Consider the following 72,089-nt stretch of genomic DNA (forward strand, 5'->3'; position numbering starts at 1 on the left):
CTTTGTATCCTACTTCCAAAAGAGGTATCTCCCAATAAAAAGACTTAATTTTATGAGCAGAATATTTCTGTTCCAGAATTCTTAACACATAACTTTGTTCTGAAAGTTAGTTCTGGAAGGAAAGTTCTGAAAGGGTGTCTGGACGTGCACATTTCTGTTTGCCTGCAAGTCTGTGTCCTGGAATTTAATGCCAGGAGGAACTTTTTTCTTCTGAGGTGCCAACAATGGTGTTTACCAAGCAGTGGAGTTACGTAACGTACTGCATTTTGTTTTCTGCTTTGGCTTCTAGGAAGCTCAGTCCTCACATAATATTTACTTTTGGTGATTTTTATTCTTTTTTATTGCACATTTCTTCCATCTTGGGAGCAGGCACAAGATGTAATATTAATAAATGAACAACAACAAGTCAGATGCAGGACAGCCTTTAAACATAGGCAGAGGCAGTAACTGCAACATTTCGAAAAGCTCAGCGAGGACAGAAATTCCTGCTTGAGTACCATGCATCTGCCACTATGACCTGACAGTCCCTCCATCAGGGTTCCTCCTGTCAGGTAAGATATTTTGATCTTTAGAAAGCAGGGGTGTGTTTATCTGCTTGACCAGACTGAGGGTTTAGTCCTGAGGAGATGGCGCAGGAGCTTTACTACAAAGGACTGGCGGGTCAGGTGGGCTCTCAGCATCCCGAGAAAACATGAAGAATGGGTATTGGGGCATATGGACTGAGGAAAGGTTGGGCTAACAGTGTGGTAAGGGAATGAATAGCACCATTCATCATTTCACGGCTGTCCTAAGAGGCTGTGATGGCTGTGGGGAGAAAGAGTCTGGAGGAAGCACCAGCCACTGAAGAGTTGAGCGGGCTACCCTGCTGGTTCCATAGAGGGGTCTGCTGGAGCGATGGCTGATACTTGTAGAGAGCTTTGTAGTTGCTAATATTCACATTTGTCCTCCTGTCCAATTGCATCAAGCACCAGAAGACTGCTAGACAATAGTAGAGAGAGTGGGCAACTTCATTTCTTTCTGATTTTAACAAATATTTCTGTAGTTCTTCACCATTAAATGCTAAGCACTCTACCACTTGAGCTATACTGTACCCTCTATATTCTTTTATTATTGCTTTGTGTAACATTATTTTTAAAGTCTGCATAATATCCCATCATATGGATATGCCATAATTCATGTAAACAGTTCATATTATTGGATATTGAGGTTATTTCTGAATATCTCCTATTTTAAATAATGGTCTGAGAAGCAAATTTATAATCTTTGCACACGTTTTACTAGTAGTTTCAAGCACTTAACTGCTAAATGCCACCAGTTTATTTTTCTTGAGTTCTAGTGCCAACTCTGCGCACCCTTGCCTTCCCCTGCTGTGTGATTTTGTTGAGAGGAGTATAACAAAGAGATCTGGCCTTTGAGTTCAAATCTTGTCTCTACCACTCAATAGATTGGGATTCTAGGGGATTAATCTCTCTACATCTTAGTTTTCTCTTCTGGAGAGTGGAGATAAAATAGTAATTTTAGTGATTTCTGTATTCAGTACAAGAAATAGAAACCCTTCCAAGTATTTTAAGCAGAAAGGGATTTAATCCAGGGAGTTATCTACTCACACAATTGTTGGCTAGGCTGGAGGAGCAATTACTCATCAACCTCCTAGAATTATTCCCCACCACAGAACTGACCCACCATGGGACACTGCACCTCTGAAGCCACCGTGGGAACTGCTGAGTTCAGGAGCATACAGTGGAAGTGTCTTATTGCCATTGCTTCTGCTTCAAGTGCCCGGGAAGCCAGACGAGGTCTACAATGCTGCTGCAGAAAAATCTCTCATCTCCACAGCCTTGCTTGTCAGAAAGAAACTTCCAAAGGGGCAAGAGGTGGCCTCTGCTTCATTTCTACCTTCCCAAACTCACGCAAATACTTATAACTAGTGAAACCTAATTGACATGCAAAACTCCAGCAAGTTTCACAGGAATCTGAGATACTCAAGTGTCCAGCTTAGCAGCCTAGAGGTTGAGCAAGCCAAGTCACAGTGTTTACCACAAAACCCTTCATGAGATTGTTGTGAAGATTAAATAAAACATATGAGTGCCCGGGATAGAGTGATTACAACCAGTATTGTTATTTATTATTGTTAAGAGGAAATTGTGTGCAGAGACAGCACTCACATACTGGGGACAGAAAAACTAGTAATGTTTCTGTGGTGTCCTCAAAATAGTCCCAGTATAAATAGGAAGTAGATATTAGAGAAGTAATTATATCATAACAAAAAAGGGCTATGAGAATGTAGAGGATGGGATAACTATAAGTAATATGTGTTACATTTATTCATTTGTGAAAAGATAGCTTTATCGACATAACTCATTATTTGGGCCAGGACTGGTGCTACGTGCTGGGAAGCACGGGTGAGCCACACAGGCGTTGCCCCTGCACTGTGGTGTGTGGGGGTGTGTTGGGTGGGGGGAGTCGGGATTAGGGGAGAGTCTGACGGGAAACCTTCACAGAGGTGGGGGCATTGAGGCTGGATGTTTTTAAGGAGATTCATTTAAGATAAAAGAGACTTTAGGCAGAGAAGAGAAAGAAGGCAAGTACAGAATCACAGAATCCAGATTTATAAAGGACTTTAGGCATCAACTTAGGATAATGTTTCCCAAAGTATGTTCCACAGAACACCAGTCTCCAGAGTGGTTCCTTGAAGGGCTGATTCCCAGTTAAGGCACCATTAGGGATCACGATGATTATAAACACATTAAAATGTTGAGAAGGTTCACAGTGAAATATCATTATATATCTGTTCAACTCAAAATTTCTTAAATTTTTGACCATAGAAACCTTCTTTGATGTAATATCTATTAGCAAAGAACACATTTTGGGAAGCATGATCCCAAGGTGATCAACCGCTTCATTCTATGGATGGAAAAGAGGTGTGGAGAGGCTAAGGTCACAGAGCTGCCATACAAGCACCAAAAGTCAGGTACATGTTATTCTCTAGCACCTGTATTTCCCCAGCAACTAATCTAGTACCTGGTGCAGGACAGATGTGCAAAAAGTATTTGGGATGAAACATTGATGAGTCAATGAGTGAACTAGAAAAGAACTCAGACGTCTCAGCTCTCAAACTTTTGTTCTTATTAACATATACCTCTCAGCCAATGGGAAGTTTCCAAAGAGACAGAGAGAAATTTTCCCCATGAGCATTATGTAGAGACTTTTCCCCTTCAGGTAAGGTTGCCAGATAAAATACAGGACACATGCAATATTTGGCACATGCTTATACCAAAAAATTATTCATTGTCTATCTGAAATTCAAATTCAACCAGGCATCCTGTAATTTTTTATATATATATATATATATTTTATGAGGTATAGTCAGTTTTACAAAGTTGTGTCAATGCATCCTATATTTTTATTTGCTGAATTTGGCAACCCTACTCTTAGGAGAATAATGTGGAAACCTTTCTACTTGCTAGTGTTGCTTGCTAATCACCTTGAAAAGTGATTTGTAAACACATGTGTATTTTATTTTCCAGTGTTATCACAGGGTCAGTCCTTCTAAGTGGGTCTGAGAAGATAAACCAATTATGTACAACTTCATTTCTTCTAAGTACCTGCTGAGAGGGAAAGCTTTTGTGTAAACAAGAAAGTGACAGAGCATTTCTCTCCTCCAGTAGGCCCCCACACACGTAAGAGAGCACCCAGAGAATTCTTCCAGCCAGGGCCCTGCTGCCACCAGTGATGACTACCCAACAGCGGAAGCTTGGGGGCAGAGACAAGATGCATGTGAAGGAACAGGGGGACCAACTTCTCACTAACGAGGCTTTAATGACACTTGCTGTTACACACCCAAGCCAGGCTTATGTTTCCAAAAGGTGATACCTTTAGCCATAACATTTCTGGAGCTTGGACCAAGTGACCCCTTCATTTTGTGCAGTGCAGACCTGGATGTAGATCCCAAATTATATTGCCTCTAAAAGCCCTCTTGTTCCCTGTCCATCTTTGTCCTGCCCCACAAAGATGCACTGAGATCTCTCACAAACCAACCATTGTTACTTTGCCAGGAGGATCCTGACCTTAAGACAATTAAAGAATTAAAAAGAGTGGTGTAAAAAAAAATACCCCAAAACTTCTCTGCTTTTTATGTTGCAAGTGGCTTAGGCTGTTCACTCTGCTTTCATCCTCAATCCAGTGTGAATTATACAGTGCTTTTGTAAACCCAAAGTTTAAACCCAGCATAGCTTCAGATAGCTTCTCCCTCCGCTCCTTTGTGTAGGTTATTTCTCACGATTCGCTACAGCGATTCTGCCTCCGCAGAGAAGGGCAACGACCTGCTGAAAGTATTGATTAATCACACTTTCACTCATTGTTTTGCTCATTGTACAAACATTAGGAAAAAAATGCATACCTTGTGCCAGGATCTGTGTGCAAGGCCCAGGCAAAACAGAGAGAAATAAAGCACAGTCCATGCCCTCAAGGAGCTGACAGGTTAAACAAATATTTGTGATTCGGTGTGTGAGTCAATAGAGGTGCTGCAAAGAGGGGCTGAAATGCTACCTGGGGGTGGGGGAGGCGGGGGGAAGAGCGGCACAGGGTAGATTTATGAGCTGAATCCTGAGCAATAAGTAGGCATTTTCTAAGTGCAGAGAAGGCAAAATGGGAACAGCCTGTGCAAAAGTGAGGACATATGGAGTGTTAGAACTTGTTCAGTGAGAGGCCTCCACAGGCTAAAGATGATCCACTGGGATTCAAAAAGAAAACAGCATGACTTCTCACCTTTATTTATTTCTATGTAAAAATAAGCTCTACTAATATTCAGTATATGATTGGTAGTTGGCCATATGTAATAAATATCTAAAATATTCCGCTGGTTGTGGGCTCTAAAACGCCTTACCAAAAAGGGGTGCTCACGACCAAATTCATTTAGCTGCCACTCCAGGAGTGGTAGAACCAGGAATTGAGTTCATGGCCCCCAACTCCCCCTGCAACAGAGCCAACAGGAGTCTAGATAATGATGTTTCTTTTGGTCCCGGGTACCTCAAAATTTAGGTAGAATGCTTAGAGTGCTTGTTTAAAAAGGGCAGATTTCCAGGCCTGTTTCAGATCAACAGAGTCAGGTACTTTCAGGAATAAGACCCAACAACCTGTGTGTGTAACAAGCTCCCCAGGGGATGCTTATTGCCTGAGTCTGTTCAGGCTGCCATAACAAAACACCACAGGCTTCGTTGTTTAAACAACAGAAATGCATTTTCTCAAAGTTCTGGAGTCTGGAAAGTCTAATCTCAAGGTTCCATCAGGGTTTGATTTCTGGTGAGGGCTCTCTTCTTGGCTTGTAGGTGGCGACCTTCTCCCTGTGTCCTCACATGGTGGAGAAAGAGCACTGGTGTTTCCTCTTCTTTTTTTAATTAAGTATAGTTGATGTACAGTATTATATGTTATAAGTGTACAGTATAGTGATTCACAGTTTTTAAAGGTTATACTCCATTTGTGGTTCTTATGAATATTGGCTATATTCTCTGATTGTAAAGTATATTCTTGTAGCTTATTTTATGCATAATAATTTGTACTTCCTAATCCCCTACCCCTGTGTTCCTCCTCCCTCTTCCCTCTCCTCACTGGTTTGTTCTCTATAACTGTGAATCTGCTTCTTTTTTGTTATATTTACTAGTTTGTTATATTTTTTTAGAATCTATGTATAAGTGATACCATAGAGTATTTGTCTTTCTCTGTCTGACTTATTTCACTTAGCATAATACCCTCCAAGACCATCCACATTGCTGCAAATGGCAAATTTTCATTCTTTTTAATGGCTGAGTAGTATTTCACTGTATATATACACTATGTCTTCTTTATCCATACATCTGTTGATGGACACATAAGTTGCTTCCATATCTTGGCAATTATAAATAGTGCTGCTATGAACATTGGGGTGCATGCATCTTTTCCAATTAGTGTTTTTATTTCTTTTTCAGATATATACCCAGGAGTAGCAGCTTTATGGTTCAGGGCTTCATCTGTGTGACCTCATTTAACCTTAATCACCTCCTTGAAGCCCTTATCTCTAATACAGCAATACAGTCACATGAAATGGGGGACAGGGGTAGGGGGTGGTGTTAGGGCTTCAACATATGCCTCTTGTTGGGGGACACCATTCAGTCCATAGCATTTATGTTCACTGATGTTTGAGAACCACTGCTCTAGTCTAACCAATAAATAAATGTAAAGTTAGTGATGGTTTCTGATGTTAGTCCCTTTTTCCTAAATCTGAACCCAGAGGAAGAACCAGAGGAATGAGGGATTTCCAGTTCCCACCTTGCTTTCCAGACTAGTGCTGTTTAATAGAAAAGTATTGGGGTGGGGGGCAACATTACAAATCACATATGCAACTTAAGATTTTCTAGCAGCCACATTGAAACAACGGTAAAAAGAAAGAGGTGAAATTAATTTTAGTAATTATTTAGTGTAATCCAATATATCTAAAATGTTATCAATTCAACATAAAATCAATATGTTAGACTTACTAATGAAATATTTTATAATTTTTGTACTAAATCTTTGAAATCCTGTGTGTATTATTTTACACTTACAGCACATCTGAATTCAAACTAGCCAGATTTCAGATGTTCAGTGACCACGGGTGGCCAGTGGCTACCATATTGGACAGTCTGTGTTAGATTATTACAACCTTCAATTCAATGCTTGAGGAAGCAGAGCAGACAAGGTGTGTTGCCAACATGTTGTACAAGCAGCATCATTTCTAAGAGAGGCTTTATGATTATGATTAGCCCAGAAACGTTTCTGCTAACACGACTCTCCTCTAACCAGCAGCCTAAGATGTCAGGTTTGAGCAGGGAACAGAAGCCGACGGCTCATCCTAGCAGTGGAAGAAATTGTCACTGTTCAGTGTTCTGTTTACCATTTACGTAAGAAATTACAAGCTTCCAGGGCTGGCTGGTGACTGAGCCAGGCTGACTGGATGTTAGTTTGCCCTTAAATGAAAACTGAGCTGCATTTGATTTATCACCCTCAGCTGTTACTTCTCACCTCGGCTGAACCTTCCCCAAGACCACAATAAATGTCACTTCAAAGGTTCAGAACTGGATTTCAGCTGTGAAGAGCGTATTAGTCCTGAAACAGTCTCTTTCAAACAGAGCGGCGTCTGCCGTTAGTGTTGGGGGTGGGGAGAACATATGGAGAAAGTTCCTTGAATTTTATAGGATGAAGAAAGCATTAGGCTAATCATTAGGTTAACTTTATCCATATCCCACAGACCAAGTTTGGGATCCTTCAGGGTTATAGGCACGTTACTGGTGCCAAGAAGTGTCTCGGGACCCACTACAGCCAGATGCTTCTAGTTACTTTGAAGACAACAAATTCTTGTCTTGTTGGAGGAAATGGGGGTGTGTGGCTGGAAAACAGAAATTTGGTGAGGAGGGCATGAAAGATGACCCTCATATATTTGAGGGCTTTTTGGAGAGGAATTAGACTCATTCTGTATAGTCAAAAACGGCAGAATGAGAACACATTTTTAGTTCAATACAAAGAAGTGTTTTTAATGAGAGTACGGCATCCTTAATAAGACCCAGACATTAGACAGAAAACGTTTATCACATACCTACTTTGGGTCAAGCATGGTCACATGTATCATTTCAATTAAATTTTGCAACATTCCTGCAAGGTGGGTGTTACTACCTCATTCCAAATGTGGCATCCCCCTGCTCCAAGGCTACGGCAACAGCCATGAGGGTGAGGGAGGCATTTATCTGCCCCACGCCTGGAACCTGCTGAATGCTCAGCTTTCTGGAGCAGACTTTATGCCCCAGACAGGAAATCAAATGTAAATGTCATCTGCTTTCTGTGCTGGATTGGAAAGGACACAGCTTGTCTGTCCTGTACAGTGGAATTTGAATTTAGCTAATGAGAGAAACGCATTAACACAGCGTGTACGAAGTTGCAAAACATTTTTATTTAAACCAGTACCTCTCTCCCATTCTCACCAGTGATAATGTGTGCCATGGCAGAGTCTAAATTCTTTTCTCTATGTGCATTTAAGATTTTTACTATCCTGTACTATTTGTCCAGAATCAGTCTTTTTTGCTAAGATATATCTTGTCTATGAAAGAACATGTTACTGACCCTCCAGAGTTGGTCCCTAACTAGGGTCCTCCTGCCCTGTGCTGCTCCAGTCAATAGAAGAAGACCGAGACTGAGTTCTCAGGTTCAGAAGCAAAGGAAAGCTTTGTTCTTTGATCAAAGAATGGAGAGGTGCGGTGGGAGCCTGGGCTCTAGAGCACCTGCTCTCCTGGACAGGTCGGGGCGGGGCTGCGTCAGCGGGGGTGGGGGTGGGGTGGGGGGTGGAGTTCTCGCGAGGTGGGCGCAGCTGCGCAGCTCAGGCTCCAGCGCACAGTGCCTGACCCAGTGTCTCTGGAGGCGGCGGCCGCCACCGCCATCTTGGATTGAGTGTGGTGTGTAGCGTCTCTGCACGTGGCCCCCAGCTGAGGTGTCAGTGTGGCCGTTTGGCACCAGGAACTGTGGTCTGAAGTGCCAAGCGCAAGGGCTCTGCACGCGACCTCTTATGAGCAAGAGAAACTAGATGAAGCACAAAGAAAGAGGTTAGACCTTATCACCTAGATTCCATCTTATTTTTCCCGGGGACCCTGGGGGACTTTGCTGGTGACAGGTATGCTCAGAATGCAGTTCAAAAAACGGATACTGGTTTTTCTTTTGTTGTACCCGCAGAATGTGTGGTGACTCAAGCTCCCTTCCATCTCTCGTGGCATGAAGCGGAGCATAAATATCTGTACATGATATGACCATCTAATGAGATAACAAATGGCTGATACACTCGGGTACTTACCACTCCTCAGGCATCGTTCACAGGGCTGGGTGGGTCCTAGCTCGTTGTTGCTGACATTTCTTCCACAGAGTGGACGCTGTTATCACCCCTGCTTTATAGAAGAGGAAACCGAGGCACAGGGAGATCACAGAACTTGCCCAGGGTTGTGCAAGTAGTGCGAGGCAGAGTCAGGATGGGACGCGGTGGGTCTCACACAGCCACCAGAAGCAGAAGGGCTGTGTTGTCTCCTGTTGTGGCAGAGCTTAATTTTCCTCCTACTTCGCCAGCAAACAAGCACACTGGGAGGCCCTCATGTATGGTAACCTCGTGGCTCTGAGCACTTGAAATGAGGCTTGTCCAAACTGACGAGGTAAAACAAGTTCCGGATTTTTAAGGACTTAGCATGAGAAAAAGGACACAAAAGATCTCTGTTCTTTGCCCACTCATTTGTTCACTCTTTCATTCAGTACGTCCTGGCACCGGTGGTGGGATGAGGTGGTCAACCAGATAGATCTGGTTCCTGTTCTCATGTAGGTCAATATTCTGGAAGGCCTGGTGGGCTGGGGGTAGGAACTGGACCCTAAGAAATGATTATGTAAGTAGTCAGTGAATTACCATCTCTCTTGTTCAATAGGAGGAGGGGTTTGCTGTGGGAGATTACACGAAGGGCGCCTAACCCTTGGGGACTGCTCAATAAATATTATTCATTCAGTAAGTATTTGTTGAGTGAAAGAATGAATCTGGGGGACGCGAAGAAGTCCCTGAGGAAATAACTTTCAGATAGTTCTGAAGAAGGGAGTTAGGTGAAGTCTTAGGGGCGTCTGCTGTGGTCACAGACCTGCTATGCAGGTGGCTTTGGCCGGCTCTCCCTTTATATCAGGGACAGTTGTCTTTGGCCAGGTTTCAGTGGCACAGCTGTGCCCAGGGATTTTAGGGGTAGGGGGAGGCACGGAGAGCTGTGGTCACAGGCACGGAGGTGGTGGGGGTGTCTCAGGGAGCCGGCAGGAGGGTGGCACCTGCCCCCCACCCCCAGCACCCCCCCAGCACGCAGACTCAGTTTCTCCCACGTGATGGCTTCATGTCCCTCTCCCTTTCCTCTTGGCCCCCACCAGTTTGCCTCTGCAGCATTTATTTCCCTTTATTGCACAATCCATTCGACAGGTTTTTATTTTGTTGTTGTTTCTCCCCAGTGTAAATGAGAACTTCAGTCGGGAGAATGACTTAAATCTTTTGTGACCCTAGAGGACAAAATGTTCCCAATTTCTTCCGCCTGAGCAGTTTCCATTTCTGTGGCAAGTAACCACTGAGTGCTTATTCCTGTCGATAGCAGTGTGGCAGTGTGGATGTGAGGAGGAGGAGAGGAGAGCCCTGGGCTCAGTGGCTGGGTGCTGGGTGGCCGGAGTCTGCTGCCTGTAACCTGCCCGATGTGAGGGGGAGCTGGAGCAGTCTGGACCAGGGCAAGAGTGCAGCTTTGGACAGCTGGGAGGAATGCTAGGCGTCTGCCCTTGGGCTTTAGGCTGTGCTGAGCCTCACCCCTGTGCAGCCCCTGGGGGAGTTGAGTCTTGGATGGGTTTTCTTCGGTTCTTTGCATACCTGACCCCAGGTTGCCAAGTTACCCAATGAGCCAGAAAACAATAAAACCACCATAAACTCAGCTGGGTGTGATTTTACTGGGTTCTGAGTCTGTATATCAAGCCTGGATTTTATGTTGGGCTTGAACACAAAGAGGGCTATCCCTGGTGGGTAGCAGTGTTGCTGGGGATATTCCGCACCACGCCCTGAACGTACCAGGAACCCAATAATATTTGTAAATCAATGAATAAGAATTTGCAGTAAGGAATACCATTTTTAGTTAATTTTCTGTTCATGTACTACCTAGGTGGAAAGTCAACCCAGCAGTGCATTATAATGTGGTTTGGTAAACACTGTGTAGCTTTGCTCTAGGATTTTCCTAAAAACCCAACTGGCTCTCAGTTTGGCTCCTTGTCTCTGAAGTCTCTTCCTGTTCCAAGATTCTGTGATTCTTTGAAACATGCCTGGTCAGGGACAGGCTTCTGACCTGGAGGAGTGTTGTATTCAAGGCTTTGTGTCTACCTAGTGGTGACTACTGCTCTTTATAGCACAGTGTTTCAATTTCAGCACTGTTGTCATTGGGGCTGGATAATTCCTTGTGGCAGGGACCATTCTATGCATTGTAAGATGTTTTAGCAGCATCCCTGGCCTCTATTCATCACATGCCAGTAGCACCTCCTTATCCTGCCCAAGTGGTAAAAAGCAAAGATGTTTCTAGACATTGTCCAATGTCCCCTGGGGGGCAAAACTGCCCCTGCCGGAGAACCAGTGCTCTACAGGAATAAAGTGAGACAGCAGTGCAGGCTGTATGAAAAAGCCCATTATGCAAAAGCAGTTTCTGCTGGAATATATCATACCGTATGCAGGGTTTGTGGATTTATCTTCCCAAGGCATTTAATTTGGCATGTATTAAAATTGCCTGTCGTCTCCTAGTGCCCACCTATTGGGGTGGGGGGTGTTGGGAAGGAGGGTCCCTTGCAGCACAGCATGGCTCTGGGGATGGATAACTGGACACAGATGACGTCTACTCGCTCCATTGCCCTTCTGTCCACACCCCCCTCCTCTATTCCTTGTGTAAAGCAGGGGTTCTAGACCCTGCATGCTCACTAAAATCACCTGGGGATCTTTTCCAAAATTCACATGCCTAGCTCCACTGCCAGGGGTTCAACTGAGTTGGTGGAGGCTGGGACATGGGTTTTTTTTCTAAAACTGTTCAGGTGATTTAACTGTGCAGCCAGGTCTGGGAACCCCAGGGGTGGCAAAGACCAGTTTTAGCTGGCCAAACTTCTTTGAGTTTACTGTTGATGGAGTTGGGGATAATAATAGCTCGCTTCTGTGGTGACAAGTAAAGGAGGTAACATCTGAAAGAAGGTCTTGTTGTAAGGTGCATAGTAAGTGCTCAGTAAATGCCCTCTCCTTTTGGGTCTGCCTTCCCTGAGCTACTTTTCTTGTACCGTCTCCCCTCTGGTCCCACCAGATCTGGGGCACTCTTCCTGTGGCTGATGTGAGATTGACTCTCTCCACTCGATATGAAATCACTTTAGTCCCCTGCACCTGGAAAGAACTGGTTTCTGCACATTTTTGAGGCACAGCCGGGACTCAGAGGGCTCTCCGGGTATATTCCAGGAGAAGGTTTTAGAGGGGCCAACAGTGAGCTGCCAGGGGGAACCAAGAGAACCCATTCCCAGCCAGGAGTGTACCTCAATCACAGCCTGTTTTTTTTTTTTTTTTTTTTTTTTACATTTTACTAATTTTTTATTTTTTATGGGGAGGTAGACGTTTGGGCAGAGCCTGTATGTTAGTAAGCCCAAGTCCCACAGGTTAACAGAAGGTGATGTGAAAAGGAGAGGTTCCCTTCATTCTTTCACTTGTTTATTCTTTTAAATTGTTTTCTTCTTAAAGGGCCCCCTGCAGATGCAGGCCCCTGGAATTGGAACAATGCCTTGGTTATGTTTAACTAGAGAGTGGTAAATACCTTTGGAAAGAACGCTCTCATGTAAGGCTCTTGGCCCCCATGGAGGCTGCTGACCAGCCACAATGTTTAACCAGGGTCAAAGGGCTCCTGCTAACATCTGGTCTGTGCTCGAGCTTTAGAAAATCCCACCATTCAGTCAAGCAGAAATTTGTAGTCACAGATATATTAGCCTGAAGCAACCTTGTAAATAAGTACAAATGTTACATGCCCACCAAATTGTTTCCCCAGTTCATTCTCTTCCCCTGGAATGCAGTGCTTGTAAAATGTATGAGGTGAATGTTCTTCTGTGGTTTGCCAGAAAAAGGTAACCCTGGGCAGGTGATTTGTAGCCAGAAACTGTCCGCAGAGTCTTTGACCTTGGTAAGAAACACATTCTGGACATTTCAGCAGACCAGTGGTACAACCAGGGGTGATTTTGCCCGAAGGGGTACATATAGCAATGCCGGGGAACATCTGATTGTCACAACTAGGGGAGGATGCTACTGACATCTAGTGAGTAGAGGCCAGGGATTCTGCTAACCATCCTGCAAGGCGCAGGACAGGCCTTCCCAACAAAGAATTATCTGGTCCAAAAATGTCAGTAGCTTTGAGGTTGAGAAACCATGCTTTAGGCCAACAAGTGTCCAGTGCTGGCTCTGTGCTCACTGGGATGGGAAGTCCAAGCGTTTCTGTCCAACCAAATCCTGCCTCTCTTGCTGAAACAGCCTGCTCAGGCTGGTGATGGTCATGGTTAGAGCTGTGCACACTGTGGCCGAACAATGATGGTGACAGCTATACTCATGACCATTTCATTAATGCTTACTCTGTGCCCATCCAGAGCTGGGCCCCTTATATACATTATCTCACTGAATTCTCACAACAGTCCCAGATCATACAGACGAGGGAGCAGAGCCTCAGACAAATGAAATTGCCTAGTCAAGTCTGCATGGCTAGTAAGCAAAGGAATCAGGGTTTGTACCCAGGTCTCATCCCTCCAGAGCTGGGGTTGCCTATTCCCAAGAAACCCAAGGGGAAAGGCAGTGGCTCAGTGTCTGGATTCTTCCATTCAGCTTTGGGATGGAATTTTGTCCAAGAATTTGTCTTCTCCCTGTTCAGCTAACCGGTAATTGGATGAAGTCTTCACTTTTGTAACTTTTTAACCTTCCCTTGATTCATTTTTCCTGACTAGTGATTTTGGCCAGTACCCTTTCATAAGCAACAGCAATATCATGTCACACGATGGGCAGAGTAACTTGCCTGAATTTCTCAATTTGCAGGCTAGATACGCTGCAGTGGGCCTTGTGTCCTCTGGCGTCTCCAGATGGTCCTTATCCGGCCAGGATAACAGTGCTTCTGTCTACATCAGCTGTGAGGACATGGAAGCTCAGAGGCCCTCCCAGCTCCCACACCTGGTGTCTGTGAAGACTCTTGTCAACCCGTCTGCCGGTGCAACTCTGAGACCCCTCTGGGCAGCTATGGAGAAGTCCCACTGGTACCAAGATACGTGGGCAGCCAGTCCAGATACTTAATTCCAGGACAAGTTCTGGCAACTAGGTATGTCACACAGCTTCTTTGGGTCTTAGTTTCTGTATCTGAATACAAGGAGCTGTACTCTTTGCACTTTTTTATCTCTATAATTCTATGGCTGAAGGCAGAGAGAAATTTGAGGTCCAGTCTAAGGAAAAAAGGGGAAGGAGAAACTCCAGAGAGATTTTTATTTGCCAAATCAGACAGGATGCAGAAACTTCAGACTAGGGCTCCCATGTTTAGACTTCAGTAAGTTTCTCCTGCTCCTGCAATTTCCCACCTTCATTATTTTGTTTTCTCTTTGTTTGATTTGCAGAAAACCCTGAAAGTGGGTGTGAATAAGGGGGAAGGAGGCAGACTAATTCCAGGACCCTCAAAAACACTATCCCTTAGATCTAACTTCATGTTTGCTGCTTCCCAGAGTCTGTCTCTTGGAGAAGGCCAGAGGAATTTTTCTCTAGTTCTTCTGGCTAAACACCCGAGTAAATGCTCTCTCTGCCTCCACCATATACTTTGGTCTGGCTCCTTGCACCCCTCCCCCCACAACCATAGCCTGTTTACAGAGAACAGAATCTGCCTCTATTCACAGGCCATGTCACATAGGCAAGCATGATGCAACGCTGTCCTGCCTGAATCCTGCTGACAGGTGGGGGGCTGCACCTCACCTGAGGAGGGGTCCTTAGTAGCAGCCTGGCCAGTGAACAAGGTCAAACAGATCCCCTCTCTGGGGAAAATGTGAGTAGCAGCCACAGGGGTGAGCAGGGAGCACTAAGGCTAAAAGATCCTCTCAGGTCAGGGGCTGGGATGAGCATTAATGTGACAGTTCATTTTCTAGGCGAGGACATTGGAAGATGAAAGATGCTCTTTGAAGGTTAAGATTTGCATTCATGACAGAACCTAGGAAAGCCTGGATGGGCCACTTCTGGTCCTGATCATCTGCTGTGCTGGCTGTGTTGGGGTGGACAAAACAAATGAGACCGGCCCCGGCACGGGTGATGTCGGCTAAGAGGCACAGCTATTAGAGGAGGCTCCAACAGGATTTGTTTTCTAACTTGTGCTCTTTTGCTTGAAAGTCTCTTAGTACAAGTGGGAATTTGGATTTCAGGAGGATAAGTGCAAATGTAAAGTCCATTCTTTAAAGCCCAGCTTGGAGCAGGCCCCAGGCTGAAATTGGGATGCCTGTAAAGTTGGCTTTCTGGTTCCATCAGGCCCTTCTTTCTCTGTTCTTCCATCTATACCCTCAGCACCACAGCCACCTTTCCCCTTTACAAAACTGTATATTGTAAAGTAAAAAAATGACTTAACATATGAGTAAGTGAAAGGAACTGAACTGAAAAGGCTACACACTGTGTGATCCAGCACTATAACATTCTAGAAAAGGCAAAACTATGGAGACAGTGAAAAGATCAGGGGTTGCCAGGGGTTGGGGGCACAGAAGGGAGGGGAGAATGGGTGAAGCACAGAGGATCTTTAGAGTAGTGAAAATACTCTGTATGATATTTTCATGATGCATACATGTCATACATTTGAGGCCACCCATAGAACACACCGAGAGTGAGCCTGGGTGTAAGGTACTGTTTTGGTGATGTTCTGTCAATTTATGTTCATCACTTGTAACAAATGTACTGCTCTGGTAGGGGATCTTGATAATGCGGGAGGCTGTGCTTGTGTGGGCAGGGGTATATGGAAAACCTCTGTGCCTTCCTCCAAATTTTGCTATGTATCTAAAACTGCTCTTAAAAAAAACTTAAAGAAAACAAAGCCAAAACCAATTAACCAAATAAAATGGCTGTTGAGACAGTGTTACTTACACTACTAGATAATTTTACCATTGAAGACAGATAGCTTTAAACCAAAGAAAAGGTTGCAATTGTGTAGCACAAGGAACTGCACATCACACTAAAAACAGCATTTATTCAGCATCTCTGTAAACTCAGCAACTATGGTTGGTGTTGTTGCTTCCTAACCCATCAGTCATTCTACATCAACTCCTCCTTCTTGCTGGCAGAGCCCTGATGTCCCTTTGACCCCCTCCTCCTTGTGTGTTCCAAGGAGGTGACTGTACCCTGGTAGCAGGAAGGACATGTTGCTTTGACCTAAGCCAATCATGCTACCTGGATTCCTGTTGTCAGGGATTGGTTTAGATATGGAATGCAATGCACACCTGGCTAGTGAGACATAAGGGGGCTTCTGGGAAAGGTTTTCTTCCTTGATATAAAGAATACCTTGGGGGAGAATCTGCTCTCCTGCTTTCCTGCCAGTTATTGTTGCATGAGGTGGTGCTGCTTGGATTGTCTTCTGCCATCTACATCCATCATGGGAGACACACTGCAGATGGCACAGCAGAACATGGAGAGTATGCATGAGTCCTTGATGACATAAAAAGACCCTGATAAACCAACCTTGGAACAGTCCCAATTTTGAACTTCTTATTTTAATTCCTTAATTAAAAAAATACTTTTAGTGGGTTCTTCTGTTATTTGGAGCTGAAAGCATCCCAATGACTGCCATGCTGCGTGCTTTATATAGATCATCTCATGTGATCCTCACAACTGTATAATGACGAGAATATTGTGCTTTAGAGACCTTAAATAGCTTTCTCCAAATACACACAAGCAGCAAGTGGGGCCTCAAGTCCAGACAACTGCCTTCAAAAAGCTTGGCTCTTAACCACTATGGTTAAAAAACTGTCTCTTGCCTCTACTTCTTTCTGGGCCCCACTTAAGGAAATCTTTTAACCTTGCTGGCCTCAATCTTCTCACCTGTGAAGAAAGAGACTGGATGGTCTCAAATGTCCTTCCCAATTCTAAAATTCTAGGAATAAAATTCAAGCTCTCAAATCCTTGCTCCCTTATGGAGACTAAGTCCAAGCATCTCTGCAAGAACGGGGGTCTGTATTTAGTTGGCTCCATGGATGGAGATAAGTTAATCCAACTCTGGATACCATTAGCAGAAAAGACATTGGTTGTTACCTATCAGGTGGATCAGTCAAAGTCATGTACTAGGAAGAGCCTGGTAAGAGTCCCTGCTACCTTCATGGCTGCCAGCTGGAGCTACCACCTTGCTGGACACAAGAGGCCCTTGCTGGTGGCCTCAGAACAAATTCTAACCTTTCATTTGCTCGTGGGTGAAAATCTCTGGTGGAAATATTTAGGTCAATTGGACTTAAGTTGGATGCCTTGGTTGCCAGGGGCTGGGAATCCAAGTCCAGGTTGAGTTCTCCCTAAAGCAACACCAAAACAAGGATTTGAGTGCAAGCAGCAATTTTGGGAGGTGATCCAAGGAAACAATGGGAGAGAGTGGGAAAGTCAGATAGGGAGGGACTGAAGCAATAAAGGGTATATTATCAAGCAAGTTACCTTCGTGGGCAACTAGAACATAATGACCCTGCTGGGGAGTTTTGGGAGACAGTGTAGACCATGCATCTCAGAGCTATGCCACTGATGGGCAAGGGAGGTAGATAGTTACCCACCAACCCTGGCCGTTGTTAGCTGAGGGCTGATGGGCAGGAGGTGCAATGTGCATTTCCTGCTACTCCCTGCTCGTCTTGCACCCCGGGTTTGCAAAGTGAGCTCTGGGGGCGGAAGAAGACCTCAGACAATGAGTCATGGGAGCTGGCGATTGGAAACCTAACCATGCACAAGCACCAAATTTTGCTATGCATCTAAAACTGCTCTAAAAAAAACTTAAAGAAAACAAAGCCAAAACCAATTAACCAAACAACATGGGTGTTGAGACAGTGTTACTTATAGTGCCTCTTACCACCATTTACACAAACACAGGAAAAAATTTCAGAAACTGATCTGCAGCCATGATCAACATCCGTCATGGGGTCCTTGCTGAAATCATGTCAGGGGGGCAGCCACACTACAGCCCACAGAGACCTGGGTCCTCTGTGAGCCCCCAAAACTGAGGCCCGCACATTCAGTAGAAATACAGCCCATTCAGGCTCTGGTGTCTCGTGGCTTCCCATGTGTCATCTCATCTCTCGTGGGACCGTGTGCTCCTCGAGGGTAGATACCGTTTTTGATGATTTTCACTCCTCTGTCTCTTACCAGTTGCATTCTTTACGATGTTACGCATATAGCAGCCATTAATATGTTTAATAATTGAATTCAATATTTGTACAAATATTATTATTAATAGTCTATATACGTTGATTGAAAACTAGTCATAACTGTTTGGAAGGACCCTATAAGTCACATAGAACACACCTTTTCTATACCAAAGCCCTGTCTATATGGTCCCTGTTGTGACTGATAGTCATAGCTACTGTCCAGTGACTTCCAGGGGCCAGTGTGGTGGTGTGGTTGGTGAAGAGTGAGGCTCTGCAGTAGGCTGCCTGCCTTTCAATCTCCACTAAGCCTTTTAATCTATGTGTGGCCTTGGATGAGTTAGGTAATGTTCTGGGGCATTAGTTTACTTATCTACAAAATGGGGATAAATGGTAGTATCTCCTTACATAGGGTTGTAAAGATTAAATAGAAAAAATGGATATAAACATGAATATGAGTTCATACATACATAACACATAGTCACGTATTTTTATGTATCTCTACCTGTATCTACATAGATGATGCTATTTAGCATAGAATCATAAAGAGCGAACACTTCATCTGGGATGGCTATTATTATTATTCCAAAGACAGGCTGTTCAGTCTTCCTGAAGGCGGGCTTCTTCATTTGGAACAGCTGTTATTGTCAGTAAGTGCTTCAATATATCAAGCCTGGATCTTTTGTCCTCTAACTTTCTTGCAAAGGTTCAATATTGAAACTAAACTGTCAATTCCACTTCCCCAAAGGAGTAAATTTAAACATGTGTTGATCTTGTTTTGCCTTCTGAAACTAGACAGCATAATTCTTTTTCATTTGCATTATTTGCCTTCAAATAAGAGAAGTGAGCTATGAGGCAATGTTTCCCACAGTGTCTTCTGAAAACTTTACTCTCCAGAGGAAAAAGTCTCTTTCAAATCACAATGCCCATTTGTTCATTAAAGGCTCTGAGAAGTCCTGCAATAAATCATTCCTCAAACTAATTTGAGCATGGAATCCTTTTGCTACGTGATATTTATTAAAATCCCTATAATTTCCTGGCATAGATTTTGATTCGTTTGTCCTCTTTTCAGCAAGGATTTTGGCGCTGCCCACCAATTCTATAGATACTGGAAATAAGTGCTTTATTTTCACAAAAAATCATATAATACTTTTTTTTCACTTAAAAACTTTTCCTACCTCTTCCTTTTGCCCTTTTCAGAAGGACATTCTTCTCTGTCTACAAAACTGGAAAAACAGTGAGAGGCAAAAGAGCCTGTTCTCTGTGAACCTGCTCTCCACTCCTCCTCTCAGGTACTTCCCATCACCAGTAAAACTACTGTTTCTTGAATACCAGCTGCTCCCACCCCAGCAGCAGACCAAGGAAGTGTTCTACATGGAGAAACTTCGCTGCTCCTTTTGTTCCCACTGCCCTTGAAGAGGGGGTTTCCCATTGTAGTAGACATGAAAAATTAAAACTTGAGAAGGAGGCATGTTTTCATCATAACCTTCTCCTCTTCAGCCTCTTCCCAATGTTACTAAAAAATGGCTATGAAGAATATCTACCTACTCTGTTCGGAAAATGAGTAACTGGGCTCATTACTCAAAGCTGGAGGTTGAGAGAAAGGTCAGCTCCATGATTTGAATGACAGTGGCACCTCATTATTGTTTCTACCCTGATAAAGGCAGGCTGTGCTTCTTTTGCAGGCAAACCGTGTAATTAGGTGTGAGGGACAGGGCCTTAGAGGAGCTCAGAGCCTAGGATCCCAGCCCAGGCTCACCAATCCCAAACTTTCTGCTATACAAATGAAGCAGTTATGGCCCAGAGAGGTTAACTGTTTTGACCCAAGTCACAGAGCAGAGGTGGCTTCTTCCTACTGCTTTAGTGACAACTTTCTTTGCTTTCCTTCCTGCTCTTTGTGTGGGTTGTGGGAGGAAAGGGGACGTATGACTTCACAGATCTGACTTTTACCTTTCCCCACTTGCAGCCAAGAAATATGTATACTAGGCTTAAGATATTTCTCATTCATTCAGTAAGTATTTATTAATTGCCTACTGGGTGTCAGGCATTGTGCCAGAACATTCTTCCACTGTGTCTGTTAAACAAACATGACTTATTTCCCTCTGAAACTGGTGGAATGAGGCCCTAAGCCAGTTACTGTATGTATGAAAAGTACCATTTTCTATTTTCTGGTTCCTGGCATCAGGCACTTTGGACCCAGTTACCAAAGGACCCCACTGGTGTTTCCAGCCTGTTGGTGTCCCTTAACTGAGACCTTGGCCTTAAAGCTTTAAGGAGGTGGCCTGCAAGGTCTTTGTCTGTCTGCTTCCTTGCAGGGGACAGAGTGGTCCTTTTCCTTGACCACTGTGGTAGCATGGAATGGTCCGAGGCTTGTGCCCTTGTGCCAGCCCCCTGTCTCCACAGTGTGAAGAACCTGGCTAAGCTGACTGGGGGTGTTCCCCAAATCCTTGCAGACTCTCGGGATGAGCAGACTGATGCTAGGAGGAGGGGAAGGGGGTGGGTGATTCTGGCTCTAGCCTATAGAAGGTCTTTACCCTTGGTCAGGTCCCACCCTCAGTTATTAAAACTTAAGTTTAACCAGTATTTAGTGAGTGCCTTCTGCGTGCCAGTCACAAGTCAAAGTGCTTGTACACAGTGGTAAACAAAACAGGCAAAGTTCTCGGCCCTTGTGGAATATACATATAAACATGGAACGTGCATACGGCAGCTTCCTGCAGATTCACTGATAGCTCAGTCTAGAGAAAGAATGAGGCCAGGACAGGCCCCTAAGGCTGCTCACGAGTGTGGAGTAAGGGAGAGACAGTGTGTGGTTTCCAAAGAAATACTCTATTCACTTCCCAAATTTTCCTGAGCGCTGACTTTTGCTGTGCTCTCAGTAGAAGCAGGAATTGCTTGTGTCTTTCCTTGTAATTGAGAATTTTGATCTCCTGACAACCTCCCATAGCTCCGAGCAGCAGGGGGAGGACCAGCCCACCCATAGCACCGTGCCTTCATCTTTCCGCCTGCAGAGGCGGGGCTCTTTGGTCCAGTTGCTGATGTGTCAGACTTGTCTCTGCAATCAGCATGATGGGGAGTCTGGAAGGACGCTCTTGTAACGTTCTAGAGCTCAGAAATATCACAGACCAGCATCTCCCCACCTGAACAAGTCAGAAGACTGAAAAGGTTGTTCCCTTAAAGCTGAAATTTTCAGTGTATGGTCTTTGGACCAGTGGCCTCAGCATTCACTGTGTTAGTTACACAGCACAGCTTGACAGATTACCCACCAAAACACAGTAGCTTAAAACAACAAAACATGTATTACCTCACAGTTTCTGTGGGTCAGGAATCTGGATGTGGCTTAGCTGGGAGCCTCAGGCTCAAGACCTCTCATGGGGCTGCAGTCAAGCTGTCAGAAGAAGCTGTGAGATCCTCTGAAGGAAGGGAAATCCACTTCCAAGCTCACTCGTGTGGTTGTTGTTGGGCTTCCGTTTCTCACCCCATGAGCCTTGTCATAGGGCTATTTCTTTTTTTATTTTTAATTGAAGTATAGTTGGTTTACAATGTTGTGTTAGTTTCTGGTGTACAGCAAAGTGTTTCAGATATATATAGAGAGATATATGTGTAGATACGTATGTTCTTTTTCAGATTTTTTCCCATTATAGTTTAAGATGTTGAATATAGTTCCCTGTGTTATACAGTAGGACCTTGTTCATCTATTTTATATATAGTAGTTTGTATCTACTAATTCTGAACTCCTTGTTTATCCCTCCCCCTCCTTCCCTCTTTGGTAACTGTAAGTTTGTTTTCTATGTCTGTAAGTGTGTTTCTGTTTTGTAAAATGAGTTCACTTATATCATTTTTTTAGATTCCACATATAAGTGATATCATATGATATTTATCTTTTTCTGACTTACTTCACTTAATATGATAATCTTTCAGTCCATCCATGTTGCTGCAAATGGCATTATTTCATTCCTTTTTATGGCTGAGAAACATTCTATTATATATATATATACACACACATACTATGTATATAATTACATATGCATTGTACATATATAATATATATATAATAATGTAATGTATATATATACCATATCTTCTTTATCCAGCCATCTGTCAATGGACATTTAGGTTTCTCCCATGTCTTGGCTATTGTAAATGGTGATTATGAACACTGAGGTGCATGTATCTTTTCAAATTAAGAGTTTCCTCCTGATATATATGGGGCTATTTCTTAACATGACACCTGGCTTCCCCTAGGGCAAGCGATCCAAGAGAAAGTGAGTAACCATCCAAAATGGGAGCCACAGCTTTTATGCAGCCTAAACTTGGAATTGATAGCACATTACTTCTGCCATATTCTATGTGTCAGAAATGAATCAATAAGCCCAGGGTGTGACTACTGGGAGGTGGGAATGATTACATGCCAGGAAGAAAAGAGATAGGGGGTCTAGAAGGGTCCACTGAGGTGATTTGATTGCCTCAGGGTTCTTATCCCCTCTCAACTGCTGAGATATGGATTCTCAGCCACAGAAAAGGATGCAGCCTGTGGGTATGACAGAGGGTCAAAGGGACTTCAAAGAGGAAAGAAGTGCCTTTTTATACTAACCCTTCTTATTGGAGAATCCTATGAGATTTGTTCCTTTGTTAGGAGCCAATGGGGAGGGATGTGGGGCAGTGCTGATTATTTAGTTACCACTAGGATATGTCATTTTGAGAATAAGCAATCCCCAAATTTCATAGCAAAGGGAGAAAAGGGTTGCATTTGGAAAGTTGATTTAAACTGGGTATATAGGCTTATCCAAAATTAGAATAAAGTAACACACACACACACACACGGGCAAAGTGCCCTGGCAGATGGCCTGCAAGAGATACAGGCAGGAGATGCACACATTTCCTGAGCAACATTTCTCCGTATTGTTTCACTTGAGGACCATATCACAGAAGAGATAGAATAAGGGTGGGGAAACATTGAGTATTGATTAGTATGTCAAGGGGCAAAATGATTCTGAAAAAATAATACAAAGATTTATACTTCCTTATTTGATCACAAAAATAATGATGTTACCTTGCATGAGTGCTGACCTCTCAGGAAATGATTAAACTAAGTTTTGATGAGCTTCATATAAAGAGCAAAAAAATGTCCATATCTTCTCAACTGGCTATTTGAGGGCAAGGGGTGTTCTTATTTTAGAGAGGAAGAAATAGAGTTTCTGCAGCTCCTCTGCAGGAACTGACCAGAAATCCCAAAGAAATCCAATTTTGAACTGAGATAAGTACTAAGAATATCTGTGTTTGCATCCAGAGAAATCTCTACATGAATAGAAGAGAAATAACTAAATAGCTAACTGATGATGATGGGAAACAAGAGGGATTTAGGTTAGACATAAGGAAGTACCTGGAGAATAAGAGGACCTACGGACAATGAGACAACAATGGAGAGAAACTCGGTTATTGTTATTTTTTTTTTACCTAGAGTTTCTAAATGGAAGAATTAACAGCTTCTTGCTGACATGCTCTGCGAGCAGTCCTATTCAGAGGGATGTGGGGGAAGGATGCCGCCCCTGGACCCCTTTCCATCCTGTGCTTTCTTTTTGGGCCCAGCAAACAAAGGCCCCCCCAATTTACTAACTTACCAAAATGATTTACCAGCTGTCTCTTCCCCTAGGAGGTAAACAGGCAATAAAATAAATGAAATTCCTATCTTTATGACTTGACCCCCATAAATCATCAGTCACTCTGGGTGAGCACTTATCTCTAAGGCATCACACAATATTTAAAATGCTATCTCCTTTATTATGAATGAAACAGAAGAAATGAGCGAAAAAACCAATGATGATGTGTCTTAGTGCAAGGACAATTCCACAAGCAGTAACTGTTAAATTTCAGAAAAACGGGAGACTTGTGTGTGTGTGTGTGTGTGTGTGTGTGTGTGTATGTGTATGCGTATGCATGCTGGGGGGTGAGAGGATTCTTACGGCCTTCTCAGTTTTTTCCATTTTGTTCCAAACCTTTCCTAGGGTTAGATTCACTTTTTGAACTTTATGTCCTTACAGAGCAACAGACAGATAAAGTCGTATAGGAGGTTACTTTCCATATTTGATTACTTATAAAGTCTATCCTGAACTAAAAGCTTATTGTGCCAAAATAGGGGGCTTTTGTGTGGTGCTGGTGAGCAGGCGGGTGCTATCCTGTCGCCATGACAACAAGTATTTGCATTAAAGCAGGCTCCTCAGACCACATTCCAGTCACGTGGCCCAGAGGGATCCCTTTGAAGGCCTTGTAATCGTTTCCCTAAGAGTGATTGTTAACATCTTCTGAACATAATCATTAACCATGTTCCGTAACAGATAATTACCTACTGAAGTTAGCGTTTTCTATCCCTGAGAGCTCTGTGAAATTCACAGAGTGCAAGACTTCCTCTACTGTTACCTTACCTAGCCAAGTAAACTTAAAGCAATTTGACTTCTTAGAATCTGAGTAAGTTTGCATTTTACACAAAAATATTGTGCTGACCCCAGCGTTCTCTGTGTCTGTCATGTGCTCTGAGCTGGTCTTCGCCCCAGTCTTTGAATAGCTTCTGCAATGCCAAGGGCTCCCTTCTCTTATCTGTGTCTCCTCTTTCCCCTATGACGTGTGCTTACTTACTGAATTTCTAGTCCGAATTTGTCCTTCAGATTTATTGCACTCACTTGCCTGGTTGTACAGGGACTTTTCGTAATTTCTCTTTATAGGTGTTTCCCCCACAGATTTCTGTTTATCACCTAACATCAGTTCTTAAGACTCCCAAGGCTTGTATCATGACCCAGGGGAGTCATGCTTCTCTTTGGCTCTAGTTTGCTCTGGAAAATCTCTCTTGCGTAGGAGAGAGCTTCCTCTTCCTGGTCCCCTAACCCTATTTTATCTTTAGGGGTACACTCAAAACTTCAGAGAAGCTAAATGAAACAGATGTTACAAAGAGAGTGTGTGAGAGAAAAAGGAAAGAAAAAAGAAAACTCCAAACCCCAAGCCACCATAGAGATTGATCTTTACTAACATCTTTCCAAGTCTTTGACTGCAACTCTGTTACACTGTTATTTTACAAATAGGATGCGGAATCATTACTTTGATAAAGAGCACTTAGGTGTTTTAAATGTTACCTTGCTGAGGTACCTGGATTCTAACAGTGAAACAATAACCTTTAGTATCCTGTTGTCTCTTGCATGGTAGGGGTGGGGGCATGAAGAAGACTGTGATCACACACCACATCTACACCCCACCCTGCTAGTCTTTCTTTGCTGATAAAATTGACTAAAAGAGGCTTCCAGAACTATCTGGGTGCCATATTTTCTGAACTCCAAACCAAACACCCATGGCAAAACAATCATACTATGTGGGTAGTAGAATCAGTGTCTCCCAAGGTCATGAGACTGAAGGAAGTAGCCAAAGCTCCATTCTGGAAGGGAAAGATGCCTGGAGAGGATGCAGAATGTCATCTTGCAGGATGGAGGTTGTGGGGTTGACTGGGAGAGGGGCTATCCCATGTTAAGTACATATATGTGCTATGAATCTATATATATGTGTGTGTGTATATATATGCAATATATATACACTATATTTATAATTTTTTAAAATGAGCCACTCAGGTCTTTAAAAGAATAGCTGGCTAGACCATCTTTATCTCCTGAAGAGGTTCAGAAAAAGATTCCTCAAAACGTGCCACTTTGGCATGTGGATTATTTTGAGCAGAAGACAATCAAAGCACCAAAGACTCAGGAAGAGCTTTCTCCCCCCACCTTAACACCCTACAGGAATTTAGGTAATAGAGAGCTATTCAGAGGTAACTTTTCATCTGAATGACCTATCTGTATGGCAGGGCAAACATCTAATTACCAGACATCTGCTCTACTTATTGTCCTGTGAATTGTTCTCTTCCCCTTGGCAGCCCCAGGCCCCCATCCCATTCCTTAGCTCAGGATGGCATATGAGCCTCAATTGCCCAACTTGCCTTTCTTTGGGTCTTGTATTTTTATGGGGCCCCCATATGGATAAAATTAAATTGATTTTTCTCCTGTTAATCTGTCTCTTGTCAGTTTGATCATTAGACCAGCCAAAGAACCTAGAAGGGTAGAAGGAAAAATTTTCCTGCCCTACACTCCTCAGTTTGCTTTTGGATCCTGCTGCCTGATTTCTACAGCATTACAGTTCCCCTTTCTCCAACTCCCCCACCCCAAAAAGCCCAGGAAATGGGGCCAGTCCCCTATTTATGCTGCACTCTAGGCAAAGCTTCTATCATAATGAGCTCCCTTGTGATTGCAGAAACCCATAAACCTCTGCTATGAATGCCCAATAGTGAACCAAATTATACACGTTTCCCCCCAATTGAGTATTGTTTTATTTAATATGCTCATACCTTTTTGATGGTAGGCATAAAGTTGTCATGCATATGGGAAAACATATTTGGCTTTAATTGTGTGTTTTTGTGTGTGTATGTGTCTAAGAAAAAACTCTAATTAACACTGCCATGAGTAAAGATTCTTCTGAGATGAGGTGTTGAGACTGGGGACACTGAGACCCCATCCAGCCATATTTCTGAAGACCTAAGGCAGAGGAAATTCTTGGCATACAGAATATAATTACTCAAAATGGAAAGTAGCCAAGGTGCTGGAGTTATGATTTCCTATTCTTATACACAGTGGGGTATTTCAAGAACTTCCTTGTCGTAACCAATTGGACATAATTTCTAGGGATGAATGACAATGTGCTAGGGCAGGAAGATAGCAGCTGGCTGTTTGGCCAATCCATTGTTCTGCATTAATTTGGCTTTTTTTTTTTTTTTTTTCTGTCATAGCCCTGGTGGTGATGAACTCATTTAGAATCTCTTGCCTGCCACATGTCAGTTCAGAAATATTCCAGCACAATGTGGCATTAGTTATATGGTGTGGGATCTGGGCCAACTAATTGGATCCAGTGAATGTGGATAAGCTTTATTCATTGGCAAAATTAAGAAACGGTCACTGTGACATGAGCCAGTCAGAAAGCAGCTTATTCATAACAGTTCAATGCCCGGAGGATGAACTGGTCCAGTCCTTGACTGACTTCAGCCACACAATGGTTCTGTTGTGTACTCCAATCTGTGTGTTGGGGTCCACAGGGGCACTGTCACAGCTCTGCACTGATATCCATCAGATTAACCGATTGAATCTGCATTAATCACAGGACCCAGCTCAAGTGCTGTCAGAGCTCTTAAATATTGCCTGGAGGATCAATTGCTTTGGCTTAGAAAAATAGATGCATTTCTATCATTGCTGGAAGCGATTACCTGGTGACAGTGTTCTAGTACATTGGTATTATTTTTAAATTAATGAGCACTGAGGAACAAATTCTGACAATAGTCACATGCTCATGCCGTTCAAAGATGGGAGCAGGTAGAAGAGAGAGACTGAGTATCAGGCGAAGTCTTTTCGATGGCCTACGAGACTCACTTGACATTATTGACTCCTGTCTGTCTGATAACCCTGTGCCCCTCTCCCTTTATGTGCCAGACTCCCCTTATGTGTCTTCTTTCTTGCCTTAGATTTTTCTCTTAATGTCCTCTGCCTGGAATGCTTTGCCCCCCAGATATTTGTATGACTGTCTCTTGTCATTCACATCTCAGCTTAAATGTCACCTCTGCAGGGAGACCTGCTATGATCGCCACATAGTCAGGCCTCATTCTTTCACTCCATGTTACATCATCTTGTTTTATTTCCTCTGTGGCACTTATTGCCATGTGAAATACTCTTGTTGAATAGATTATTTGTCTGTAATGTGGCTCCACTGAGTTTACCACTGTATCCCTAGCCTCTAGCACAGAGTCTGGCACACAGTAGGTGTTTAACAAACATTTTTGAGTGAATGACTCTCTCTGGCTTATGTAACTGTTTTGGGATAATTCAGTGGACATATGGTGTCCATATATCAGGGCTCCTCAGCTCTTAAGACAATGTTTCCGAATACTGGTTTTGGGTTGAGAGGAGATCAATTTGGGTAATAGCTATTTTCTGTTTTCATCATTAGTTTTAACCTTCAAGGGGATGGAGTAGGTCATGCCACAGAAGTTTATCCTAGAATGAGATGGTAAGGAGTTAACTCTCAGGGTACCAGTCTGCAAATCATTTAATAGCTCCAACATGACTTCACAGATATCCTGTCAAGATTCCCATCTGGGAGATGGTTTTCTCTCTTTGGTGACCTGTGGCCCAATGAATATTTACAGGCCAGTAAAATTAGATTATTAGCAAATGAAAACATGAGCTCTTAGGAAGTTTGTGAAGGGAGCTTAGGCAAAGCTACAGGGAGAAACTGAGTTGTGAGAAGGGGATAAAAAAGGTCCCTGTGCTCTTCTCCCTGTGAGGGTGGATCCCGCTCTTTTATCCTGTGGTGATAACGAGCTTTGCCCCCTTATTCTTACCAAACATCTTCAGGTTCAGGAAGCCAGAAGGCAGATTCATGTGGCTGGATGGCCACGCTGTTCTCAGCTTTAAAAAGCACTGCACTTAAATCCGTTTTAAGAGGACCCGAGCAATTTGAAAAGCCGCCAAATACAAGTGGCAGAGTACTTGGGTGGAAGTGGAAATATTACTCCCAAGATTGGAGACTGAATGCTGTCTTTTGAGCAAAACAAAAAACAAAAAACAAACAAAAAAATGAGGCTGTTAACCAAAAACAGGAACAAGAAATCATCCCCACATAAATTTTTGGATAAAATAAGATGTGATTTTCAAAAGAAGTTTTGGATCAGGAGTTTTGTTTCAATAGATATGAGTGGTTCTTATGTAATTTTCTGATATTACAGCTTATTTCTTGCAGAGCAACCCTCCAAACTGCCCTATCACATACGAAGACTAAGTAGAATGTGTTTTGTTTTCCTTCTGAAGAAGAAAACATGAAACTGGTAACTTTTCAGAGGTGATTTCTATTGCAAGAAAACTTTGCCACCAGTGAAGAATTTCCCTGTGTTCTATATGAAAAGTACAATTATTTTATATCCAATCAGCCTATATTCGTCAACAAATCATTTTATTGGAGGGAAAACATATTTTTACTGAAACCTGTTTTGGTTTTTAAAAATTGGTTATTACCTACACATGTATTAGGTTTCTGGCTATGATAAGCCTATCACTTGTACCAGACAATTGCTCCTGCCAAGAATGCCTAGAAAATGTGGATAAAATATAAAAGAAATATTTGTTTGAAGGCATCAGAGAAATGCCAAGCCTGCTATGATTTGGAAAGCCAGGTTCTGGAAAGAAAGAAAGGCTCATTGAAATAGGCATTTTTTTTTTTTTAATGCGCTATCTTCTTCATGGGATATTTAATAAGTATAGACATGGATAAGATGCTGAGAATCTGGGCAGCATTTGGCTTCTAAGGGTCAGAGAGGACTTCTGGGCTTTTAGCAGTTTCATGAAGCTGAGGAGACAAATATTAGAGTCCAGATTTGTAAGAAAAACTAGGAGTCAAGGGCCAGAGAACCTGGAGAAAAGTGGATCAGATGCTGCCCTGGTTTTCCCTTCAAGACATTTACTGATTAATATCTGTAGAGTAAGCAACCAGAAGGCTGCTGAAATAGAGTGGAGTCTTAGGCAGTGCTGCAGAAACAAAATTTTGAGTTCAAGGCCCATTAAGAAGGAGGAAGTATAGGAAATATCCTGGATTCTCCTTTGGGACCCCTGGGAGGCCTAATCCCTTGGAGCAGGGCAAGAACCAGAAATACTGTGAATCTAATGAGGATTGAAAACAAATCTTGAGCAAGACTGCGTCCTGATTGGGTTGATATTATGTGTCTCTACAGCATGTGGCAGAGAATAGGGGGTCTCTTCTCTGGAGTGATATAATGTAGAGTCCACGGCTTTTCATGCACAATATTCAATACTCAATAAAAAATGATAAATTATACGAAGAGAAATAAATAGACCAAGAAGTGAGCCAACCAAAATGGAGAATTTCACTGAGAAGAAGAATCTATATAGAAATATATCAAATGGAAATTTTAGAAGTAAGAAAATGCTACACCTAAAATTAAGAACTGAATAAACAGGTTTAACAGCAAATAATACGCAGTAAAGAGAGGATTGGTGAGCTATACAAAGGGTGAGTAGAAATATCCATCTTGGAGGGTGGAGGAAAAAAGATGGAAAATACGTTAAAGAGTGTCAGAGACGTGGAACACGGTGAATAGATCTAACATTTGAATTCTATAAGCAGAGAGAGAATGGGGTAGAAGAATGTATGAAGAGATAAAGGTCAAGAATTTTCCCAAACTGATGCATTAAGCCAGAAATACAGAGATTCTCTGTGAACCCAAGCAGGATAAATAGGATGAAAACCATGCCTACTCATATAATATAAAACTGATGAAAACCAGCACAAAGAGAAGCATCTTAATAGTAGTCAGAGAAGAAAGATACATTTACCTCTAAAGAGACAATAAGACTTTGGCTTCTCAACAGAAACAGGGATCCAGAAAACAATAGCATAAGATCTCAAAGTGCTGAAAGAAAACTGCCAAGCTAGAATTTTACATAGAAAATTTCCCCCAAAAGTTTAGAGCAGAAAAAGACGTTAAAAAGAACTGTATTTCAATGTCAGAAAAACAGATAACAAAATTTAGAATGGGCCAAAGGCACAAATAAGTATCTCACAGGAGAAGAAATACAAGTGGTGAGTTAACACATAAAAAGAAAAAGATAGTAAAGGGTCAAAATAAAACTATTTTAGGCTCCAAAGCATATTTTTATAATTCGTGAAGTTTCTGGATGGATGAAGTAGTAAGAGGAGCCAAACCAGCCCTTGAATAGTGAAGCGAGGAAGACAGGGTCTTATCTTTTCATTTTGTAAAATACATTTTATCACACCTACCTTACAGGGAGGAGACAGAGAGGCGAAGAGGGTCACTTGCCCAAATTGAAGAAGGAAGAGGCAGTAACAGAATTCATATTATACTGGCCCTGTGGTCCTAGACTTCTTTTCCCTTTGACACTTCAACCATTATTGGGAAAAGGCAGAGTTCTGCATCGATTCCTGTCCACGTGGGAGTTACATTCTAATGATAGGAGACAGACAAACAAATGATAAGCACTTTGAAAGAAAATGGATCAGGTAAGAGGACAGAAAGAAAAGAAATAACCTTTTAAGATAAACTAATCAGGGGCCACCTCTCAGAAGAGATGGCGTTTGAGCAGAGATCTAAATGAAGTGAGGGAGCAAGCCACATGAATATCTGGGAGAAGAGGGCTCCAGGCTTCAAGCAGCAAGACCAGCATGACTGGACAGAAAGAGTGAAGGGGAAGGTGAGCGCAAGACCATGGTTTTGGGAAGCTATGGTGAGGACTTCGAATTTTACTTTCAGTGTTGAGCACTTTGGAGGACTTCGAGCAGAGAAGTAACAGGATCTGACCTAAGTGTTAAAATAATTATGCTGACTACTATGGGGAGAAAAAAGAGGGTAAAAGTGGATTCAGGGACACTACTTCATGGGAGTATTTTATACAGGCAAGACAGTGGCTTGAACTAAGATGGTTGTGATGAGCTAGTGAGAAATGTGTGTATTTTAAACACATTTAAATTGAAGCTAGTGGGATTTATTTTACTTTTTTTTTTGTTTAAAAATTTTTTAAAATTTCTAAACAACTTTATTGTGCTATAATTTCTGTACAGTAAACTACACATATTTCAGATGTACAATTTGATGAATTTTGACAGATGTATACACCTATGAAATCACCACAGGAGTCAACATATTAACATTTCCATCACTCCCCAAGTGGTGCAAATTTTTAACTCCCAGATTATCCCTTTCCCTTCTGATAACCATAAGTTTGTTCTCTATGTCTGTGAGTCTGTTTCTGTTTTGTAAATAAGTTCATTTGTGTCTTTTTTTTTTTAGATTCTACATAATAAGCAATATCATGTGGTATTTTTCTTTCTCTTTGTGAAAGCCAGTGGGATTTATTGATGGATTATTTGTATGGGATGAGGGAAAGAGAGGAGTTGATGATGAGTCCAGAATCATTAGGAACTGAAAGAAAGGAGGAAAAGTTTTGCATTTATAATACACTGGATAAATACTGATGAAAGTGAAGGCAATGGGAATCTAGCTCTGGGGCACCTAACATAGGTGTGGGGTGGAGGGTGACCAGGAAAGTTTCATTACTCTCCTTTTATATACTAGTTTCATTGCCTTTTTGGCTTTGGCTATTTCTGATTTTCCGGTTTTGTGAGAATTTTTGGGGGGCGAGGGCAGTTAGTATTTCTTTCTCTCTTTTTTGAAATTGAGATAGAATTGGTATATAACACTGTATACATTTAAGCTGTACAATATGTTGATCTGATACATTTATATATTGCAATATGATTACCACCTTAGCAGTTAGCTAACACCTTTATTATGTCATCTAGTCTCTCAGCAACTTTGAAGTTTATAATACAGTATTGTTGACTATACTCACTATATTGTGCATTAGATCTCCAGGACTTTTTAAATGTACTAGCCCAATTTTGTACCTTTAAAAAACATCTCCCCAGTTCCCTGCAGCCCCCAGCACCTGGTAACCACCATTCTACTTTCTATTTCTGTGCAGTCATTTTTCCAGATTTCATATGTAAATGAGATCATACAGTATTTGTCTTTGATTTATTTCACTTAACATAATGCCCTCAAGTTCCAACCATGTTGTCACAAATGGCAGGATTTTCTTCTTTCTCATAACTGAATAATATTCCATTTTGTATATAAATCGCATCTTCTATATCCATTCATCCATCGATACTTAGGTTTTTTCTATGTCTTGGTTATTGTGAATAATGCTGCAATGAACATAGGACTGCAAATATCTTTTTGATATCCTATATCATTTCCTTTGGCTATATACCCAGAAGTGGGATTGCTAGATCATATAGTAGTTCTATTTTTAATTTTCTTAGGAAGTTCCATACTATTTTCCATTGTGGTTATACCAATTTACATTCCCACCAACAGTGCGGAAAGTTTCCTCCTTCCTCCATATCCTTGCCAACGTGTGTTGGCTCTTGTCTTCTTAATGATAGCCATTCTAACAAGTGTGAGGCAATATCTCATTGTGGTTTTGATTTGCATTTCCTGATCAGTAGTGACGTTGAGCACCTTTTCATGTACCTGTTGGCTATTTGGATGTGTTCTTTGGAAATATGTCTATTAAGTTCTTCTGCCCATTTTTAAATCAGATTTTTTTTTTTTTGTTATTGAGTCGTATGAGTTGTTTACATTTTTTGGATATTAACCTCTTATCTGATATATGGTGTTGACTGAAAATCACACAATGTGAGAGTTGTGGATTAAGTTTTATTTGGGGCAAAATGAAGACTATAGCCTGGGACACAGCATCTCAGGTAGCTCTGAGGAACTGCTCAGAAGAGGCAGGGGGAACTTGGTTTTATATATGATTTTAGTGAAGGGGGAGTGGATATGTGCAGTCAGAGGCTTGCTGCTAGTCACAATGAGCAGATATCACTGCTAATGATTTTAGTACTTTTCTAGATATGAGGAGACACAAGAATTTGGGTTCATAAAACCTCCTGAAAATATCTAACTATCTGAAGGCCCATTCTGCCAGTTTTTCCCAAAGCACAGAGTGCCTCATTCCTGATCTCCACCCTGAACTCCTTTCAGGGAGGGTTGGAGGTTAGCAGCTGCAGTGGCTTGTGATTTAATCCAAGCAGAGGTAGATGGAAAGTGCCAGTGTGATTTAATCCTTGTAGAGGCAGATGGCAAGTGCCAGTTTTTATTTGGCAGTGTTTTGCATATATTTTCTCCCATTCTATAGGTTACCTTTTCATTTTGTTGATTTTTTTTTTCCATGCAGAAGATTTTAGTTTGATGTTGTCCCACTTGTTGATTTTTGCTTTTGTTGCTTGTGTTTCTGGTGTCATACCCAAAAAATCATTGTCAAGACCAACGTCAAGGAAAGTCTTCCCTATGTTTTCTCCTAGGAATTTACAGTATCAAGCCTATGTTTAAGTCTTTGCTCCATTTTGAATTAATTTTATGAGTGGTATAAGATAGAGGTATTTTTGATTTTGTTCTCCTTATGAATTGTCACTTCTTGATCTTGTCCCATGAACCTTGAGACTAGATCCAGGCTTTATTACCAGTCTGACCATCCAAGGGTAGAGCTCCCTGGCCTTCAGGTCTGAGATTTGGACCTTTGCTTTGAACTCGGCAGAATTCCAAGAGGAACCCACAGCTGAGACCTAGCTGTCAGCGATGGAGCAACAGTAACTCACTAGGGAAGACAGCTCTCTCCACTCACTAGACTTGCAGGATGACAAAATCAGGAGTGTCCCAGCCATTCTGATCACATCCAGCCAGTCTATGGTGTAAGTTAGTCAAGTTTAACCCATGGAGCTAGAAGTAGGGTCAGTTTTTCTGAATGCATATGATGGAGGTAGATACTTGAATGAGAATTAAACTTCTTTTTCCAAGAGATAGGGGAAATGTATTCTGAGTGGCCCAAACAAAAAATGACCACTACATGAGGGCATAGAGGCAGCATGCTCAGGGAACAGGTGGAGAGAAAAGCACTTTGGGGCACTGTAGTCCATGAATAATGACGCATCCAAGGATAGTTATTGAGAGAACATGATGTAATGACTCATTTGGAGCTCACTTATAGTTAGACATCTCCAAAGACACATACTTAAGCTGAACCACATCTTGCCTTTAGGCATCATTATAATGTGTGTATCTAAGTCAGAGCCAGTCCCGCCAAGGAGCAGAAGCTTCTCAAAAATAATGTCAATATTGCCGTGTTTTCAGTCATCTCAGAAACAAGCCACTCCTCTCTCCAACTGATGGCAGTACTAGCCCTGTTTCTGATTTAAAGAGATCAGAGATCAGAGATGGGAAATGGATTGGTTTCACCAAATGTGCATCACAGGTCTTGCTTTATTAGAGCTGTAAGTTATCTCAGAGGCTGTTCAATCCAATCCTTCAATTAGGTGATGGGGAGGAAAAGGTTTAAGTAGAGTTTTAGATACAAAATTACATATACATTTAAAGATTTAATTAACCTCTCTGGGCAAACTGTATGCCTATGATCCTCATAATTTGTTGTTTCTGCAGGGTCCAAGTCTGAATGAAGGGAAGCTAGACCCTTACGGTATACGTCCTTTGTCCTTTCCTGTCAGTCATTCACGAACTAGAAAACATTTCTCAGAGTCCCTGTCACACATCTGGAACTGTTCTCAGCTGACAAAACAGCAGTGAACACGGTGTGGAGCTGGCCATCAAAGTCTAGAAGGAAGAGAGAAAAACTCAAGTAAATAGTCAAATACATTGTTTAGAAATTATGGTAAGTATCATAAAGGAAGGTAGAAACTAGTGAAAAAACAGGGAGCTACTTTAGCTAAGAAGGTCAAGGAAGAATTCTCAGAAGAATGGAGTAATTAAAAATTTTTAACTCACAGTAATCTGAGAAAATTTCAGTGGGCCTAGTTGAGCTCCAGCCCCTGAGGACAGCTCAGATCTGGACATTTGAGGTGGTCCCAGAGCTACTCTTCTTGTCTGGTTCCTTGAGGTTGAAGATTCCCTAAGCTGCTGCAAGCATCACCAACTCTGCTTAGCCCCATCTGTGGAGACCATGGCCAGGAATGGCATGAGAACCAGCTGCCACTTCGGAGGATGGATGTATAGTTGCAGCTCTCAGGTCACCATTTACACAGACTAAATTGAATACAACTATATACGGTGGCTTTGATCAAGACAAGGTTTCCTATTAATGTGGTTTTCCCCTTTAATTTATCTTATAAAATAGTCTGGGTTTGGGACAGTGTGGGACCAGAGGAATAATGGTAGGGGAGATGGATTTGAAAAAAGACAGTGGATACTGTTTAGTCTAATCTATTGCCCCCTAGTTTAACTCCATGGTGGTGGTCTGGAGGGAGGGAACAACAGGACTTTCAAGTTTCATGAACTTCAGCCCTATATTTTTTAAACAGAATCATCACCACAGAACATGGAATCCAAGACCCTTGAGGGCCTCATAACAAATTCTTTGTTTTGGGAAAGAAGTCCAGAAACTTCACTGTTGACAAAACTTCCAAATATAATGAGCAACTTGGAAAGCTCGGATATCATCAATGCCACCTTCCCACCCTAAACCTAGTGATAACGTTTATCACTAGGTTTGTATTTATTCCCATATGCTTTGCCCTTCCTCCTCCTCTTCTCCCAAATTTAAGCTCCCTGAGAATGGAATCTTTGATTCACTCATGCCTCCCAGAGTCCCTAGAACAGCACTGCCTTCCATATAGTAGGTGCTCAATAACTGTTTATTCTATCCTTTAACGTGGCAATTTGCAGAATATATGTGAGTGTGAGTCAGAGCTCTTCTAGCTGGGCCCTCCTAGAAAGGTTTGGCTCCCAGTCTTTCAGCAGAATAATCCTGTCCCCGGGAGCTGGAACCATCTGGAGGCTTCCAGCTGGGGAAGATGGAAAATCCAGTGTCAGGAAATAGAATGCCCCCAGAACTCACGTTAGATCCTGAAGCCCTTTAATTTGAGCAGGGGTGGTAGACAGGGATGGATCTGGTCTAGACAGTAGTCTGAGAATCTCACCAGAGTGGTCCATTCAGTATGCCCGGAGTTTGTAAAGGGAACCCCACTTAACCTTCCTTTTCATTTTAGCCTTAGAAGCAACAGGGAAGTCTGCTTTATTTTACATATAGAACATACTTAATGACCTTTTGCAAATGGAGGGTGAGGTGTCTATAGCCCACAGTTTTAATCTAAATCAATTCCTTTCTTAGCATGAAGAAAAAAAACCAAAAATAATTCTCAGGAAGGTGAATGCCAGAGGGAACTTGAGGGGTTCCTGGGGTACCTGCAAGGTTCAGCAGTTGATCTTTTATAAAGGTAAACAGGTGTCCCTTGCTGGTTGCTGAGCAGTCGTGGGGGGTTGTGTACCAGGCTTCAACCAACGTGGTCTTGAGGCCAAGTGCCAAGTGCTTTGTATGAAGGGCATATCTGTGTGGGTGTAGGGTGTGCGGCCACATATGGCACAGATGCCTGCTGCTTGGAAAGAACTGCCGTGCAATTAAAAGACTTTGAGACTTCGCAATATTGTTATTACCTTTGCCATTTTATACGAGCAGGAGGATTAATTAGCCTTGGCTCTATAGAGTTATATCTAAATGCATATGTTTTGGGTTAGATTTTTCTTTTTACTAGATTAGCCAGACGTGTTCCCAACTGTGCAGGCCACCTCCTGGGATTCATTTGTGCCTGCCTGAATGCTTCTGGTTTTCCACTGTGCTATCCAGGGCTGATACAGGACCATCTACAGTGAGGCTGACTCCATCCTTACCTTGCAATATTATACTTTTAAGGCACAAATGAGAAGGAAAATGAGTAGGGATTTAGAATACAGGAGCAGACTCTGTCACAAAATTTCCTTTGTTTTTGTCCATTTCTGCAAATGACTTCTAAAAACAGTCTCATTTTCCCAATTGCATTTCCTTGATATTTCTTTGTTTTCACACTTTTATAGGAGAGAAAAAGGGACAACACTCTCTACAGCAGGGGCGTCTTTTAATGAAGCTCAGAATAGCCCGCCAGAGCTGCTTACTCAGACTTCTTCAGTGTTCAAATCTGAGCCCAGGAGGTTCCCAGGTCTTCCTTCTGTCAATTAAGCCATAATTAGAATACTTTTTCTTGGATGTTTTGGTGACCTTGGAAATACAGTGTATTCCAGAAATAGACGTATGCATGATTCTCTTTCTTATTGCTCATGGTAATGAGGGTAATTTGTCTTACCCATCTCCCAGCACTGGGCTTTGCACATGGAGGTGTACAGTAATGTTTGTTGAGTGAATAAATGTTTGGTTTGATGCATGGGCCATTGTCTGGGGCAGTGGTTCTCAGTTTAGCCTGTATTCATTTCACTGAGATGGCTTGTTAAAGTCTTTCCAGGCTCTAGCCTCCCAAGTTATGATTTGGTAGGTCAGAGAAACAGTTTGGGAAGCCAGATTTTTAACAGCTCTCCTGATGGATTTGGATGCAGCTGCCCTTTGGACCTCATACAGTGGAGAAAGAAATTACTCTGGGGATGTGGCATTTCAGAACTTTAGAGGAAAAGTTTCTCTGTGCCAGTTTAGGCTCCGTCCCATTTTTGTCCAGGCCCATGGCCTCCTCTGAGGGTCCCCATGATGGCTCCCTCTGTCTGTGAGTGCCGTTGCTCAGGCAGTCTCTCCAGGTGCCATTCCCTGGCCCTCTATTTCTGACCACTGCAGAGTCCACTTTGCTGCAGAGCGGATTCTTGCTATTCCCTTGGAGCCACCTGAGGATGGCATGCCCGGATCACACCCCTCGCTCGCACTCTGTGATTGTACAAATTTACTGTTGGCCTATGCCTTGGGCCTATTTCTAGGCACCTGTGATATGTGTTTGCACAAGACACTGAGTGAGGTTAGTTAAATGAGCTTAGGTGTATACATAAGATGAGGTATTTAGACTTAGCACACAGTTCAGGGTATGTAATACATGCTCCATACATTGCAGATATTTTTTCCTCCATAGATTATAAACTCCTGGAGGGGTACTACTGTGTCCCATTCCAGGGAGTCCTCTGAACTAAGCTAGATTTCCCACAGGTTGGAGACGGAGTTGACATTCACCTGAAAGGTAGACATCAGTCTGACATAATCGTAAAATAACTAGATAGCAAAACCCCAGGATGGATCAAGTGGGCAGTTTTTAGCAACAGTTGTTGACTACCACCCAGAGGGGTGTTGATAAAGCAAGACAAGAAGTAACTATGTGCAAAGGCCTCCTAAGTAGACAGCAGGGCGATGTTCTCTTCACGTTCAAAAACTGGCGATGCTTAAAGACACCTCTCTCGCCTCCTCCCTACTACTGCAGGAACACAGGAGGCCTTTTGTCGCAGGCAGTTTTGCTGGTTCACATTGAATGAGTAATACTTTCTATAATAGCATGTGTGCAGTAGTGGATAGGGGCATAAATAGCAAAACAGCAAAAATGTAGCTACAGAAGAATATATTTAAAATGTGAACTAGCCACCAATGCAGACAGAGACTGAGAATTCTTTCTAGTCTTGCAGCCCTGATTCGCTTGCTCCCCAGGGCACAGGCTGAGGAGAAGCCATGAGGTATCCTTTCAAAGCCGGTAGCACACATCATGTCCACGCACAATGGGTGGGCTGCCTTTGTGTGCAAATTGCCAGCCAACCAGACTAGGAGTGGCTTAAAGGAAACACTCTTAATAAGGAATTGGTGGTATGCAGTTTCAGAGTTTGTTCATCAGGTCAGCCTCTGAGTTGGTGATGCTCTAATTTTTTTAGCCATTTTTTTTGTTGTTGAGATCACAAAATGGTCGTCACAGCTCTGAGGGTCCAACAGGACTTCACGAGGGAAAGGAAGGGTATTCTCTGTCTCTCTCCTCCACTCCCTCCCCATCTGTCTCTCTCCTTTTCCTACCTCCCTCTGCCCTTTCCCCTCCTTTCTCTCTTCTCTCTTTTCCTTTCTTCTTCTCTTTCCCTTTCATCCAGGAGAAAAATCCTTCTCAGAAGCTTTCAAAAAGTTTACTTGACCTCTCTTTGGTTAGAACCAAGTCACATGCTCATCTCTAAACCAATCACTGGCCAAGGCCTATGGGGTTACCATTTTGGTTTAGATCCATCTTGGCTCCTTTCCTTGGTCTAGAGAGGGCCTCCTTTTTCCTAAGCCTGTAGCTCCACCAATGATATCAAGACTAAATAAGCTAAGAAAGAAGAGAGGAATGGCTGTTGGATAGGCAGATAGATGTGTTAGGCTCCTAGGGCTGCCGTAACAAAGTACCCAAAACTGAGCGGCTTAAATAATAGAAATTTGTTTTCTTTTAGTACTGGAGGATAGAAGTCTGAGGTCAGGGTCTTGGCAGGGTTGGTTCCTTCTGAGGGCTGTGAGGAAGACTCTGTTCCATGCCTCTCCCCTAGCTTCTGCCAGTTTGCTGGCCATCTTTGGCACTCCTTGGCTTGTAGAAGCATCACCCTTATCTCTGTCTTCATCTTCACATGGCGTTCACCTTGTGTGCATGTCTGTGCCCAAATTTCCCCCTTTTATAAGACACCAGTCTTGGTGGATTAGGACCCCACCCTACTCCAGTATGGCCTCATCTTAACTAATTACATGTGCAATGACCTTACTCCCAAATAAGGTCTCCTTCTCATGTACTGAGGGCCAGGATTTCAACACATTAAAGGGGGTGGGGCCCAATTCAACCCATAGCAGCGGTCAGTAGTGTCTGCCACAAGAGTTAGAGGGGATGGGTTGATCTGACCATGACAACCTCAGCGACTCTATTTTCTAATTTGCATTTAGCGTTTAATTCAGTCTAAAGAGAACTTACATTCTTTAAATGTTAGGGGAAAAAAAGCAATTGGAAAAGGGCAAGAACTAGAATCTTCGAAGAACATAAAAAATTAAAAAATCCATCCCCTTACGTGTCTACCTACTTCCTTGTTATAACAGCAGTAGAAAACCACAGCCACTCAACTGGCAAATAATAGGAAAGTTCTCAGACAGAAACTTAAGGAGCAATATACTGTGTAGTTACTAAACTCCATACTCATGAGAATTGTTAAGTAACTCTGATCATTTATGAAATTTAGTCTAGTGGAGTCATAAAATTGATTTTCAAACATTTATATTCATTATTTAAACATTTTTTCCCCTAGACTTGGTCATAGAGAACACAAAGAAAAGTCAGTTTATTCATTTCAGACATTTTGGGACTATGTACATGTCAAAATTTATAAATATTTAAAATAACTTTTAGAGCTATAAATGTTGTTATGTAACAGTTTTCTCTTAAAGTAACTGAGAGTATTTACTCAGACTTTTTGTTTCAGTGGAAGACTCACTGCTAAGAAGACAAGAGCATGACATTTTCTACCTAAAATCTTTTTTTAAAAATCATTCAAAGAGGTATCAAATAAAGATCGTAAGGCACCTTGAGATAAGGTTATTTTGAACTTACTGTAATAAGTTTTCAGTCAATGCCACTGTTCTCTGGTGCTTTTGGGTGGGTGCTCAAGGCCTATAGGACAGACAGAGAGAGGGAGGCAGCTGCCCCTAGAAGAGATGATGAGTAGGGGGCTGGAGGAGGCTGGCTCTGCTGCGTTATGTGCTCTGAATATGGGGAGAGGCCCAATTCAGGCAGTGCTGTGCCCTCCTCCCCATGACGCACCTGAGAAAGGGCTGGAGCTTCATCTGGGGCTCTGCTCCACCTGTGGCATGGTCTTTCTCGTTCTTCAGTGATGTTATGCAAATGAGGTCTCTGTTGAGCAAAGATGTCCTAGGTGATTGATAGTCAGGGCCACCTCTTCTTTGGCTGGACCACCAAGAAAGGGTCTGGACTTAGGCAAAAATGTTTTCTCAAGCCCTTCCTCTACAAAGGAAGACCTGCTAAAAGTCTTTTCACTAGATGTGCCCAGGGCCCTCTCCTGGACTGCAGAGCCTGTGAAATTTGCACTGAGCTCCCCTCTGCCCAGTAGCCTGTCCTCTGATGCTTTTAGCTTCATCAGATGCTTTAATTGCTCCTGCTTCCATCACACCTCCCTCATCTGCTCTAGCAGCCACTCCTTCTAAAGCATGGAGAGCATCCATTTGAGTGATGCTATGAATTTTTTAAAAATTAGGGTGGAATTCATATAACACAAAATAAACCATTTTAAAGTATACAGTTCAGTGGCATTTATACATCCCTAATGTCATGCAGCCATTACCTCTAGCTAGTTCCAAAACATTTTCATCACCCCAAACAAACCCTGTACCCCATAAGCAATCACTCCCCATTCTCCCCTTCTATCTCCTCTATCCCCTACCTCCCACTGCCCGGCAACTGCTAGTCTGGTTTCTGTCTCTGTGGCAGCCCATGATTGGGTTAACAAATTGTAACAGACCCCAGCCGGTTATCTCCTGAAAGAAGATGTGCTTAGTAACTGCCTTGCTTGCATAGTTGAGGTGTTAGCAATGACCCAGGCCCTTGACCCAGGCCCTTGGCTATAAATGCTGGGGGTGCCTGCTGTTAGTCTTCTATCCCCAAAACAGCCTTGGGCTGGAATGGTAAACAAGTTATAAAAAGCTGCAGACTCAGAGGTGAGAAGGCTGGTTAGCCAATGATGGGTAAGATCCCCTGAGGGGGGCAACCTAAGACAGGCACAGCCGCCTGAGTCCAAGAAAAATGTTGTTAAGCAGCTGATTCTCATATGTTCTGCCCTGATAAGCTGAAAGGCTCAACACAATTAGATTCACCAAAAAGGGTCTTCTGACCTTGAGCCAAACACCAACAATAAACAAAGCCTTTGTACTCTTTGTGACCCCACCCTGTCCTTCCCTAAATTCTCACATTCCTCCTTTGACTATGCACAATAAATATGGGAGCATTTGAGAGGCTCGTGGAATTGGCTCCAACTCCCTCTCGCTCTCTTGACTTTTCCACAGAGTCTTGAGTAATTCATTCCATCTCAGTGGGACTTCTGCTGGCCAGAACCCACAACTGGTGATGAACCCACTTGTCTCTATGGATTTACTTACTCTGGATATTTCATATCAATGAAATCATATAATACATGTCCTTTTATGTTTAATTTCTTAGCATAATTTTTTTCCAGCTTCATACATATTGTAACAAGTATCGGTACTTCATTATTTTTCACGGCCAAATAATATTCCATTGTGTTGATATACTACAGTATGTTTATCATTTCTCTGTTGGTGAACATTTGGGTTAGTTCTCTGTTTTAGCTATTCCTACGACTTTTTTAGAGGCTGTTTTGTTACTTTTGTTTTTAGGCAGACAGCCATAGGCTAAGATCATTAACTGTGGACCCCTAAGAGTCTTGAAAATGTGGTGTGCAGTTTCTAGACTTGGTTTGAACTTCAGCTGTTCCAGAAAGTGTTTGCCTTTCTCTTTCTTAAAGGGCTTTCTGACTATCAGCCACCTGCTCGGGACTAATAGCCCTTGCCGCAAAGGCGGTCTTCCTCATATCAGTAGAACCTGCACATCTACTGGATGAGTTAGTCTTGTCTTCCTTTCAAAATGATTCAACATTTCTCTTACAGGTTATCTTTCCTGTCCTGTAAGCTCTCCTTGTTTTCACCACTCTTAGATTTCTCCAAGGACTCAGAGCTCCCCATACTCCAGGCACAGAGCTGGAATTCAGAGGCTGTGATATAAGCCCAGCAAAGTGGCTAGCCCTTCTTGGCATTCAAGTTTCCCTCACTTGAAAGTGGGACAAGTGGGAATGTTAAGCTGCCTCCTAGTTTTATAAATGCCAAGTGCTGAGAAAAATTATGTGCAAAATGGAAGGCCTAGGCAAGTGTGATTTTTTAAAAACCTCAGCTGTTGGACTCCCTATGGCAAAGGGCAAAAACAGATGGCCACCCTGCTGGACTTTGAGTGATGGGCTGTAATTCTCCTTGGCCCTGTCTGCTTACTCCACAGGCCATTGGAGCCCTGTCTTATGTTTATAATGTCACCAGGAAACCTGTTGGTGTTATAGCCCGCATCTGCCTAAGAAATCTTCTCTGTCAGTTACAGGGAGCGTGTTCCTATAAGGCTGTATCCTGGATGGCTGGTCTGTGAGCCCAACATGTGTTTTGGCTTATTTTCCTTGTCAAGACAGTTTAAGATCACCCAGAAGTGATCCTACACATTAAAAAATCCTCAATCTGCTGATATGATTAAGTGATAATTCTTTAAATGTGTGGGATTTTTTTTTTTTTTTAACCATGAGGCCCAGAAGGACCTTCCTGACATGTGGGAAAAACCCTGTTAGCTTCATTGTGTCTCTGGGGTCCTTGCTGACTTCTTGTTGCCCATGTCACTGCTGCTTGGAGCACTATGAGAATCAGAAGATCACAACACAAAAGAGATTTTTTGCTCCATTGTGAATAAAAGAAAAATTTATCCTACTCCTCCCCACCTAAATATGCTTGATGAAACATGTATAAATCTTTCCTATCTCTATGAAACTCGATTCACCTGCTTATTCAGGCTTTTCCGGGAGCTGGGGTGACTGACATGGCTGGGTGTGACGGAAGGGCCTTGTGGGTGATGTCTGGGCCACTGTGTTTTAGGACAATGCCTGTTAGCTCAGAGCTTGGAGAGGGAGGACTGTTTTCATTCCAGGCTTTGTGAAGCTTTATGAGAAAAGGAACACAGGGAAGTCTTCTGACTCCCAAATGACCCTGCAAGCCCCAGACTGAAGGTGGCACTCTGTCTCTGCCTCCCGCCTCCCCCTCCCCCATCAGTACTGCCCCACTTTGCTTATAAGCAAACCCAGCAGAAATTCCTCCCCACCACCTCCCTCTGCATCATTACCAGGGCACCTTCCAGAAAGAACATGAAGGCCAGCTCTGAGAGTTCCAGAGCAGCACGCTTTATAGTGCCTTGTGACCTGCAGTGGAAGGAATTTTGGGACTTGTGCCCACAGGCTGATGGCAAAAAGTTTAACCACTATTGAAAACAGGGTGGGGGACTCTGTCAATAAACAGGAGGAAGTAAGATCTGTGACTGCTTTTGCAGCATGATTAAATGGGGAGATCTATACAGAGAAATGTACCCACACCCACAGGGGACTCACCCTGGGTCCATAGCGTGAGCATTATCCTTTCCTGCCCCTATTCTGCTGGTGCCTGTCTTTGATGGATGATGGACCAAGAACTGTCCAACAAACTCAACCCTAACAGTCTATTCTGTGCAAAAACAATCAATAAGAAATGTTTCTCTGTGAGATGTGTGATCTGAGTCCCTGAGGTCCTTAGGCTTGGCTAGGAGGAGGCAAGGATAGTGTGGAGGGGCCCAGCACCTAGTGACCCCCTCCCTGCCCTGCTCCAGGCCCTCCCCAGGCCATTATGCAGGCTGATTTAACTGCTCTGCCCTGCGAGCCTGTGAAATAAGTGTTACTACCATCCTCTTTTCTGGAGGAGGAAACAAGTCTCAGGGAAGTTAAGTATATTTATCTCATTCCCAGCTGTTCTTTTGAAGGATTTGAGGTAGTTAACAAAAGCACTTAGGATTCAAAAAGAAAACAATAAAACTTGATGCAGAGACAGGGAGTGAAGGCAAAGCATGGAAGGAATATGAAGCCACCAGAAATGCATACCACACTGGCAGGGTTGCTAGATGTAGCCATAAATTTAACTCAGGGTTTCCTAGAAGGCAGAAGAGAAGGAATGACAGTTTATAGTTAGAAAAGGGAAGTGACTTACACAGTAGAGGAGCCAGGGTTGGAACCCGGTTTTGTCTGATGCCCAGACTCATTCATTCATTCATTCATTCACTTACAGACTGGGACTTGTGGACTGGAATGGTGGCTAAGGCCTATGTCTGAAACAAGAAGCTAAGCAGCACTTAGTGAAGACTTGGGCAAGACACTCAGTGCCAGGTTTATCAAGAAGCAGCAGGGTAGGACCTGTCACTACCCACTGCTCTCCCTCTGGCCACTCTCCAGGCTATTTGGGAAGAGGACAGGGAGGCAGGGGGAGAGGTGATCTTCCTAGCACGCAGGCCATGCGTGTGCTGTTATCTCACCACGGGGAAGGGAGTGTTTTCCCTTCTTCAATGCCATGTGCAAAGATCCATGAGAAGGGAAACCAGCTGCTGGAGGATGGCTGAGCTGCAGAACCCACAGGCTCACCCCGTGTTGTCACCAAAATTCACCATGATGAAGGAAAGGCAACCTGGGCCCCTGAAGGTGAGTGAATGTGGAAATAAAACCTGTCCACTAGTCTAGAGAGTTCTGAAAGCAGAAGGCCCACTCGAATTGCTGGTACCAGTAAGACTTACAGATTATAGGGCAATGTCCTCGGGAAGAGGAGGGAGCAGCTCTCATCCTATCTTGTTCTCCATTGCCCTTAGAGGATAGTAAAAGTACCCCTAAACCTTGTTCTCTTCTTTGTTCATTCTTAACAAAGTTCTGTGGTGTTAAAAAGAAAAACCACAGGATCAAGATGGAGTAAACTGAGCCGAAGCCCATGATACCAAATCTAGACTTTATTGTAGTTTTGACCTTCCCTGCAAATGTAATCTTTTCAAAAATTGAAATATAGTTGATTTACAATATTGTGTTAGTTTTAGGTATACAGCATAGTAACTTTTTTTCCTGCAGATTATATTCCATTATAGGTTATTACAAAATATTGGGCATAATTCCCTGTGCATTATAGTAAATCCTTGTTGCTTATCTATTTTATGTTCAGTAGTTTGTATCTGTTAATCCTATTTTGTCCCTCCCCTATTTCCTCTACCCTTTGGTAACCATAAGTTTGTTTTCTGTGTCTGTGAATCTGTTTCTGTTTTGTATATACATTCATTTGTATTATTTTTTAGATCCCACATGTAAGTGATATCATACAATATTTGTCTTTCTCTATCTGATTCATTTCACTAAGCATAGTATTATCTAGGTCTATCCATGTTGCTGCAAATGGCATTATTTCATTCTTTTTTATGGCTGAGTAATTGTCATCTCTCTCTCTCTCTCTATCTATCTATCTAACTTATTCTTATGTCAGTTGTCTGTTAACGGGCACTTGGGTTGTTTCCATGTCTTGACTATTGTAAATATTATTGCTGTGAACATTGGAGTGCATGTATCTTTTTTTGTTTTGTTTTTGTTTGTTTTGGGAGGATAGCAAAGAACTGCTTTATTGCTCTGCCAGGCAAAGGGAGTCACAGCAGGCTAATGCCTTAAAGACTGAGCCCCTATCTTTTCAAATTAGAGTTTTCATCTTTTCTGGATACATGCCCAGGAGTGGGATTGCTGGGTCATATGGTAGCTCTATTTTTAGGTTTTTAAAGAACCTCCATACTGTTTTCCACTGTGATTGCACCAATTTACATTCCCACCAACAGTGTACAAGAGTTCCTTTTTCTCTACATCCTCTCCAGCATTTATTATTTGTAGACTTTTTGATGACAGTCATTCTGACCTGTGTGAGGTGATACCCCACTGTGGTTTTGATTTGCATTTGTCTGATAATTAGCAATACTGAGCATTTTTCAGGTACCTGTTGGCCATCTGTATAGAAGAATGTCTGTTTCAGTCTTCTGCCCATTTTTTGATTGGGGTTTTTTTTTTTGATATTGAGTTGTATGAGCTGTTTGTGTATTTTGGATATTAACCCCTCGCTGGTTGCATCATTTGCAAATATTTTATCCCATTCCATAGGTTGTTGCTTTGTTTTATTGATGGTTTCCTTTGCTGTGCAAAAGCGTTTAAGTTTGATTAGGTCCTGTCAGAAATGTAATCTTAATCAACCATTCTCAAATTTTCTGGTCAGTATTAATGAGGTAGTCTGTTTGTTACATGAGCCCTCTCTGTCCCCCACCCCAACACTTCCCAAGAAGAGGCAATCTTCATGATAAAACCCCTACTGTTCCCTTCCTCCCCAGAAGAGAATGTCCTGATCTTAAAAAAAAGAAAAATAATCTTTTCTTTTGCTAATACCTCCCTTGCTCCATCCTTCTTCCTATAGAGACTTTCCATTTTTGAGCACTTTCCATTTTTGGCCACCCTTCTGTTTACTAGATGGGATGCTGTGCCATTCAGGAATGTAAAAACCAGTTAGATCTTCAGATTTACTCAGTTGAATTTAGCTTTTTTTTTTTTTTTTTTTTAACATTGGACAGATGAACATAAAAGCCAAAAACCAAAAGTGCTCTAACTTAGAGACTTTGAACAAGGTGCTGAAAGCCACTGAACTCCTCAGTTTTGTCATCTCTAAAATGGGCCCAAGACTTTCCAAACCCCCACCCCCACCCACCAAGATTTTGTGAGACTTCACTGAGACCTAAGATGTGTCTCAGTCTTCACAGCCTAAGATGTGTCTCACAGGCCTGGCTCACACATGACACTCAAAACATGATGTGAAATCTGTTTCCTGTGATTACTCTTTCATCATTTTTCCTGCTTCTTTCCTCTGAGTCTATTCTGTTCTGAGGAATCCCTAGATATCCTGGTTTTATGAATTGCAGTCCTCTTTCTTTATGTCTATGGACTAGAATCTTATAGAGAATTAAAAAAAAACAACACAGATTCCCACTCAAGCTGCTTCTGACTGAGTGGTCTAGATTAGAGAATAGGAATCACAAGTTTTAAAAGCCCTTCAAGTGGTTCTGATTCATAGCCTGGTGTGAGCACTTCTGCCTCAGTCTATATTTGAAAATTCTCATCTTTGTTGCCTTTTGTATGGCTTGATCAGGGTACCATCTACTCCTTATTCATATATCACTCCTCTGGTTCTACAGAATGTGTGAGGTTCTCATGAGGTTCTCATCTTCACCTGAAAGGCACAGTTATTTCAAGAGGTGCACGCAAAGAGCCTTGATTAACTGCTAACACTGCAGCTCAGATTGGTTTATTAGATATGTACTCACCAACCTCATAGGTCCCTGAAGGAAGGGGACTCAGCATAGATTCCTTTTCATGGTCAAGAAGGTGAGGATGTCCTTTCCTAATGGGACCATCTACACAAATCAGCTAAAAAAATGTGTGCTGAGTGTCAGGTAGGTGCTATTTTTTGCAAAGGACACTAAGCTAGTAAGAGACAACATAGTGATGTGGTTAGGAGCTTTGATGTCAGACCACTTGGGTTAGGATCCCACCTCTCTCTGGCTGTGCGACCTCAGGCAAATTACTTAATTTCTCTGAGGTTCTATTTTTCTCATCTGTAAAATATACACAAGTTTGTTGTGTGGATTAAATGATTTACTACATGTAAAGGACTTTAAAAAAAAAAAGGTGAGGATGGTCCCATGCCAGCCAGGACAGCCAGCGAGAGGTGGTATCTTGAAGAAGGAAGAAGAGGGGATAGAGAAGGAAGACAGTCATCCTCGCTTAATAAATATTTATATCATTAACATTTTTTAATGTTTCATTTTGAAGTAATTTCAGACTTAACAAAGAAGTTGCAAAAATCTTATAAAATTTCCTATACCTTTCACTCAGCTTCTTCAAATATTAATATTTGATAATATGTTAATAATACGTGAAATTTGGGGGAACAATATTTAGCCCAGTATACTGCTCTAGATCCCTATTACCACTTTCCTTCCGACATTTCCTTGTAGATATACAACCGGCGTCTCTAACTCAACATGTCAAAAAAAGAGATCATGATCCTAGCTGTCCAGCCCTGCTTTTTACTGTTCACAGTCACTGCCTTAGTTTAAAATTTTGACGCAAATGCCTTGAAGGACCAAGAAGACAATATAAGTAGTTGAAGTGGGGGCTGTGACACAACAGGGTGGGCTGAGAATCAGAGGTCTTCTATAAGTATTCAGTTTCAATTCTATTCCCTCCCACAGCATGATAGGGAGCTCTCCTTCCTGTTTGCAACTTTGATTCAGCCCCTCACTGTCTCCATTCTGGATTAAAATGAGAGTTTCCTAAATGTTCTACCTGTGGCAGCCCCCATCCCATCCACTACAGAGAGAACTTCCTAAAATACAGATTAGAATCTGCTATCCCCTCCTCCAAAACGTGCAATGGCTTTCCATTATCTACGGTGCTGGCTGTTCCCCAACGTGGGAGCACACACTCTAGATAGTGTGCAAGAGGGAGACAGGAGGGGAATTCTGGAACTTACGTTTATGTGTATTTACTAACATTATTTATGTGTATTGATGCCAGCACCCTGCTTGGGCATCAGGTGGTTGTGAGAAGGGGCTGGCATTTCAGCTCAGGGAGGGTGTGAGTGGAATTCATTCTCAGGCCGCAGCTTATGGGAGGCCAGGGACAGGTGTTAGTACCTAGTGTTGGCTAAATAAGCCTTTATAAAATGGACAAGAGGCTTAAACTTTGTTGCAAGGCTGAAGGGAATGCTAGTGGTAAAGTACAAACAAACAAGAAGCAGCGAGGTGGACATCGCTGCTGGGCCTGGTGTCAGCCCTTTGCCCGCTGCTTCCTGAGAAAACAGCAGTGACAGTCTAAGGAGCCCTGGCAAGAAGCTGGCCAAACAGATTCAAAGTTGTCAAGAAGACGCTTTGAAATATAAATTTTAATTGCAAGATTTGTTGAAGTGAATGTACACTGTGATTTGAGGATGTGTTTCTGCCAGTAGGAAACCATCACAATCAGCAAGACATTTAAATATTGTAATCTGATTCTTTTTAGGTTATATTTTCCTGTATCTTTCATAATATATTTATAGCACAACACATTAATATAGTAGTAGGTCAGGTATATAATTTAATAAGTAAAGAAATGCATATACCTTTATTAGGGTGTGTGCTCAGAGATACTTTTAAATGAGTGGAGTGTGTGATTGAAAGTTTGGAGAACAGTGGTTTACAGAGTCAGTTCCATGTTCCTTAGCACTGCATGCAAGGCCTTTAGTTACAGCCCCCAACCTTTTTCTTTTTTAAAATTTTATTTGTTTACAGTATTTTTAGGTTTGCAGCAAAATTGAGAGGAAAGTACAGAGGTTCCCCTATATCCCCTGCCCCACGCATGCACAGCCTGCCCCTTTGTCAACATCTCTCATCAGAGTGGTACGTTTGTTACCAAGGATAAACCTGCATTAACACATCATAATCGTCCAAAGCCCATAGCTGACCGCGGAGTTCTCTCTTGGTGTCGTACATTCTATGAGTTTGGACAAATGTGTAACAGCACATGTCCACCACTACAGTACCACACAGAGTAATTTCACTGCTCTCAAAATCCTCTGTGCTCCACTTATTCACCCCTCTCCCCCAGCCCCTGGCAGCTGCTGACCTTTTTACTGTCTCCATAGTTTTGCTTTTTCCAGAATGTTGTGTAGTTGGAATCATACTGTGTGTAGCCTTCAAGCTTCTTTTTAACCTGGTCTCCACTCTCTCTGTTCATGCCAGCTAGGCCTGATGCCGCCTGCGCCCATTTACACACTCAGGGCCTAGGCTGCTGCTGTGTTCTCGTTCTGTCAGAGCTTCTTTTCATGGTTCCCTCTCTACGTCTGCATCCCTCTTCTTCTCTCTAAGGTGGGGTTAATCCCATGTCCTCCCTGAGTCTGTCTTTATCCTCACATCCTCTCTGCTCTTGCTCACATGGTTTCTGTGTTGTCGGCTGTGTGTGTGTGTGTGGACCCTGTACTAGTTGGAAGGCTCTCTGAGGACTGTTCCTCATTCTTGGTCACCCTCACCTCCCCTTCTCTATTCCAACAAGGCACTTAATATTCACTCAATACATTTTTGCAGAATTGCTTAGTTATTTAAAGCTTATTAAATTCATAATCTTTTTTCTTTGAGTATGGTCACATTGCCTATAAAATAATGAGGATCATTAGTAAACGAGGAAAGAATAAAGACCAGCAGTTCTGACACTGTTTCTTACCTGAGTCCTCCCCATTTTTCTCCCCAGAACTGCTTATTGAGTAAGTTTTTACAGGGATTAAACATGGCAAAAGAGCTGAGGGCAAAATCTCAGATGAGAAAAAGAGATAAAAAGGAACATTTTCCATTCTGTTTTTATTTTTTGTTGTTGTTACAAGAGCCTATTTTTAAAAACAGTGTTTCCCTACTTGCCAATAGCAGTAGTCATTTTGCCTAGCTAGAAAAAGCATTTTCTCTCCTATTCTCAGTTCTCTTAGACTTATATTTCATCCATTTTTAGCATTCTCTTTGTTTGGCAAAACAAGAACTTTTTTTTTTTTACTGGATATGAATAAGTTACAAACATTAAATACAAAAGAAATGAGCTTTTGTCATCAGTATAACCTACATGGGTACTCATCTCAGAAATGGCTATTGAGATGAGGGGCATATGATAAGAAACCTCTGACTGTGTGGCTTTCTTGCTTGTCTCCTGCAGTAGTTCTGAGGGCTGCCTAGCATGACATCCATTGTTTATACTTGGGCTGCACATAAGAACAGGACAAAAAAGTAATTTTCAATCGTCTCTCTCTTATGGTGTGTTCAGACAAGTGCAAGTGCATATGTATCTTGTTGTAAAAATCATAAAAAGATAGCCTACAGTTTTGGGTAAGTGATGGGGCACTCTTAGCTCCTCTTGGCAGGAGTCTGAATTGTATAACTCAAGTGTAATTTTCTGGAAAGCAACTTGAGAAAATACATCAAAAACTCATAAATGTGCATATACTTTGACCTAAAAATTTCATTTTTAACAATGTATTCTAAAGATATTATATTTTTGGACAGAGATTTAGTACAAGGATGTTCATTGCAGCATTCTTTATAATGGTGATGGAAATCTAGAAATGACCTACACATGAAATAATAGGAAATTGTTGAAATAAAATACGATTTTCCCATATGATGGAATACTTAGTGACCAATGCAAATGGCATTGTAAAACAATTTTTACATTACAATAAATTGCTAAGTGAATTGAGCAGGCTAACTGTATGTATATATAAACCCTTGAAGCAGCATACCCTAAAATAGGAACTGCAATGATCTCTGGGTGACAGGCAAGTTAGTTATCTATTGCTGTGTAACCAATTACCTTACAGTTTAGCAGCTTAAAGCAACAAGCATTAATTATCTCACAGTGTCTGTGGATCAGTTTCTGAAATCTAGATGCAGCTTATTTGGGTATCCTCTGGATCAGGGTCCCTCACAAGGACGCAGTCAAGGTTGTGGCTGGGCCTTAGTCATCTCAGGGCTCAATGAAGGAAAGGTGTGTGTGTGTATGAGTGAGGGAGAGCGGGAGAAAGGAAGAGAGAGAGAGAGACAGAGAGAGGTGGAGAGACAGAGAGAGAAAGATTGTCTTTTGGGAGCCTAATGCGGGAAGCTTTCATCCTGAAATCCAAGCTCCAGGTTGCTGGCCAAAGGGCCAGCCTTGAGGGCAGGACTTCCTGCAGATGGCAGTCTCAGACCTGCTCTGTTAACTCTTTTCTGCACACCCAATCTTGGGAATGATAACCATGACTTTTTCTGTATTCTGTTCATTAGAAGTGATTCACGAGGTCCAGCCCATGGGCAAGAAGAGGATTTCACAAGGGTGTGAAAACCATGAGGAAGGATCACTGGGGACCATCTTAGGGACCAACCACTACAGGTGTTGGGGAGTTTGCTTTTCTCATCTGTATTTTCTATGTTCTCTCTAATGACTCAAAGCACTTTTATAATAAGAAAGAGCTATTTGAAAACTATGATTAATTATACAGCCGTACATACTGTGGCGGAAAAAGCACTGTATTTCTTGGTGGAAAAAAACAGTTTTTTTCTAGGCCACTCATAGGTGTGAATTCTTATGGCTTAATAACTCTTGTTGGTATTTGAGATGGTGAAGTTACCTGGGAGGAAAAGTTGGAATGTTTCTAATTGTAAGAATAAACGCAGGCCTTTAAAAAAAGATTTAGTGTTTTAGAGACAGCACCGGTAGTGGCAGGAAAGCTGAAGTAGATAATTGTTTGTGAAATGGCAGGATGTGGAGGCTTGGGAAAACCTCACCAGCCTCCAGGAAACTTCAGACCAAGGCAAATGTTATGCTTTGAAATATTTGGCAAGAATGCCTGCAGGGCATTGATACATGCGTGTAAATATGGGGGCAGGGTGAGGGGGCCTATGGGGGATGGTGCTGAAGTGATGGCATTTCCAGGGCTGCTCTGCTGGGAAGAGACGAGGGCAGAAGGATCTTCTTCCCTCTCTCCTTCTGAGCTCAGGATTTCAAAGAAGAAGGGAGCCTGGCCTGGGCGCAGGCGGACCTGGCACAGAATGAGTGGGAGTCGCTGCCTGCTGGTCCTTGAGGGGAAGGATGCCCACTAACCTTCAGAGATGGCCAGTGGCATGGGCGTGGGGGGTACTCCTGCTGTCGGGCATCTGGAGACACAGAGGGCAGTAGGACAGCACCTAGGTCACAGCTGGGCATTGGGTGAGGAAGGGATGGGGGAGAGAGAGAGAGAAATGAGAAATGAAGAAATGTGTAACATATTCAGAAGGCCTGCTCCAGCAGCCATGATCCTCCAGATCTGCTCTTTTCCACACACAGTGATTAAAATATTCTAACGTAATATTCTTATTTTATTATGTTTGTTTATTTATTAATTTTTCGGTCCATGTCTCCCCACCATAATGAAAGCTCTTTGAGGGCAGGGATTTTGTCTGTTTTGTGCCTGGCATTTAATAAGCAGTCAATAAATGCTGTAGACTTGAATTAAAAAACACGTTGTTGCCAGTTTTCACATTCATTGCCTTGCTTCTGTTCTTACTGGTATTTAAATAAAACTGCATATGTTTGCCTTTCAACTTAGTGGATTTCATCTGTAGCCTCCATGAACTTTTAAACAGATCTGTCAATATTATGCTAAGTGAAGGAAGCCAGACACTACAGGCCACATGTGGTGTGATTCCATTTATATGAATGTCCAGAATAGGCAGATCCACAGAGACAGAAAGTAGATGAGTGATCGCCAGGGGCTGCAGGGAGCAGGGCAGTGGGAGTGACTGCTAATGGGCGTGGGGTTTCCTTTTTGGGGTAATGAAAATGTTCTCAAATTAGATAGTGGTAACAGTTGTACAACTCTGTGAATATCTTACTGTATGTACACTTAAAAAGGGTGAATTTTATGGTATGGGAATTATATCTCAACAAAGCTGTTATTAAAAAAATACAGGTTTGTCATTAATCTCCTATGAGTCAGGGTGACTGCCTCTTTCCCTGCAGATCCACAGGGAACTGTGGAACAATGCGGTTTGTTGGCAATGTGTGTGATTCAAATAGTGTGGACTCTGGAATCAGACACACCCAGATTTGTATCCAGACTCCTTACCACAGGGTGACCTTAGGCAGGTTGCTGTTCTGACCTCCTGGTGCCTCATTTCCCTGCTTTGAAAAGTGGGTATTCTAACTCTAAGACACAGGACTGTGTGAGGGTCAACTTCATTAACCCATGTGAAACGCCCAGCACTGGGCTTGACAGCCTGACGATGAGCTCGGTCCTTTTCCTTTCCTCCTCCTGCGTCAGTGGACCTGCAGAGTGCCCAGGTGAGTGGCAAAGCACATAATTAGAATCTGATTACTGAGATAGGATCCATTTTGTGGCATCCAAAATGATGAATCTGCCTCTTGAAGCCCCATTGTCTGCTGTGGTTCTGCATTGTTGTGTCCATTATTTGCCATGGAACCTTCCCTCAGTCTGCCTCCTCATCAAATCCAGAATAAAGGCTCTACAGATGTCACTGAGCACAGCCAACAAGGCCTTGTCACTGCTCTAGAGATGGATGTGATGTCCTTGTCCTTTCTGAGAAGGAAAGAGGCATCCAGACAGAACTCATTCCACTGATTCTTGTTTGCTGGGTAGTTCTACAAATGTTTAACGGTTGCTTCTCTGGGACATTAAAAAGCCCTGATCTGTACTGTGTGCCAGCTTCCATGGTGTGCTTTCCCCAGGGCTGACTTCAAGCCATCACTGTAATACCACTGACTGTGGGGTTGGGAAGGGATGCATTCAGTCAGTTACCTCAAGATATGGGAGTGGGCTCTGGCATGTCACTGCCTTTATGGGGTACTTACCCCGCCATGGCTCAGCAGAGCTTCTAGACATGACTGCTTAGGGAAGAAAGTGTTTCCTGGTGTGAATTTTCAAAGCTTGACACCTCTGTTGGGCCTTCTACCTCCCAAAAACTTAGCATGGAAGGCACAAAATTGAGAGCTTGAGACTAAGGCTGGGAATCTGCACAGGGATTTATTGGAGAGTGGGGGAGGTGTGGTTATGACTCCAAACTTAGCCTGTTTGGGAGATGAACTTTTTGACCATGTGGGAAGTTGTATTGGAGGCCACTCAGAAAGCCTCAGATATTATCTCTTGTAGCCTGATGGAATTGAGTGCACGCAGATTTGACAAGATCAGGGTCATACAACTAAGATCTTAGGATTATGGGAAGCATGGTAAGGAGACAGGTAAAGGTGTCCGGCAAGTTGGCAGCCTTACAAACAGAAGCTTTGCAAACCTAAACTAGTGAAGCCACTTCTCCTCTGGAGCGCTGTCTCATCTCATTTTGGATGGCAGGTTACAGACAGACGCAAAAGCAAATATTGATCAAGGTGATCATGGAAATAACCTCGATTTCTGGGGCTGTTTAGAGCTTTCAGGTTGGAGTGTTGGTGGGAAGGTGAGGGCGGGAAGCTCTTGCTTGCCACGAGAATAATGACTGGGTTCATACTCTCCAAATAGTGGGTTAGTTAGAGAAACACAGCTTCTATAACAAACTCCAGGGGTTTAATACAAGCATTTTATTTCTTAGGACTTTATTCTGGTTGGCTGAAAGTTGGGTGGCTCTATTCCCCATAGGCATTCAGGGTTCCAGGGTGACAAAAACGCTGCTATTGTCAATCTGTGGCTCCCAACGTGGCCCTGCCTTTGATGCCCAGCCATCCAATGCTGGAAGAACAAGTGAGTGGAGAAACACATCTGCTTTTGAACCATGTCTATTCCACTCACGTTCCTTTATGGGCCCCCTTTTGTGAGAGAAACAATTTCTTGAACTGGGTGAACATTAATTGAAGACCCTCTGCATTTATGACAAGCTCTTTAATTTTTTCAGATCACCAAGCTGTCCCTGGCTGGGCAGCCACTTCCCAAGAACAACTCTACACTGCGGAGGGGAGCAAAATCTTTGGTGTACAGCAAGCTCTGTCTGCCATAGACAGGAATAATTCTGTGGTCAGTGTGATGAGTTTTCTTTTGTTAAGGGTATCTTTACTTAAACAGATTGGACAAGTTAACATTTTGTCTCATATATTTTCTTTCCAGAGGAAACTTAGATTAGTCAAGAAAGCACGGTACTACGTTGAGCCAATAGGGTACCAATAATTGCAGTTGGTCTCTGTTCCCCCACTGGGACAGTTCTTAAGAATGTAGGAGCACAGAATGGGGGAACAAAACTGGGGGAGCAGTTCTTTCAGCACTGGGGGAGCCATTAGCTGAAGCCCCCGCCCCCCTTCCTGCCATAGCAACTTCTCTGATTCTTAGATTCCTAGACTCTTGTTAAATCCACTAATTTAGTAATTCACTGCCCTGGGGATTTTAATTGAAATCAGCAGGAGTGACAGTTAAGGCTTCCTGGAAGCTATTGGAATAGATAAAGTTGCTCTCCACTCCCACACAACAAGAATTGCTAAGAATTCAAACCTCATCCATGTCTTTTCATGCCCAGAGATTTCTAAAAACTTATGTCTCCAGGTTCAAGGTTTGAGAGTCAGTGAACAGTAGATGAACACATTGTAAACTGACTTTTTTGGCCAGAGGGAATATCTGTGCCTCAATGCTTTGCATATGTAGTGGGAAAGTGATTCACTTCATTTGTTCTCATTTTACAGAAAAGCATACAGATAATTTAGCATGTGATAATCAGTGTAGACTTCAGGTGTATCACCAGATAAGAGCCTAGTGCCAATGGCAACTGAAGGTGGCCGAGGAGGGCCATAGTCATGGCTTACCTGCATGGGTACTGTGCAGAAGGATGTGTGTCTTCAGCTACCCCCAAGAAGGTCTGTGTTCACATGTAAAGACCAGCAGCTAGACGCCCGTGGGGCTCTTTTGATAATGTTCCAAAAGTCATCTGGTGAGCTTTAACATTTGTGCCTCTAGACAGAGTTTTTCAGGCTTCCCAAAGGGAATCATAGGTCAGTACTACCAAGTATGTCCAGGCAGCTCAGGCACTGGGGGCAGCTCAGGCATTGAAGAGTCTGTACTGAAGAGCCACTCTCCTTGTCTTGCTCTCTGTTGTCTTTCTGTGACTTCTTTTTCCTTTTACTGCTGTCCTTGATACTTCTGATAATTAATGTCATGTATCAACTTGCTAGATCACAAGATGCCCAGATATCTGGTTACACATTATTTCTGGATGTGTCTGTGAGGGTGTTTCTAGAAGTGGTTAGCGCTTGAATTGGCAAACTGAGTAAAGGGATTGCTCTTCTCAGGGTGTGTGGGCATCATCCAATCTGCGGAGGGCCTGAGTAGAACAAAGAAGTGGGAGAACAGATGATTCTTTCTGCAAATGCTTGAGCTGGAACATCAGTCTTCTTCTGCTCTTGATGCTCCTGGTTCTCAGGCCTTCAGGGTCCAGCTGGATTCTACATCACCTACTCTCCAGCTCTTAGGTCTTTGAACTACATAACTGGCTTTCCTGAGTCTCCAGCTTGCAGATAGCAGATCGTGGGGCTTCTCAGCCTCCATAGTCACGTGAGCCAGTTCCAGATATTAGATCTCTCTCCTAGGTATAATCTATTGTTCCTGTTTCTCTGGGGACCCTAATACAGTATTTTACCTGTGTGGAGTTGATGGGAAAGCTTAACATCCACATGATGAACCAGACCCCAGACACTGGACACTTAGGGTTAGCACTGATCAGTGGTGTCAAATTGTAGGGGTAGAGGTATGCCCCAGAGCTAGTTTTCTTCTGCATGGTTGGGATGAGAAATTTGATGGCTTCCACAGGGGTCTAGAAATGTATAGCTGCCTGTAAGGACTCCAAGTGGCCTGTTGTTTTGGGGTCTTCACTGATCAAATGCATTTCCTGCTCTAGTCGGGATGATAAAAATACAGATTCTTATGCAGATAGGTTAAATGTTCAATCATATTTACATGTATCTTCTCTCTGGCAAATAGTCTACTTTTTAGTATTTCCCTTATGACAAGAGTTGAATGTGGAAAAACCCTGGAGTTTGTCCAGTTAGGGCAAACAGATACCATTTCACACATAAGCGCCAGTAGATTGGTTGTGTTTGTCTGGAGAGTTTTGCTAATTTCAGTATGAAATTTCAGTATGAAGAATTACAACTGATTAGCAATGTCTGTCAGTGTCTGTGCAGAAGTCAGGAGCAGTGTCGTGTTTGCCACATCCATTCATTCACCCACCAAGTGTCAAGCACCTGTGGTGTGCATGGGACTATTTTAGTTGCTGAGTCTCTATTCTAGGTGCAGGGGCATTGTTCTAGCAGTGGACTCTGTTTGCTGTCCCCGACTGACCCATCATTTTACAGGTCTAGATAGGTCAAGTGATTCATCTGAGGCTGCAAAATTAGTTGATAAGAGTCAGCCAGAAAGCAGGACTCTTGACTTCCTAGATGTGCATCTTGTGACCTTGTCATTATCACCTGGAGGGGCTGATGGTAAGCATTTTTATTGTATGCTATAAATTGCAGAAAATTCCTTGACCTTCTTGTATATCTTTGATAAAGAGTTAACCCTCAACTTGGGCTGTAGGCTAGGAAGAAGACGATTTTTCCTTCTTTTTTGGAACCTTCCATGCTGAATCACCTGCTTTTTTTTTTTTTTTTTTTTTTTTGGTAACAGAGTCAGTAATGCCTATGGAAAATTCTTCTTTGTTGGCAAAGAGCAATGTGGTATTTAGTTGAAGCAGGATATTATCCAAAGATGCTATAGGGGTTACAGACCGCCTGAGGAGGGTGGGAGCTCCATAGATCAAGGTATCAAATGGTAGTTGGGTGAATTTTTCCATGGCTGAATTCCAGGAAAATTTTCCCTGATATCATTTCTATTGTTGAGGTAAACCTGTTCCTGTCCAGCGCTCGTGAGAGTAGGCGTGTTCTGTTGGGTGGGTGGGGAGGCTCTTTTTCTCATTAGGATCCAGTTTATTCCACCCGTTCCTGAGCTCACTTTACTCCATAGTTGGGGGCAAGGGTGTGTGTCTCCCTGCTGTGCTTTTAATCTGAACTTCAAAGGTTTGCAAAGCAGGCTTCTCTTTTTCCTGCTTGGTCTCCATGGAAAACTGGTGAGATTTGACCTCCTCCCAAAGTGTCCAAAGCAAAATATCTACTCAGAGCACTGTAGGCCCTGACTATGAGTCCAGAGAGGGTAGAACTTGGGCCACTTTTCTGAACAGCTTTGCTTCATGTCTATTAATCTTTCTTTCAAAGAAATCATACAGAGGCTGATTTATATAACCATGTCTAAGGATTGTTGACAGGATTTCTAGGAAGCTGTGAGAAATCTGAAACTCATGTTCTAGAATGCCTCTGCCCCAATGGGACATTGTTCTAAGAGCTCATTAGCTTTCACTAGAAAGCTTGGTGTAGCAGGAGTTGTCTGGCTGGGCCCAGATCCCCCTGGCCCACCTTGAACATCACCTACAGACAGATCCTGTACAGGCCCAAAGTCATCCAGGCTCTCTGCTAGAGAACATTCTCTGGCAGTGCTTGCTGGGGACACTTGAGGAGTTAACACCCCAGGAACAGCCCTTAGCCAATAAGGGACAGCAGTTGGTGGGTAAATGCCATTGCCAACAATGACCAGTTTTGAGGTGGGTTCTGCACGGTCTGTAAGAGGGTCCCTGTGGAATGGAACCTCAGCTATCTGCAGCCATACATTTCTCACGTATGCTTCTTAACTGGCTTGCCTCCCTTCCCTGTCTCAATTTCCAGCTCTGTCACTGTGCATGCTTGTCACTTCCAAATAAACACCTGCACCCAAATCCCGGTCTCAGGCTTATGAGGGCACCCAAATAAGACCTGACAAATGTCCAGGTCTTTCCTTTTAGAGCTAGTGTGTCTGGAAGGTATAATAACTATGGAGAACTTGTAGTGTCATGGTGGGCTGAGCTGCAAGAACTTGTTGAGGCCCACAGCCTTCTCTCTCTCCACTGTTGGTAGGTAGATAGATGTTTGTCCAGCTGGGGCTGGTCTTCTCTAGGGTGCGGGAGTACAGTGCCAGAAGAAGACAAAACAAAAATAGGAACTCAATGCGGAAATGAGATTGACCTGCAGGATCCATATTATTACTAAGCTCAGCATTTGCTCTGGCAGTAATATATATGAGTGCTGGGCCCCAGGGGCCACTAGAACGACCCCCACATTGTTAATTGAAATTCCAGGTGGTGTCTGCATCAGAACATAAGAGCATCATCTGTGTCTTGATGGGAGGTTCCAAGCAGCTGGCTGGCTTGGGAAGGAGAGGGTCTTGCAATGTCCTCTTTGCTGGGGTGGGTGTGGGTGGAGGGTATGCTAGAGGTAATCTCTGGTCTGGATGAGCACACAGCTCCTTTTCCTTGTGAAACCTGGTGGCCCCCATTCCCTTTGGGATGCCAAGTCCCAGGCCCAGTGGCTTTGTTCCCTGGGGCAGAGACTATTAATGGTGTCATAGGCTTGAGTCCACACTGAACTGTAGTCACAGCCAAAGGAGACTCACCTTTCTCCTCTTCTTGTCATATCCAAAGTTAAATTATGTGACTTCTCATACATTTTTCCTGCCCTGTTTTTAGGTGGCACAGCTAGGAGGGAGCTGTCACTTGTCCCCCAGCCTCAGGCCAGGTGGTGGTGAACAGCCCGGTTGGAGCACTAGGCTGCCCTGGCTGTAGAGCCTCACTCTGACCTCTGCTTGGTGACAAGTATAAGGCCAGGCTCAGCCCAGCGGGGTTGGCAAAAGCAGGAGGAGAAAAGGAAGGAGGAAGGAAAGGACTTCTGAAAGGGGTCGTTCTTATTTGAGAAAGAGAATGTGTTACTTCCTGGCCCGGTTCCACGAGCTTTCCTGTGACATTCCTCCTCCAACACACTTCCCGCAGTGATGCCTCTATGTCTGTCCTTCTCCACGGTCTTGACTCCTCTCCATTGTTTCAGGACCGAGCCACGCTGAGAAACTAGTGAATACTGGGAGGTGAACAAGTGCTTAGGGGTTAACATAATAGTGATAATAGCTTATGTTTGCTGAGTGCTACCCTGTGCCAGGCACTCAGTGAAGGGCTGTGCAAGGATTATCTCATCTAATCCTTTTTAACAGTCCCAGAAATTAGGAACAATAATCATTCCTAGTTTTAAGAAAAGAAACCAAGGCACAGAGGTTAGATAACTTTTCCAAGACCATACAACTAGCAAGTAGTGGGGCCAGTACACAAACTCCATGCTTTCAACAATTATTTATGTGTTCAGCACCTACTACATGCCAGGAATCTATTCTAGGTGAACAAGGTAGGGAGTGTCCCTGCTCCTCTTCTAGCAGGTCAAGTCAGGTAAAAATCCAAGAAGCCAGTGTATTAACAAACTCTCAGATAGTGATTAGTGCCACAAGGAGAATTAAAATAGGCTGATATGGTGGAGCCACTGGGTGACTACTTTATCCTGAGAGATCAGGGAAGGCTTCTTGGAGGAAGTGACATATAAGCTCAGATTTCAAAAATGCTGGGGAAGAGAATTTCTGCAGACAAACAGCTAGGGCAACAAAACAGTCAAGGCAGAAACAGAAAGGAGACAGAGAGAGACTCCATAAGAGGAGGGAGAGGCAAGAAGGGCTCCTTTCAGAGTCTCCCAGATAACATTCTTTATTTGCTCAAGGTCTTTCATAACTTAAAGGGGTCCTGTGGCTCCCTTGAAGGAATCAATGCACCAAGGGACCTTTTCACCTGTGATTCAGCCATATGAGTAATCATGTGACTAGGACCAGAGTGGGAGCTGATTGTACACCTAGCCCTCTCCCTGCTTGGTGCACTCTGACCTCACCCGGGAAGCTGGGCAGTGTGCGGGGCAGGAACCACCCAGAGGCGTGGTGGGAGGACTTGTATCAGGCCTGCGCTACCTCTACTCCCTGGCAGGACGAGGCCTGTGCAGCCGCCTCTGGGCTTGGTGCCAGCACCTCTCATTGAAAAACAGCAGGGCTGATTGCAATGATGTTTTGCAAAGGAAACAAGGGAGAGAACCTGACGTGGGCTGAGATTACAGCTCACAGCATTTCAGGTCCAGGCCAGTTCTAGTAGCAAAGGTTCAAACTCCTCCCTGAGAGTGTTTCCAGGAAACCCCAGGGTATGAAAGTATAGTGTCAGATGTTCTAGTAAAAGGAAAACCTCCCAGAACAAATAATAACAATAACAGAAGGGCAAATTAATCCTACAGGTAGGAGAGAGAGAGACAGAGGAGAGATCCAAGACTAACGAGCGGGCATCTGGGTGCTTCTGGATGAATTCCATATGCCACATGCCTTGTTTCTTCATATTCTCTAACTCTTCTCCTTGTGATTTTTGGGAGCAGCCCTTTGGAACCACTGAGGTACTGGTCCCAGAGAAGCAAACAGTTAGAGAAAAGGGATTTGTAGCCATCCACAAGCAACACATTTCATACATTAACAAAGATACTCCTGGTGGCGTGTGTAGATGCACGACCAAGGCAAAGTTCACTCTCTCGGTCCTCAGCTGGAATTCTGTGCTCTGAGGGTAGGGTGTGTGGTACCATGAGTCAGCAGTGTCCCAGGAAGCCTGGATGGAACAGTTGTCTCAGATGAGACAGAGAGGTGTGTGAGTTGTTTTGAAGAACAAATGACCCGAGGAAAGCAAAGAACGTACATGGGGGAGAAGGGGATGTGGAGAGTATTAACCAAACTTCATCTACCTTGGGTGCTTTAGAAGTAAGTCCAAGAGATTGTTACATTCACACCAGTCCCAGTATAAGCTTGGAGTTTCCTTTATGCTTCAGTGTTCACATGTCCTGACAAAACCACTGCAGTCTGGGCAGGGGTAAGGGTTTCCATGGGATGGCTCTCCTAGCCTCCGTGTTTTTGATGATGGGAAGGACAGGGAATGTGTCACTGATTAGTCTATGATCAAGTAGGGCCTCCGTGCACGCTGGTGCAAGTGGTACCCTGCGCAAAGTAGCCTGGCTGAGTGGATGAGTGTGACGGTCAAAATCCAGCCAGCTCCATTGGCAAAGCTATTTGCCTAAGTGTGCAGCTGTGTCAGCCCATAGAAGGGACACGTTTTAAAAATTGATTCTTCTAGCGGGATACTTATTTCTAATTCCCAGAAAGGTGTTATTGCATGAGTCCTTGTCATCAAGGAAAGTGCTTCTCAGATCTCCCTTTTATGCTCCTTTATTCTTTTTTTTTCTTAAAACACTTCCCCAAATGTTTTCTGGGAAATTGACAGGTAATATGTAAAACAAGTGTTCAATGGTAAAAATAAGTTTGGGAAATGCTTGGTTAATCACAGACAGATTTCTTCTAATTGTAGGATTTCTCTGAGCATTTAATATATGCCCTGCATTATGAATCTCCCAGAGGCTGCTGCGGTGAGCAGAATTTCCCAGGTGTCTATGGTCATGGAAGCATCTTAGAAGACTAAGGCTCTGTGAGCACTTACAACACTGTTTTAAATGATCAATGCTTCATTCCTTAGATTTCCATTAGGAAAACATTGCTCTGAGAGCTTATCATTGTTTGTTTTATGAAATGGGGGTCTAGCGCAAATGTCAACCAACCTGCCACGACTTCCTGGTGGAGTCATGGCTTCCTTGGTGAAGGAGAGAGCATGTATTTCTGCAAGCACATAGAATATGTGAGGGTTCACAAAGCCTTTAGCATGTGTGAGGGCATCTCCTTGGAGAGATGCTTGGGTTCAACAGCCACTTATTCTTCTTGCTCTCCATAGGCAAGATTCTTCAAGCATCCACAACCAAAATGTTCCCTTAGGAGCTGAGAACTTTTGGTGCAATCATTCAAGAAAGAGCCTAGGAAGAGGTAGTAGAATAATGAACTCATTTTGGACAAAACCCCCCAAGTTTCAAGCTTGCTGTCAATAAGGGCCCTTCCAGACAATATCTTTGACATGTCTTCCAAACATGGAGAAATATCTGTGTCCTCCAACCCGCAGAAAGAAGCAAAGTCAAGATGTTCTATGCACCTCTGCTTCTTTCCCATGTACCTCACTAGAGTCACTGTAGGACTGAGAGAAATTTATGAAGGACTAAAATGCTTCTAAGGGATGCATGGAGCACCATTTGGCTTGTGGCCCTGAGAGGTGAGAGGGCCTGACTGCCAGGTGGGTCCTGACTTCATTGGCACAAGCTCTCTGCTTCACTGTAGTTGGTCAGGGGGCCACTCTAGACTCCAGAGTAGAATTTGAGGACATGATCCTTTGGAACCATTGCTGCTCCTGGAAAGCAGAAGAAGAGCAGGTTTTCAAGGCACACGAGGGTCAGGCAGCTGAGATGTGCCTCTAACTCACCCACATATTGAGGTCCTGTGAATTATCCTTTCTAAATTCAGACAGACTTGCTTGTTATTTTATTTTGTTCACTCAGTGCAGTGATTCATGCAAACTGGAAAAATTCTGACCCTGAAAGTCACCAAAAATATAGTAGCTACCCCTGTATTTTTTGCTAAAAGTATTCATTTTGGTTTGTTCTGTATGTATCTGGAACGAGTCAAAAAATTTAAAGGACAGCACAGAATCATAATAATCGTGAGAGGTATTTCCCCTTCTGTGATTGGAGAAGGGAAATTTTCTTACACTGATTGGAAGAGCAGATGAATTCAAATGCTAATCCCCTAGCCTGCACGTGGGATTAGAAAAGGTGTACGTTATAACAATTTGAACACCCATTTAAATTTGGTTGTATTTGTCTTCCCAGATTTTTACTCACATCTACCCTCCATGTATTTGCCAGCCAGATAATGAAGAATTTGGTGAGCTTTAAAAGTAATTTCCCTTTTTGTATCCCGAGCTAGCCCCATGGAAGCTGTTCTACAGATTTATGAATACAATGACCACACATTTTGGTTTGCCCAGATAGCCCTGGTAAATGCTTGTTGATTGATTAATGATGATTATTTTTAGCTCCCAATTTCACTACCTGAAGTATTCTCTTTGGATGATAAATTATGTGGTCTCCCTACTTATGAGTGGTAGAAGTGGGTAGATGGAAAAAAATGCCACAGTTGGTAAATCTCCCCTTTTAATCATTTTGGTTATCACCATAATTTAAAAAATACACACATATTTATATACACACATACATACATTTATTTCTCTAGTCATCAACTTTAGATAGCATTTATTAATTCCCTCCTGTGTAAAATAAGGCGCACAGAACATCCCAAATTCCCACCACTTCCGTCACTCTGTATCCCTCCCAGCTTTGGTCAGTCATTGTGTTACTTTCACATTGTGAAGATTTGCATGTGTTGGTTGCATAAATGCAGTCAAGCTTTCTACTTTGTTGGTAGATTCTAAAAGCTGAAATGCAATGAATAACATCTGTATTGTCATAATTATGTAACTATTATCCCTGGTAGAATCAACTAGTATGAAGGAAGCTTTAGAGAAGGAAATGCCACAAACAGGAGAATGGTTCAAGTTAAATGAATTGTTTTTTTCCTACATTGTAACAATTGCTCATTTCTTTTTCCGCATTATAATTTTCATTGTATCTGTAGTGATGTTTTGTACAGGCTTTGTTTGTCCCCCAACCCACAGTGGACTGTCCAATTATTTTTCTTTTTTCTTGTTGACTGAAGAAATATGTCTTTGAGAGCTTGCAGTTTCTTAACCATAGATGAAACTATCCTGTTCTTGAAGACCTTCACAGAGCCTTCTGACTTCTTGTTTTACTTTGGAACAGTTGCTTTCTAAGTGGGTTTCAAAGGTGTCATCCTCTTTTCTTCTCATTGGGTTCTTGTAGTAGTTCCTTTATTTTCAGAAACCATTTATTATTCTTTCTTGAATTCTTTTGTTGTCTTGCTGAAAGTTTTCATCAAATAGTTGCTGGAAATAATATGTAGAATATTTTCTACATTGCTAGACTTCTGAAAATGTCCTTACTTTGCTTTCATACATGATTGATTTACTCATCAAGATTTAAAAAGTCTAATGTAGCAGTCTGAGTCCAGTCAGGAGACAGAAACCACACAGTAATATATATGAACAGGAAAAGTAATATAGAGAATTATTAACTCTAATAGAGGATTGGAGTAATGAGGAATTGTCTAGTAAGAAGCAAGAGAACTCCAAAAAATATAGGAATAGCAGATACAAGGAGCAGTTCTACCCACAGGACTGAGACAGAGCACCCAGGAAGAGTCACCCCGAGCCAAAGCTGAGATGCGGATCTTGTTGGAGAGAGCACAGCTGTGGCTCACTCAGTAGCAGAAAGCTCACTGTGGTGCCATGCTAATTGGAAATCTACCCTTTGAACTTGCTGGAAATCTACCCTCTATGGTGCTGGGGAAACTGTTCATGGGGGCCGTGTTTTATCAGGGGTGCTGCATAACAAAACGTCATGAAAGATGATTCTAGGAGAACTTCTGGCCACTGGGTGCTGCTGCCAGCCTGCACTACAGGAAGTGGGTGCTGGAGAAGCTCATTGTACTGTGGGAGCCTGCAGAGCAGGCATGCCAAAACAGACGCAAAACTCTGTGGTGTGTCTCCAGAGCCCTCTACTGGCAAAACTTCTGTGACAGCAGGCAAAGAAAAATATTTAGAGGGCCCAGATCCACTTTCATAGAGCAAACAAAAAGGAGAATTTGGAATGAAGAGGCAATAAGTCAATAACTTGGCATATCTAAGTTCAGAGGCATGTCATTAGAATGTTGAAGATTTTTCTTCAATGTCTTCTGTGGTACAGATGAGAAATCTGACAGCATCCTCACTATTGTTGCATCATGGGTGACCTGTTTTTCTTTTTTATTTATTTTTATTTATGTATTTTTTTAAATCTCTTTGTGAGGTTTTAGAATTTTCTCGTTATCTTTTCAGTTGTAAAATTTTATCAGAATCTGCCTGGATGTCAACTTTTTCCTCAGTTTACCTACTTGAGACTCTGTAGATCCTTCTAATCTAAAGACCTGAGTCTTCAGCTTAGAAAATTCTTATATTGTTTATCCTACTGTTATTTCCTCATGCCAATTTCTGTTCTCTCTTTTTTGCACTCCTTCTAAGCAGGGGTTGGACTTCCTGGATTTGGTCCTCACTGTCTTTTCAACTTTCTTATCAAACTTTCTCTTTGTCTTTTGGTTTGACGTTCTGGGAAATTTCCTTGGCTTTATATTGTGCATTCCCAATTCAGCCTTGGCCACATCTGTGTTAATATTCCAGCCCTCTGCTAAATAATTTTATTTTGACAATCATACTTTAAATTTTCAAGTACTCTTCCTTTTTTCTGATGTTTCCTTTTCAAAACAGTGTTCTTATTTTATGAACACAATATCCTCTTGAATCTTTCTGAGGATACCAATTTAGAATTTTCCTTTTAGGTTTTCTTCTATTTCTTGAAAGTTCTGTTTCCTGAAGTTTCAATTACTATGTTTATTTTAGTCCTTCTATTTTACATTGCTGATTTTCCTCAAAAAGATGTAGCTTCTTTTAAGGTTTCTTTCATTTATGAATGAAGGACTAGCCTGATTAATAAAAGGGGCCGATGTGAGCCTCTTCTGAAGAATGGGAAAGTTTTCCCAACAGATCCTTTCCTTGAACAGGATGGCCGACTTTAGGATTTTTGTAAGTAGGTGAGGTGTGCCAGAAACCAATCCACTGTGTCCGCCAACTGCAGAGGGTGCAAACTGAGTCCTCTGAAATGAGGGACAAGTTGTGTCTATTACAGTCCTGAGGAGGAGGTGAGACATCATAAAAACAGCTCTTTTCTGAAATCATTAAACAGAATCTTCCAATTTTAAACCCCTTTTGTATTCTCACTGTACATGAGGTTTTTTATAAGTTGATTAACTCATTATCAGCCACCTACTTTAAAAATTACTATATCTTGTTTAATACCCTATTTTGGAAAGCAATGTCTAATTAAATCTTCTTGTCTCTGCCAACATTTTAATTCTAATATTATGTATTTATAAAAACACACAGGCAGGTGGTACTCCTGAAAGTGCATCAGCCCAGTCAGTGATTCTCAAAGTTGAGACTGAACACCCTTTGACACAGTTTTTTTTTGGTTATTGGTAGGGGGACTGTATAATTTATTGTCTAAACTGGGAGATTTTGAGATTGAACAGATGTAAACCAGAACTGCCCTGGGCACACCACGATGTGTGGTCCCCTTAGTCATGGGCTCCTTTCCAATTTACAGTTTTTCCCTTTATAATCATATCCATTGCCATGATGTCAACTACAACCCACAAGGTGATGATTCCTAGATTTGCATCCAGCTTCCCTCTTGAGTTCCTGATCCATCTTTCAGTCTGGCTATGACCTGAAACTCATCCTTCTCCCCTGTTGTTCTCCAGAAACTTTCAGTTCTACCACTGAACGGGCTCTTAAATCTGGTCTCAATGATTTCTACTGTCCTGGCTTTAGTAGGGGCCTCATTATGTTCTTTGTGGATTATTACAACTATTTCCTTTCTAGTCTTCCTGCTAAAGGCTTTCCTCATTTCAGTCCAGCCTCCAGTCTCCTATCAGAGTGAAAACATACACCTGAACTTGTTACTCATCTGCTTAATGATGTGTGCTGCTCCCCCTTGTCAAATCCCTTATCATGGTGGCAAGGCCATTACAGCCCGGTTCCATCCTCCCATGTAAGTTCTCACCTCCCCTGATACAAATGCCTCCCAGTCACACTGAAATTCACTCCACTTCCCAAATACACCATGCCCCTTCCACAACTCTGACTTCACACAAACTGAGCTTGCTAAACAGCCCTTCCTGTTCTTTACCAAAACAGGTCTTCTCAGAGATCGAGGTGAAGCCTCGCCTCCTTTGTAAAGCCTTTCCAGTTCTCCCAGGCAGTGAGCCCCTTTCCAGTGCTCCTGCGGCTCCCCCTTCATGCCTTCCACCCACTCATTCCCTCTCTGTTTACATGTCTCCCTCACTCTCCCTGCTGGTTGTTTTTTAAGGACAGGGACTTATTTCCCCAGAACCTGGTACTCAGCAGGTTCTCAATAAAGTTTTGTTGAAACAATGATATTATGAATGGTGGTTTGTGACAATATGTGATTAACCATGAAATCCATCTAGGATGCAGCCAAGGACAACCTGCCTCCTCTTTCTTCTTTTTCCACTTCCCTTCCTCCTCCTTTTCCTCTTCTTCTTGTTATTATTATTATTATTATTATAAATTATAGCAATAAATTCAAATTACTAAAAGTGGGAGTTCTATAGGAGGACCTGCTTTATCTAGGTACTATTGTAGGTCCTTCAGAGGCATTTCTCCTTTAAGTTTCAAAATAGCCTAGCAAGAGGTTTTTCTCTAGCTGTTTCACTGTTAAGGAAGCTAAGATTGAAAGAGGTTAACTAACTTTTCTTAAGGAGCAGTAGTTAGTAGGTGGGATTAGAACCAACCCTACTTGACTCCAGAACTCAGAGTCTTTTCTCCCTAAATTCATTTGGAGGCAGCTTTTCCCTCCAAATGATTTTCTGGAATCACGGGTCTTTCTCACCACCCCTGACCTCCCTTTTTCTCTCCCCTCTTGAACCCTTCATTTACCCAGAGGCTAATTCTGGGCAGTGTACCACTGGGACCTGTCCTCTCTGTTCCATGACCCCCAAGTTGTGCCCAGCACCTTCAGGCCATTGAAGAGTCACCTTTACTACTGTCTGAGGTGAGACTGAACTAATCCCAGAAGGAAACCAGCTCCTGTGTACAATGGGAAGGACCAGACAGGCTCTCAGACTCCCGCTTTCCTCCAAAGGAACTCGCGGGCATTTAACACGGGCCTTCTGGGGACACTGCTGTGTTTGTTGTTCAGCACAGATGGGGAGAGAGGAATGGTGGGAATTGGGGCCAACAGGGAAAGGCTGCAAGAGAGCTGCTGCTCAGGGAGATATTTAGGAATTCAGGAGGCTCAGGTCACAGTGCCAGAGGCTGCCTGCCTGGCTTATGGACAGAGCAATTTTAATTTATAATCCTACTTAAATTTTATTCTCTAATGAATGCATGCTAATTGTAGGAAACTTGGAAAACTCAGTAACCACAAGGAAAAAATATCACTCATAATCCTGCCATAGTGTGTGCACTTTAAAACATTTCTGTGCGTGCACCTCTCCCTCTATACACATTTTCACCTTTTCCTTTTATAGGTATGAGATCATACTCTGCAAAAGTTTTGAAATATCTGTTTTATGCTATTGGACAGTCTTCCTCTGCACCATTTCGCATGCATTCGTAGCAAGTGTGTGGTCACTTGTTGGATGTTGTTTTGGTGTGGCCCCAGGGTTAGAAATGAGGCAGGGGGCAAGATAGGGATGAGGAGGCAAGTGATGGCACCAAGATCTAAATGACCCTGAGACCCCTCTCACCAACCTACAGCATCTGGCTCAAACATTATAAGTCAGGGCAAGAAGAAGCTTCAGATTTGACTTCAAGCCCCCTCTGTTTACACTGTGGGGCTCTGAACTGAGAGGTGGAGGTTCTTGCCTAAGGTCACTGAGGCTGACACTGGAACCCAAGATTCCTGACTGTCCAGAGTCTTTTCTGTTCTTCCACTAAATACTGTCTCACATTCTTAGAAGAGTGTGAAGAATTTGGGAAAATTTCACTTACCATGGCCATGTAGAGGTTGGAAAGTGAGAGCTTTGAGGGAAGACCAAAGTAAAAGTTATTTAGACAAGAGAAAAAGTGTGAGTGATCATGATCGTCACTGAGAGACTGAAATAACAATATAAAGTGAGGATGACCTGTTAGGCATTCCGCTTGTTTGTAAGGAAGAATTGAATCGAAGGATATGTTTGCTTATTGTGGCAAGTGGGTTATAAAGGGTTACAGCTGATATTCACAATACTAACCACGCATCAGGTAGGTTGCTTTAAGTAGATCTTCAAGGTAAGTAACGGTGTCCCCATTTTTGGAAAAGGTAATTTAATAGACGCCTAGAGATGTTCAGTAACTTCCCTAAGGTCACAGAGCTATGACTGGCCACTGCTCGGGGCGACTGGGTGTTGTCTCACAGGACCATTGGGGATGTCAGAGGCAGCCACCGGGAGAAGGAAAGGAGGACACATGTCTCTATTGGCTTGTTTCTCCAGCAGTCAGTTGTTGCTCTATGGGTGTTAACTCTCCTGCACTTCTAGGCTGTTCTTGTCTGAGCCCGTGCTTCCTGGTCAAGATAGCCCCAGGGTGGCACATCAGAAACTTGTGTAGAGGTGCTGCTGTCAGATCGTACCTCCAGGATCTGTTCAAAATTTATGCAGAACTGGTCACCGTAGCTATGAATGGTAAGAGGTGAGGTGGAAGAGATTTGCAGTTGTGTACAAGAAGTATTCTGTCCATTTGGACTAGAACACAAAACTGGCTGCTTCCAGATAAAACATCCTATGAGGGTGAGACTTCTTTTATTTCTAAAGACCTTTCTGAACTATAGGCCTCAAAGCTTACACTCTTTCCATTGTGACCCAGGACGCAGGCTGCCATGACTCTTCTTACCTGGGTCAGGTACTGCCTCTAGGCAATCACCGTGGCCAGGGAGACATGCCTATAAAATGACAGCTGCTTTCCTTTCTTTAGTCATG

The 72,089-nt window shown here is 42.8% G+C and overlaps 1 long non-coding RNA gene across 1 annotated transcript; it reads left to right on the forward strand.

Moving 5' to 3' along the window:
* The first annotated feature begins 13,651 nt into the window (after positions 1-13,651).
* Positions 13,652-37,672, forward strand: LOC116664283. Its single transcript, XR_004320718.1, has 3 exons — positions 13,652-13,907; positions 35,039-35,267; positions 37,463-37,672. It is a non-coding gene; the product is annotated as an uncharacterized LOC116664283 (long non-coding RNA).
* Positions 37,673-72,089: the final 34,417 nt, after the last annotated feature.

The sequence above is a fragment of the Camelus ferus genome, chromosome 6 (genome assembly GCF_009834535.1).
Source record: "Camelus ferus isolate YT-003-E chromosome 6, BCGSAC_Cfer_1.0, whole genome shotgun sequence".
In the NCBI taxonomy this organism is placed as follows: Eukaryota; Metazoa; Chordata; class Mammalia; order Artiodactyla; family Camelidae; genus Camelus; species Camelus ferus.